We start from the raw sequence: 52989 nt of genomic DNA, 5'->3' as shown, positions 1-52989 counted from the left end.
CTATGACTAGATTGCTGCAACAAAGAAATACCTTATTAGCACTATACATGGGATCATCAGAAGGGGAGGGGGCATTTGCAAGTGAATTGATTAGTTTATTTGGAAAGAGAATGTAAAAAAAATAATTAAGTAGTGTGTTCACCTTTTCCCTATGCCACTATGTAATCATGTATTTACCAACCCCTGATGTAGATTGGTATTCTATTGAAATAACAGGAATTGCATTTTTGAAGACTTCTGCCAATGGTAAAGAGATTGAAAACTCAAATTTTGGGTAGCCTACATTTTTTCATCAGAATTGTCTCCTGTAATGTATGCAATCTTCTAACGCCTAGAAATAAAGGATGAGCATAGTAGCTTGGAAATACCTTCCCAGGGGATATTTTAGGCCCTGTATTCATTCTAGAAAGTTCAATCACCTAATTCAACTGCTAGATTCTGCTTTTTACAAATCAGTAGCCTATCAATGCGATTAACTGTTAATTTCTATATAGATTTCGGGCTAGATTTGTTAATAATTTTATAGCTTTTTATTACCTTGAATTGCACTTACCAGCAATAGGATGACCCTGTAGTTGCCAGTCAGTGAAGATAGTGTGCTGACTGATCAGGTGAGTCCCAAACTATTTGCCTTGGCTAGTTGCAACATACTTTGTCAACTGATAATTTTGACTGTATAACTTTTGTCAACTGATAATTCTGAACTTCTCAATACTGGAAGAAGAGACTGCTTAACAAGTTTCATAGACTCACCACCCAATTGGAAAAGAATCTGCTATACAACCTTAAATTGGCATGCTTTTTATAAAGGTGTTCATGTCCTCTTGTTCTTGAAGAATTACCCAGTTGAAAGAGATTTGGGATAAGCTTTTCATGGTTGAGCAGCTTGAATGTCAATATCATATCTCCTCTCTTTTGGGGATAAGCCAGTGTGAGTAAATTCAATTGTTTCAAGCTGAGGTAAGGGATGAGAGATAACTCTGATGCATTTAGTGGTATACCTGTGAATTGAGCCTTGAATTTTTTAGTCTGATTTTTTTAGTTGGGTTGGCAATGCACATACCAAATAAACACCCATCTATGATCTTTCTTCTGGTAAAAAATACAAAATTCCACATTCGTGCAGGTAGGAGCTTTAAACCTCTACAGTAGGGTTCCAATCCAAACATAATTACTAAAAAAAACTAGTTTTTTTTAACTGAAAGTAAGAAGCGACATTAAAACTTAAAACGAACAGAAATTACTCCATATATGAAATGGGTTGTCCCCTCCGTAATCCCTCGCTCTTTACGGTAAAGTTTGACTCTTTGCCACAATTCTGCTTTTTAAAACAATTAAAAGCTTTAGCTTTTTTTGTCTTAAGATGTCTTCAAATTACTTCGTATATGAAAGGGACTGCTTCCTCATCAACGCCCCGCTCTTTACGCTAAAGTTTGACTCTTTCTCTCAACTCTTCTTTTTAAAACAGTAAAAAACTCTGAAAGTAACAGTAATTACTTTCAGTTAAAGTAACAGTAATTCTGCTTTTTAAAACAATAAAGCTTGGAAACAAGTGATGGGTAATAACCACTGAACTTGTTTTTCTTAGAAATACCTTTGCAGCAGCAGTTGGATCAGGTCAATTAAACTTTAACTCTTTGTCTGTCAATATACCCAGATCTCATTTGGCATCACTACTCACAATGGTCTTTTCGGGAGAACCTTGATTTGGACTTTTGACTGAAACAATTACTTTCAAATTGTCTGTATAAAGTAATGTATCTGACATTAATAATCATGACTGTGTTTTGTGATGCGGTTTGTGTTATGAGCCTTACACTCTATGACCCCACAGAGGTTGCGTGTAGTTGCTCCATTTATACTACTAATAAATACTTGGCTGATTCAGATTTGGACACAACATAGTAGGATCACCTCCATAATAAAGTGTTTGTGTGAAGCTTCTGGCTTGGAATAGGCTAATGGTGCAGTTTGGCACCCCTGCCCTCCAGGTCACATACACCATGGTGCCTGGAAGGCATACTTATAACTTTTTTTTACCAGTTTCATTAAAATATTTGGCTTGAAATCTCTGTCCTGTAGCATCTGTTTACTGGATGGTGGGTAAGGGAGGCTGAATTTTGTCTCTGATAAAAAGCAACTAGCAAAACCAAATTGCATGTCAAAGTTATTCTACTGGTTAAAGTAAAAACTAAAAATTTTTGTTGTTGAGCGTTGTTTTTAATTTTTTTTTGTATTTTATAATGAAAAAGAAAAACTTTAAAGTTCCATTTGGCTTTCACCAAAGTACAATGACACCAGCCTTTAAAGGTTCTGGCAGGGAAGGGCAGCCACACCACAAGAATCTAAGTTTAATTTTGTATTTGTCTCTTCATAATTTTAACCGTATATTTAAATCTGTCTCTTCATAATTTAACCGTATCTTTAAATTAAGATAATTAAATTAATTTAAGATACCATTGATATCTGAACTTCTATTGCAATATTAGACTAAGATATAACGATGTCCCTCCAATGTCACCAGATCTGGTCAGGATGATGTCGGTCTGTTGGTCTGTCTGTCCTCGTTATGCTAGTTACAAAGCAAAACAAAAATAACAACAAATACCACGCAAACCACCTAAAAAAGCAAATTAGCATCGCCCACAAAGATAAATTTGTTGCTTCATTTGGATATTTTTCATCAAGATTAGACTTTCTTACCTGAATCGTTTTGTATTTTGTTAATATCTGCCTCGAGAACTGTCAATTTTGCTTCTAAGATAACTTTAGCCTCTAATAAATCAACCTTGTCTTTTTTCAAGGCTTCTATTTCTTCTTTTATGGCACTTGGTATTTACCAAGTGACACATAGCGATCGCAAATTCTGTTGGTCTGTCTATCCCAGTTTTGCTAGTTTAGGCACTTCCAGATAAGCTAGGACAGTGAAATTTGGCAGGCGTATCAGGGACCAGACCAGATTAAATTAGAAATAGTCGTTTCCCCCGATTCGACCATCTGTTTGGGGGGAGGAGGCGGTTAATTGGGAAAAATTAGAAAAAATGAGGTATTTTTAACTTACGAACGAGTAATCGGATCTTAATGAAATTTGATATTTAGAAGGATATCATGCCTCAGAGCTCTTATTTTAAATTCCGATCGGATCTGGTGACATTGGGGGGAACCTAAAATCTTTGAAAACGTTTAGAGTGGAGGGATCAGGATGAAACTCGGTGGGAAAAATAAACACAAGTCCTAGATACGTGACTGACATAACCGGAACTGATCCGCTCTCTTTGGGGGAGGTGGGGGGGGGGGGTTAATTCTGAAAAATTAGAAAAATGAGGTATTTTTAACTTACAAAGGAGTGATCAGATCCTAATGAAATTTCATATTTAGAAGGACTTCGTAACTCAGATCTCTTATTTTAAATCCTGACCGGATCCAGTGTCTTTGCAGGGAGTTGGCGGGGACCGGAAATCTTGGAAAACGTGAAAATTGAGGTATCTTTATCTTACGCTTGGGTGATCGGATCTTAATAAAACTTGATGTATCGAAAGATCTTATTTCTAAGATGCTCCAATTTCAATTCGAATTGGATCCGGAGAATGAGGGGTTGGAGGGGGGAAAAGAATCCTTGGAAAACGCTTAGAGTGGAGAGATCGGGATGAAACTTGATGGGAAGAATAAATACAAGTTCTAGATACGTGATTGACATAATTGGAACTGATCCGCTCTCGCTGGGGAAGCTGGGGGGATTTCCAGTGATTTAGCAAGTTTGGTGCTTCTGGACGTGCTAGGACGATGAAAATTGGTAGGTGTGTCAGGGACCTGCACAAATTGACTTGATAACAGTCGTTTCCCCGATTCGACCATCTGGGGGGCTGGAGGGAGAGGAAAAATTGAAAAAACGAGGTATTTTTAACTTACGAATGGGTCTTAATGAAATTTGATATTTAGAAGGACCTCCTGTCACAGAGCTCTTAGTATAAATCCCGACCGTATCCGGTGATATTTGGGGAGTTGGAGGGGAAAACAGGAAATCTTGGAAAACGCTTTGAGTGGGGAGATCGGGATGAAATTTGGTGGGAAGAATAAGAACAAGTCCTAGGTACGTGATTGACATAACCGTATTGAATCTGCTCTTTTTGGGAGTGGTGGATTTAATTTGGAAAAATTAGAAAAAGTGTAGGTATTTTGAACTTAGAATGGGTGACCGGATCTTAATGAAATTTGATGTGTAGAAGGAACTCATGTCTCAGAGCTGTTATTTTAAATCCCGACCAGATCTGGTGACATCGGGGGAGTAAGAGGGGGGAACCGGAAACCTTGGACAATGCGTAGGGTGGAGAGATCGGGATGAAACTTGGTGGGTAGAATAAGCAAATGTCGTAGATACATGATTGACGTTACCAGACTGGATCCGCTCTCTTTGGGGGAGTTAGGGGGTTATTCCAGTGCTTTGGCGTGTTTGGTGCTTCTGGGTGTGCTAGGACGATGAAAATTGGTAGGCGTGTCAGACTTGGTAAAGTCGTTTTCCCCGATTTGACCATCGACCATGGGGGGGGGGGCTGAAGGGAGAGGAAAAATTAAAAAAAAATTATTTTTTACTTACGAATGGGTGATCGGATCTTAATGATACTTGATATTTAGAAGGACCTTGTGTTTCAGAGCTCTTACTTTATATCCCAACCGGCATAAAGCCTCTGATTTTCTTTTTAAATCAATCTATTGATTCTTAGAATTTTGCTAGAGCTCATGCCATACGAGGCTCTTCCGACCTCGTCACAAGTGCCATATGAGCTCTTAGCTTTCGTTAATATATTGGACTTCCTAGATCAGCTGGGAGGGACAGAGGGGAATCAAGCCTCTGTACTCTGTAATTATGCAGACTGACACATCCCCAATGTGGTTTCAATAACATGTAACTTGCTCACTGCTCTACTAGAAACTTAATCAGTATTAGATTCAACAATTTTTCAATCCAAGGTCCTTATCCAGAGGACTGTAAACAAGTACAATAATGTCACAGGTAGTTTTGGAATCAACTATGGTTTTCAACACATTTCATGTTCCAATCTAACATCTTTAATGAGAATTTTGCTTTTGCAATTGCTTCCTTCTATTTCATACAATTTGAATTGTAGCATGCTTTTTGATGAGGAGGTGGGTGGGGGAGAGGGTGCCTGAAGCTTCAAAAAGTGGATTTTTGGTCCTAATTTTCAAATTTCTTTTGAGAAGTTTTGTGGGTCAATTTGGGAGTGTACGAAAATACATTTTCAATATTTAAAATAATGGTATTACCATCCTTTTCTATTTCCCAAAAACAATTTCTTTTAATGCTGTAGTCAAAATATTTTCACAACTGCACCTGCAATGTGGAATACAGATTATAAATTATCGTATCCTTCTGATGATTGTCCGATGACCCTCCATCTCCTAAAATAGGGTTAAGCATGCGAAACTTGCATTATTCGAGATATCTCATTTTCTTGTTATATTTACAAGGTCTCTAAATGTCAGGGGATCTTCGTTTTGTCGAAAATTTGACATTTATTGTTTGGTATCCCTATCGGGATTTAGGTGATATCTGCAAACACAAGACCATACGATGCTAGTAATAACAATGCACCTTTGGGATCTTTATCGTTAAACAGTATAATATTATTTTTGAATCAGGGAATAGGGAAAGGTTAATGAGGGAATCGGATGATATAGAAAGTTTTAATTGCAGGCAAACATTTTTCAGTCTTTTAGAATCTTCATCCACTGGATTTTAATCAAAGAAAACATGCTGAGTGTATTCAGAAGTTATATTTCAATTTCCGCATAGAGGAAAATGATGGGTACTTGTCTGTTATAGCGCCTATATATATATAGAAGCGCCAAGTAGAGCCGGTTTCTTCGTTAGATTCTTTTAACGTAGTGTGACACAAGACAAAAAGAAGTGACAGAATAGAGGGGAAATGTATGATTTGGACAATATATTTAGACATTAGGGGGGCGGGTGTAAAGTATTTGGACAGTGTGAAGCTAAAAAGCAATTCTTACCTCATAATGTGCAGAATAATTGAACCTAACACATTTTTCATGGTAAACTAAACAAATTTCATTCAATACAGATCGTAAACTCAATGAAAACCAGTCCTATTTAGCTTCTATATACATAGACGCTATAGCAGACAAGTATTAAATGGTGAGTACCTTATTTAAAAAGATCTGCAATAAGCATAATAACTGCAGTTTTCAGCTTATAATTAAGAGCGTGATATTTCTTAGAGGAGAGATTTCCAATGCCTCATTAGCTAGATAATTGGCTACAACATTATATCTCATTCCCTTATGGCTTGGAATGTTAATAAATTCAATGGAGTTTCTGGAAATAAAAACGATCTTTTCGTGTATAGCTTTCAGGCTGTTATCATCAGCATGCTAATTTCTATTGCTTAAAAAATGAATAGAATAGAAGAATGAATCTGATAAAATAGGATATTTCTTATTGAGGTCTCAAAAACTTTTAGAGCATCCAATGCCAGCTATTAATTCTGCAGACAGTATGGATGAATCACATGGAAGGGGAGTATAAACATTCAAATTTAGATTTGGGATATAGACAGCTGCAAAGATTGCCTTCACTTCTTGTACTGAGCAGCATAATTTGCTCATACTTGTATGACACTTAATTTGTGCCATATTCCATGATGGGGAATCCACAAAGGGTTATGTGTCCATAGATTCAGAAGAGCAATCCAGAAATTTTTGATAACTGTTCCATATATATATATATATATATATATATATATATATATATATATATATATATATATATATATATATATATATATATATATATATATATATATATATATATATATATATATATATCATGAAAAGAGAAATCACCAATGCAACAGCACAAACACACACACACACAAAAAAAAAAAGAAGAGAGACAGAAGGAGAAAAGGAAGACTGTTTTCCTAAATTAGTGATTAATATAGACCAGCACTAGAATGAGGCCTTAACCCTACTCATCCATACAATCACATAGGTCAAACAGCATAGCCATACACAATCAACCATAAAGAATAATCCGTGGACAGGCAGTCATGTCGTCAATAAGTATAAGTTGTCATTTACCAAACAATAGAAAAAATAATAAAGACAAATAATTCAGAGGCAACAACACAAGGGCTCATCAGGAGAATACACTGGCCTATAGGGTTTCCCCACTACCTTTAGCTATATATATATATATATAAGAAAAAAAAATATATAATATTAAAAAGACAAAATAAACCCACTTCTTTGATCTTTCTTCTGGGAAAAAATACAATATTCCGTATTTTGCAGATAGGAACTTGAAACACTGGATCTGATGGTGTGATTTTCATTGATATTCTATTACTTTTAGAGGATATTTTCTTCTTTTTTCGAAAATCAGGCAAATTTTTTCAGGTTTGTAGCTTTTGATGGGTAAAACTAAACTCAATGAAATTTATTCATTTGAAATCAGGAAAATAAGCCAATTCTTTTGATACATCTATGGGTATAAAATACCCGTTTTTTTAGAGTTTCGGTTACTATTGAGCCGGGTCGCTCCTTACTGACCGTTTGTTACCACCAACTGCTTGATTTTCCCTAGTGGTGTCAGCACAGAAATTGTTTTGTAAATTTTCTATCATACGATGGATGGTTTAGTTTGAGACTTTTCTCTGATGAGGCGAGATTCAAGTCAGCCAGAAGCGATTTAGTGTTATTCCTGAGGGTTGGGGGTTTTAATGCTTCTGGTAGAAAATCTTTGTTGATTGATGCTATTTACTTGACACATCTTGGCTAAGTGCTGCAGAATGGGTGTGAGGGTTTTTTGAGACAGGTGTTATATTGAACTTTTGTGTTCCCATTTCTCTTAAATCTTTCTCTACGACATCCTCCCACCCCAAACATGGGCGGCCTGCTTACCGTTTAGTCTTAGATGGTTGGCCAAAAAAGGATAGCTCAATAAATTATTTTTTTTTTGGTTTCTTCTTCTTTGAAGATATTTGGGGTACATAATGTATTTTTGAAGCATCTAACACAATACTAGACAAATCTTTATCCCCCTCCCCCCACTTTAGATATTTATACAATTTGTGTCAAAGGCATCCCATGTACCTTGAGTGAATAATTTGACACAAAAATAGTGAATTAAAAAACTTCAAGGTATCCAAATCTTCAAAATAATGCCTCATCCTTGGCAAAATAATTTTCATGCATGACAACTTGTATTACTTGACTTAAAGGGTCTGATTAAAATCCCGTCCGCATCCGCATTTATGAAAAAACAAATTGGCCCTCTTTTAGATTAAGTTTGGAACTTCTAGCTTAGACCATGTGTTCTTGTGATGAAAAACAGTTGAAGTGTATAAACAATTAAATACATCCAGAGAATATGCTTGTTGTTTTGGTTATCAGCTCAGTTCTTTTCATTCATCCATTATAATTATAGGGAACTGACTCGTAGTATTTACTGGCATTCTCTTTATAAATATTGCTTTTCCTGTCACAACCTCTTTGGTGCCTTGGCATTTCCCCAATTATCTTGACTGGAATTCACGTTAGTATCAGAATTGTGATATAGAAATGGGATGTTTTAATGCTTTTCAATATTCCAATAATGATGGAAATGAGAGTAAGCTAATATTGAAAAAAATATGTCATTCCAAGTTGTATTTGTGCAACAACGGGATATGTATATAACATTCGATAGTTTTGTTTTGGTATATTTACCTTTGAGAAGTAAAGCTAATAAATACTGCTTCTAAGTATATGAAAAGTATATTAGAATGAAAACTGGCAGTAGTGCTTAAAGAAACAACACATGTGCCATCTAATGTTTGACAATATTGTTCCATTTTTAGCCTAGCACAAGCTACTGGATACTTGTCTTCCATAGAATATAAAATATAGGTAACTACTACTACTAACTACTCACCGCAGCACCAAGCCGCCTGAGGCCAACAGCTACACACACTCCTCTATCCCAATCTGTTCAAAGCCTCGGGCAAAGAAAACAGACTCGCGCCAGGCGTAGGTCTGCCAGCTTAAAATCAACTAGCGTAATTAACGTACCAAAATTTTTCCAAGTTATCCTACACGCACTCTCTGCACACTTAATGTTGACTTAAAATAATAATTATAATTATTAAAATTAATTATTCAAATAAATAATAACTATGCGGGAGTTATTTCCCTTGTGTTTTGATTTTTTGGAAGGGGGTATTTCCGGAGTGATCAAGAAACTGTTCAGAAATAAAGTTTTTTTTTTTTTTTTTTTTTTTTTTTTTTTTTATGAGAGTATGTTAAGAGAATTGTCTTTTCAGGCTGAATTGTCTGCAAGAAACTTTACGGGGTAGGGATTTTCAGCGAGGATGGAACTATCCGGAGGGAATTTGACGAAGGGGGATGTACTTTATATTGGATGAAATTTTCACGGTGGAGTTTCTCGTGAGAGGGAGGGTGTGTTTCATTGAGGATGATTCAGATTTCCCGGCATTATTAAAAAAACGATCAGAAATTAAATTTTTTTTTTTTTTACTGAAAGTAAGGAACAAAATTAGAACTCAAAACGAACAGAAATTGTTGCGTATGAGAAGGGCTGCCCCCTCCACAATACCTTATTTTCTACGCTAAAGTTTAACTGTTTATCCCAATTTTTTAAGAACGGCCACTTACATACAAGGGCCGATTAATTAGAATAGGAAGCTTTTGTAAAAGCGCTAACAGCTTTAGCGTAAAAAGCAATGTATCGATGAGGGGGCAAACCTTCTTACACGGAATAATTTCTGTTCATTTTAAGTTTTGATGCTGTTCCTTACTTTCAGTTAATTTTTTTTTTCTATTAATTCCACTTAGAATGGTGAACTATAAACCAAGTATTTTCAATGCGTTTACCTCAAAATTAGTTTTAATGCAATTGAGCATTTTGGCTTATAACTTCCAACTTGACTCCCAACTTTGTAAGTATGTACTTGCAAGGGAAATGCATTTAAATAAGGGAGAAATTGTATTTTTACCTAAAAAAGAATAAAAATATTGCTCATTGGATACTAAATGCTTTTTCACATCCCAATTCATATAATTATTAAATTGCTCAAACCCCTTCTCTATGATATTCTTAACGTCCTTTAAGTACATTAAATAAAAAAAAAAGTTTTTTTTAACTGAAAGTAAGGAGCGACATTAAAACTTAAAACGCACATAATTACTTCGTATATGAAAGAGGCTGCTTCCTCATCAACGCCCCGCTCTTTACGCTAAAGTTTGACTCTTCCTCTCAATTCTTCTTTTTAAAACAGTAAAAAACTTTAGCGTAAAGAGCGGGGCGTTGATGAGGAAGCAGCCTCTCTCATATACGAAGTAATTTCTGTGCGTTTTAAGTTTTAATGTCGCTCCTTACTTTCAGTTAAAAAAACTTGTTTTTTATTTAATTTCTGAACGTTTTTGAATCAATGCATGTTTTGATTTTGGCTCTCCGCAGAGGAATAATCAAAACGAAATTTGCATATATATTTTTTTTTTTGGCTCAATGGCTTTCTCATAATTTTGATCGAATGATTTTGAGAAAAAAAAGAGCGGGGGACGAAGCCTAGTTGCCTCCCGATTTTTTGGTTAATTAAAAAGGCAACTAGAACTTTTAATTTTTTACGAATCTTTTTATTGGTAAAAGATTTACGTAACTTATAAATTAGCTTACGTAAAGAACTTTTGTATTCTCATGTTTTTATTACATATATGAGGTGATATACATATCACCCCCCCCCCCGTCATTACCTCGCTCTTTACACTAAGGCTTAAATTTTATCCCAATTCATTAAGAATGACCCCCTGAATCACAAAAGCCGTAGAATAAGTAGTTGAAATTACTGAAAATACTTTAGCGTAAAGAGCGAGGTATTAGAAGGAGGTGAGCCCCTCATATGGGTAATAATTTATGTTTGTTTTAAGTTTTATTGCTGTTCCTTACTTCCAGCTGAAAAAGCTTTTTTAATTGTTTTTTTTTTAAATAATGCTAGTAAATCCTGCTCTCCCTTCATGGAAATTTTCTTCTCCCAAATTCTCGAAGGAAAGTTCCCCCAGCATATCCCCCTCTTCTCAACCCCTCCCCCAAACCAAAAAAATCCTCCTGAAAACGCCTGTATACTTCCCAATAACCATTACTATATGTAAGCACAGGTCAAATTTTGTAACTTGTTGCCCCTCCCACGGGGACTGTGGGGGAGTAAGTCGTCCCCAAAGACATAGTTATAAGGTTTTTCGACTACGCTGAATAAAATGGCTATCTCAGAATTTTGATCCGTTGACTTTGGGTCACTTAAAGAGGGCACTAGAACTTTTCATTTCCCTTAGAATGAGCCCTCTTGCAACATTCTAGGACAACTGGGTCGATACGATCACCCCTGGAAAAAAAAAACAACAAATAAACACGCATCCGTGATCTGCCTTCTGGCAAAAAATGCAAAATTCCACATTTTTGTGGATAGGAGCTCGAAACTTCTACAGTAGGGTTCTCTGATACGCTAAATCTGATGGTGTGATTATCGTTAAGATTCTATGACTTTTAGGGGGCGTTTCCCCCTATTTTCTAAAATAACGCAAATATTCTCAGGCTCGTAACTTTTGATGGGTAAGGCTAAACTTGATGAAACTTATATATTTAAAACCAGCATTAAAATGCGATTCTTTTGATGTAGCTATTGGTATCAAAATTCCATTTTTTAGAGTTTTGGTTACTATTGAGCCGGGTCGCTCCTTACTACAGTTCGTTACCACGAACTGTTTGAAAACCCACAAAAACTACAGAACCTTTTTTTAATCAAGTGATTCGTTTTTAATTATGAAAGCCATTATTGTATGGATACTCTATTTGTGAAATATAATGTCATTCATTTGCCTAATGTATTTATTGTAAGGGATGGCCTGCTATTTGTCACACGAGATCATGATTTGATCTTTTACTTATTTTTCCAGTTCTACATTCATGCCTTATGTGAATAAGAAATGATCTAGTATATAACCCCTTGGTTTGCGGTTCAATTCATAAATATCTATTGATCGGGTAGAATTGCTTAAATATTTATAAAAGTGATTTGTATAGTAGTGTTTAAGAAAACAGACTGACTAGCTCCGTTTGTGCTTCCCAAACAATACTAACTGAAAATCTTTGCATTATTTTTGCTTAAACAAGGGGAAGGTTGCCAATATTTTAACAAAATTTTTTCCTGGAGTGGCCATGGGTTCACATTGTGCTTCCTAACTCTACTAGCTGAAATCCCTGCTGGATTTTAGTTTTAAAAAAATGCAGCATGCCTATCTTTTCACTAAAAGGCTTAAAATCTAGCTACATATGGATCCCCCTCTCTTTCTTAGTAAAAAGCTGGATACAAATATTTCTATAGAAGTCAGCTTTGGCTGATACCTTTATAGATAAAAGTGTTAATCCATTTATCTGGTCAGTGATTGGAAGCTAAACTATTCAAGCTAGAAAATTGAAATGTTTGAAGAATAGTTTTGGAAACGGCTGTAAAAATTCCAAAAAAAAAACTGGAAAAATAAGCTGGAAATATGACGGCACGAAAAAAGAAGCCATTTGTATAGACGGCATTACATAAAGATTTTCATTTATTTTATGAATTTTTATGTCTGAACGAACCTGGGGCCATTTGCAAAGGTCCAGTCACCAGTCAAGTGAAGCCAGGGCGAAACAAGTAAACTGTTGATAGTTTGTACCCTTTTATTGTAATATACATTTTATTTTTAAGGAAATTGTGCATAAAATACTTTTTTTTCTGCAATTTCAGAAATTAACCCTTTTCTGGAGTGTCTTAATTGTTTTAGTAGTTAATTTATTTTTCATATTTATTTTCTTACATGTTTTATGCCAGGAATGGCGGCTATACGGAAGAAACTAGTCATAGTGGGTGATGGTGCTTGTGGTAAAACCTGCCTTCTTATTGTCTTCTCCAAAGATCAGTTCCCAGAAGTCTATGTCCCAACTGTATTTGAAAATTATGTGGCAGACATTGAAGTTGACTCCAAACAGGTATGATTTATTTTGAAAACTCAAAAGATATTATATCTTTTCTTTTTATGTCAAGTGTAAACGAAAAACAAGTGCTTGTATTATATACCACCTGCATTTCAAGTTGTTCATCCATAGATGCATTGTAAAACCGTTTTTTTTTGCTAGTTTCTTTCAACTTAGCGTGAGGCAAAACAGAGAATTGACAGAATATATGGAAAATATATAATTTGGGCTATATAATTGAACATTAGGTAGGGGCTGGGGGTAAAGTATTTGAACAGTGTGAAGTTATAAAACATTTCTTACTTCATAATATCATAATAATTGTAGCTAACACATCAGGCATGCAGACCCGCTATACCTTACCCCTTCCCCCCCAATGCGCCAATATGTAGCCCAAATTGGTTTCTAAAGTATTATATTTTAATCATACTTAGGTATATTTTATTAGGATTAACCTGATTTCACTCCTTGAGATGGAGGGGGTATATCCTACAAGTCTCGAAAAAAGGTTTAAAGTACTATGAAGACAAGTAAATATCATTTTTCCTAAACTTTTATATATTTAGTAATAGTGATTCATTCACTATTTAGCAAAGTGAATGAATTTATTCTTTCACTAATTTTTTTGCTATAAAATGCAAAACAAATATACTATTGAAAAAAAAGCATAAGAGGAACGAGAACAATGACAAAACAGGGGAAACAAAACATGGAGTATAAATGACACGAAATGGAAGGAAACGTGCATAAAGCTCACGAAAACACACGCTTACTGTGTCTTTAAGACACAGCAAGCGTCTTGTGTCTTGCTGTGTCTCGTTGATGGTTGCTCTGCAGCTCCGTTACCCTGTAAGCCCAATTTTTTATTTGGCTTTTTAGGTAAACATGATAAGACTAGCTCACGCTTATGAATTTCGAATTTGATGGCTCTTTTTCCAATCCGGCAATAATTTTTGCTATTGCTAGTGGGTCATAGATCTTGAAAGTTCACAAGAAGTCTTTGTTTTGTGAAAATTACGATAATTGCATACTATTTAATAATCAACTTTTTCAAGTTTAAAGTCATCACATAAAATGACGTCATAAAATAATTTTTGTAATGGTATGGAGTAGTTGGAAATCTTGTAGCAGATCTCTCTTAAATTAACCCTGTAAAATGATTTCTAAAAATATTTTATCAACCTAAAAAACCCATGGAGAACTATGAAAACTTGAAAAAGTCAATTTTCTAAAGAAAATTAGAAATACTCTGTGTGCCCTTCCCTGTGTGCATCCCCCCGGTACAGATATGATTCAAACAATTTCTTATCCAATAAAGAATGTATAAGGTTCATGCTCCCTTCGTCACATGTGATTTTGCGATATGCCTCGCGCTTTAATTTGTACCAGAAGGATAAGATATTTACATAATTGAATGCATTAGTTTCAGGCCTTATTCACCAAGCCAGATTGTGATATAAATTCGACTTTATGCTGGTGATTGATCTGGACTTATTTAAAAATATGCATTTTTTTGCATATTTTCAACGTATTAAATATTTTTCAATCTGAATAAAAACGCAAAGCAGGATTCATAAGTGTAGCTGCAGGATAAAGCTTAATCTCGGCTATCAACTGATAGCAAAATTGTTGCCTTACGGTGACCTATTAAAACAAAAAAATTACATGCCAAAAACTTGCATCGGGGACATTAACCAAAAGTACCTGATCTTTGGCAAAAAATCTAATTGTATTAGATATAGCTTTAATCAGAACAGTTAAGGTTTTTTTATAAGATATGTTTGCCCTATCGTAGAAAAATGTTTTTCAAATTAATCTTTTTTTTTGCAAAATCTCAAGTACTTTTGACGAAAGACAACATAATTATTAACACCAAGTTCAGTTCATTGTAGAATTTATTTGACAGTTGTTGTGATTCCAGTCAAACTAAAAAGTTTGTACTGGGTTCTCACTGAATCCCATAAAAATTTGAACTATGCAAAATTTACTTCTGATTCTCACATTCAACGTGGTACGTCCCTAGAAGATGTTGTAAAAATTCTTTATTTTGCAAGTCAACTGAAGTAGAAGTTGTAAAAGGTTAAATTTTTGACTGAATTCAAAAGCTTGTAACCTATTTGGAAACATTTTACAAGATTCCAAGCATTCGATTATATCTTTGTAATGAATTATTATATATATATATATATATATATATATATATATATATATATATATATATATATATATATATATATATATAAAAATAAGTTGTCTGTCTGTCTGTGGATCAGTTGACGTCATGTTTCTGTGTCGGCTGACGTCATGAAGTTAGTTTTCGTCATTTTTGCTATGACGGTGACGTCATTAAAGATATTTAAGACATATATGTTCACGTAGAAATCTATTAATGTTTAAGTTTACAATGACTGATAAACTTACAATGGCAAAAGCCGATGAAGATGCTCAAAGAGTCTATGCCAAAAAACTTGCTGCTGATAGAGAAAGTCAGAAAAGAAAGCGTGCCGAGGAATCAAAAGAACAGCAAGGAAACAGGCTTGAGGCTAAAGAATGCAAAACCGCGCAGTTAGATGAAGATCCACCTGGACAGCGAGAGTCAAAACGTATCAAAACTGAAAATGATAGCGATGATGATTGGGTTTGGGATTTTGACTTGGATAAGGTCATCAATGCCTACCAGATTTTAGTTAAAAAAACAAAGGTTCGGCGATATGTATTTCAAAGTGAAGCTGAAAAATAAAGAAGAAAAAGATAACTGAAAAAAGAAAAAATGTAAAAAACATGACGACCGGGACACAGGGAATATAAATGACGACCAGGACACGCTGAAAAATAAAGAAGAAAAAGAAAACTGAAAAAAGAAAAAATGTAAAAAACTAAAAACTAAAAAATACTAAAAAGAAAAAACACTCAAAGAGAAATTACAGACCGGGACACAAATGACGACCGGGACAGAGGGAATATAAATTACGACCGGGACACTCAAAGAGAAATTACAGACTGGGATACCGGGACACAAATGACGACCGGGACACAGGGAATATAAATGACGACCAGGACACAGGTATTTAAGAATATCGTTCAAAGACAAATTTTTAATTGTAAGAAGACCGTTGAAAGAGAAATTTCTAATTGTAAAATGACTGAAGAACCTACAATGGCAACACCCGAGGAAGCTGCTCAAAACGAATGTATTCAAGCCGAAGTAGCTGAGTTGGTAAAGCGTTATGTTTCAGGTTCTAGGTCCGAGAGGCTCCAGGTTTGAACCTTGCCTTTAGCATTAATACAAAAGAAGAAACAAACTAAAAAAGGTAAAAACTACAAAAAAACTAAAAAGAAAATATATATATATATATATATATATATATATATATATATATATATATATATATATATATATATATATATATATATATATATATATATATATATATATATATATATATATATATATATCTTCTATATATATAAAAATAAGTTGTCTGTCTGTGTAACGATGACTCTGGTCAAACATTTTCAGATCAATTGCTGGCAATTGGAAACGGAAAGCTCCCAGTAGTGGGAAAGCCAAGAATGTTGTATATTCGCAATTTTTAGGTAGTTTGAAACACATATATAAATCTATCTATATTCACAGGTGGGACACAGGGACACAACTACAATGGCGCGTAACTAATATGGCGCGTAACGACTTATGCGCGCGGGGGGGCGCGAAGCGCCCCACCAACTAGGTGTTGGGGTGGCGCGAAGCGCCACCCCAACAGCTAGTATATATATATATATATATATATATATATATATATATATATATATATATATATATATATATATATGTATATATATATATATCTTGTTTAACTAAGATTTTTGCTTTTATAAAATATTGAGAATATATATATATATATATATATGTATATATATATATCTTGTTTAACTAAGATTTTTGCTTTTATAAAATATTGAGAAGGGTTCCACCATATATATTATGTACCACCAGCAAATGTTTTTTTTTTCATGAGTTTTGGATGTTATTTATGTTGTCTGGTCAGGGCTGTTATACAGGATTTTTGTTGTGGGGCGAGGTGTTTTTATTGGCGGGGGGGATGCCTAAAAATTAAAAACACAATACAAATGTTTTTCCTTATGCTTTTTTTTTACTTCTGTACGAGTCGTAAAACAGTATCATGGGGAGGGGGGGTCAAACCGGGCAAACTCCCGCCTTGATAGCCTTAGATCTTGTGTGATAAAATCCAAAGTTCTTGCAAGCTATAGTTTGCTGTTCACCTGCTCACTCATTGCAGTTGCTTTGTATATCATCTGGCATCTACTCAGATAAACCAATGAATCCCACAAACAATTTTTTACCATGGAGGTTGTAAACTAAATGAAAGATCTTTACTCGCCAATTTTATTAACGGCTGGAAATCTAGGTTCAACCAGACTCTTCTGCAGATATAGCAGGATTTGCACAGAACATAATTCCTAAGAGATAACATAATTCCTTTGTTTGATTCAGAGGCGCCATTTGGGCCAAATCTTGGGGTGGGCATGAACTCCATCTGAAAAAATGTTTTTCTTGGGTTTTGGCAGCACATGATCGAGTATTCTAAGTAAAAACGCATTTTCAGCTCCCGTGTGTTGCTTGGAAATGTACTGTAACCGAATGTGGATCTCAGCCACACTGACCTCTAAGATTAATTATAACATCGAAGATCACAATCAAGGAGGTTAAGTGATTAAACTGAAAGTGGAAAATTCAACCAGACTACAGGCTGGCCTTCCTCAGCGAGAAACTTTCTTATTTAAGTAAACAATGCGTCGGTGAAAGTAATCTTCAATAGCATGCTGAGGGTTGTAACCAAAATCTAGGTTTTCCTTCAGCAGAAATCTTACAGATCAAATATATTTACAAAAAGGAAAAACATAACAAGAGAAAAAAATATTACAACACTCAAGGTAACAAGGGGAGCCGCCGAGGTTTCATCTTTGCAAAATCGTCAACAAGCTGGTCGTAGTCCAATTTTTTACTAAATCCTTCTCTGCAAACATCAAAAGGAGGTGACTGAGACGATCGTCTCCTTTTGTAGACCGCAAGTAGTTTTTCACTATTTCTAGGCTAGAAAACAAACGCTCATTGCTCGCTGTTGTCACACGAAATGTGGCAGCAATACGAAGTACTTTAATTACTTCTGAGTAAGCCACTGGTAATGCCTGAAGATGGTCGACAATGTCTAGGAAGTTTTCCGGCTTTTTTTCCTCATCCAGCAAGAAACGCTTGGCAATACGAGCTTGAGATTCGAGAAGAATGTCGTCGATATCCAGCTCGCCGTAAAGAGCAGAGAAACGCTTGAGCAACTCTGTGTCCATAAACTTGGTCGAGCTTGGACCCAAGGCTTCGGGTGTTGTCAGCACTGGCAAGTTATTTGTGAACCTTCTGTCAAATTCGGCTAGTAGACGGTCGAAAGTCTCGCTTCATTTCATCCGCCAAAGTAGTAGTCCGATTTCCAGATTGGACGAAGCTCTTTCCTAGCGTCGAAGTTGTCACAAATTGTTTCAGATGCTTGGTGATCTTTTGAGTTCTAATGCTAATGGCTATTAATACCTTTATATTTACCTAACTAAAAAGCTAATAGGCTTAATGCTGTAAAGTCTTCTACTTCTCTCTGTGCTCTCGTCTTTAGAGGCTTAGGAAATGGGCATTTGACAGAACTTGAGACTTTTATTATGAATCTAACTTCCTTTAAAGTTTACAATGATTAATTGTAAATAGCATAATTAACCCAAGAGTCGTCATGTAATTACGCTTTTTGGTTAATAGGCGTGCAGTAATTTCAAATCAATTGAACAGAATGGAGAATGTTGGACATAATGGATAATTATGGCCGGCAAAGGGCCCTTTGTGGTGGAAGCTTGGGCCTCCTGGAAAATCTGGGGTGGGCATCGGCCCACCCCTGACCCCCCAAATGGCGCCTCTGGTTTGATTGGCCTGTATCAGCGAACAACCCGTATTAACGATCGCCCGAATATCTTACCGCAATAAAAAGGCGAAATGTAGCTCCATAAATACCTGATCATTTGACTCTGTGCTTCCAACTCTAAAATCTATTTCTGAAAATATTTACCTTTGCTGTAGAAAAATTACAAATGTGAAATGTAATGAAGTAGCCTAAGAAAAAATAGCCTGTGATGACTATATAAATACGCAATGTCTTCAAAAAGGGAAAAAAGTTTGAGGCGAACAAACCCAGCAAACTTGGCAAAAAAGGAATATTAAAAAATCAGTCAAAGGGAGAAGAAGGAAATGGGAAAAAATAGGAATAAAAAAAAGAAAGAAAAATATTAACTTTCTTAACCATTTTTAGAAAAAAAAATTTCCACAAAGGAGGTATTTACGTTTTTGAAGTTATTAGAAGTCAGATTGAATTCCAGACAAGTATTGGTGAATAAATTAGTGATATTCATACACATTTACTAAATCGGATATTCCATTAACAAATCAGTAAGCTTTTTAAGTGAATTTAATCCATGTGTGTCAGATTTTTCAATCTTTGGCAAAGGATTATAGGTCCTGACCTAAGTAAAACTATTATTGTTGACAGTCTCTTGACTTTGATTTATCGATTATGATTTGGGTTGTGGCTGCTTACGAGTTAAATAAGATGGTTGAACAGTTGGTGTTTAGCCCCGTTCTGAACTTTTTGCGTCGATCACTCGCAGAAGGTGTAAAACTTGATCTGATTGTCAAAAGTGCTATTAATTAGTTTCGAACAGGATGCAGTTTTACAAGCTAAGAAGACCCTTCATAGTGAGCTGGATATCCAAACCCGGATGGTTTCGTATGCCAAGGATAATGATATTACTGATATGTGCAAGTCGCTAGTCACAGCGGCAAAGCAAAATATTTTGATCCCGAAGTTTGTAATTTTCAGTCCGGGTGAAGTATCTACCATCGGCGAGTCTATTCTTGAAACCACAGTAGTTTCAAAACTAGATAAACTTTTAAGGGAATTAAATGGATTTATGTTGAATGATAACTGCTTCCTGATCAGTCTGCCTGGCGAGTCCCAGCCTCCTCAATCCACATCCCCTCCTCACCACTCTACCCTGGGATACTTAAGAACCCCCCAAAAGACCTAAAAGGCCCAAATGAACGAAAAACGTTAATCAACAAGGTGTACCCAAATACGAATGATATAGCCGAGTTACGCCGCTCTAACGACAAGTGGAAACTTGTGGTTGTTTGGTCCAAGAAAACCGCGGGCCAGATAGTCGAAAATGTTAAACGTGCCGAACCATCGCTCGACATTTTCCCTCAAGGAGCCTGCTTTTGTCACGGTGATTAAGCGAGTTCCAGAAGATTTAGACGAACTGTCGCTGAAGCAGCTAATCCCCAAGTGCACTAAAACAGTACAGTGTGGCAAGTCCTGAACATTTAAAGTTTACTTTCTGTCTTGAACTGATCTTGATGCGTTTTGGGGGACATGATGTCAGACGTGCATTCAACTCTCTTATCCACGCAGCTATGCTTCTGAAAGCTGATAAACGTGCATGGAATCTGGTCATTATTCGTTCTCTTTGGGATTTATATTCAAGGCTTCATATCCGCCTGAAACTACCCCCAGTTAAAACCATGCCCCCGATTCCGCGTAGACAACTTATCCCAGTTAAGAAAGGGGCCCGTCAAGGAGCCGTCACCTCTGCTGACCTCTTTAATTACTATGTACTGGAAGCACAAGATTTGTACCCACCTTCATTGATTTTGTATTCTGTAAACCTTTCTTTGGTATGCTATGCTGACGACGTCCTGAACCTTAGTCGAATTCTTCAACGTATCCCCGAAATTTTTGGAATCCTTGAGACGGAATATCAGAAAGTTGGACTTGAATTCAACTCCTCTAAGTCATATTGTCCTATTTAACTGGAAAACAGATTCCTCTGCCCCTTCCATCACGCTTGGATCTAGCTCTTTTCAACCTATAGATCACCTTATTGCTTCTTCTATCCGACACACACGAAAACTTCTTCTTGAACACATCCGTAGAATCTCAGCAGCTTACGCTTCCACTGTATCTTGTAAACTTCGATTCAACCGACCTCTTCTTGCAAGTCTACATAATGCTGTTGCCCTTCCCCATATCCTCTACACCACACCCTTCTGGAAACTCGTAACTATAACTGACAAGAGTAAAATCCGAACTATGTTCTTTCGTTTTGCCAGGTATCTGCTTTATCTGCCTCCATGGTATAGAAATTCGCTCGCTATTGCGAAATCCAAGGTTGCTGACCCAGAGGTTGCCATCGCCAGACGGATAGCGAAACATAATAGAAAAATAGATGACAATTTAAAGATCGGTCCCACATTCCTAAGCAGTGATGTACTGTGTTTTTTTTCCATACTCCGTTTTGTCGTGTGTTTAATTGTGACAGATTTTTCAATAGTTTTTAAGAATAATAATAATTCAATTCTTGTATGATTGTTTAACGTTGCTGTTCAGCAGTATATATAGTATCTAGTGCCGTTTTGAAGATTTTGTTTCGCACATCTATTATGTAAATTAGATGGTGCTATTATCGTTTCTTAAATTCGGGTCCTCCTTGGACCCGAAACTCATTTGTGTTTATTTGTTGTAATATAACTGATCCATGTACTATCGTTTCAACAAGTATTGTGAGACAAAATGTCACATGACTAGAGCCATATATTGCAGTGGTAAGACAATGGGCAAATTAGAAAGAAAATGTTTGTGTTACTCGTTCGCTTATAAGTCTTTTTTTTATTCTGGTTTCTTTTTATATTTGCTTGTCTTGTATTTTGCGGTGTCTAATTGTTGTCTTTATTGTTTTATTATTTTGTTTTCTTTTACTGCTACGTCTTCTTGCTTTTGTGTGACGGGTTTACAAATTTAAATAAAATATTTGACCTTCAGTTGAGGATCTACTTTTTAATATTGGACATTCCTCAAAATATTACTCAAAAACAAGGATTTGATCTAACTTAAATATGATACTAATTTGAAAATATATCGCGATACTGGAGGGGCTAGGAGCTATGCATCTCTATACGCCTGCATTTGCCATACCCTCGTTCCCGAAGAATGCCATTTCGCAGTAGCTTCATCTCTACGTACCTTCGTGCTGTTAGCTCACTGCCAGCGCCTTGCCATTTTTCCTGGTGTTCCAAATTTTGTAGTTCGCACATTTTTGGCCTTCCAGTGGGGGGGGGGGGGGACTGAAGCTCTTCTTCTGCCCTTGGCTTCTTCCCTTCATACATTTACTTATCTATATTTGATTTAATTGTGCAAATGCATTAGATGGGATATCCCAGTATTTTTTGGTAGTAACTTTCAGTTTTTGTTTATGTATACCATAGCTCCCTCTCTTATTTGATTTGGAATTGTTTGAGAATGAAAGAAGAGTTGTAAAATAAATTGCTTTGATCGCCCAATTGCTTTACAAAGACTCCATGCACTTTTGACTCCCGAATGGACTCCAAATCAGTTCCTTGCCGAAATTGACCTTACGCGAATGTATATACTATAATATAAGTATTTTGTGTAAATTTGATTTTTTCTTCATGTTTAGGCAAAAAAAATGTTTTAGATAAAGGAGATACATATCAGATAAAGGAGAATACAAATTTATTCAAATAATTATTTAATTTAGCCAAATTTATTTAATTATTTAAATCAATAGTTAAACTTCGCTTATTCTAAGAATAATTGAAACTTTAAAAGGTTGAGTTTGACGTACCTACTTGAAGTTATTTTTCTCTAATAGGTTGAGCTGGCATTGTGGGATACCGCTGGCCAAGAAGACTACGACAGACTTCGTCCCCTATCTTACCCAGATACAGATGTCATATTGATGTGCTTTTCAGTGGATTCTCCTGACTCCTTGGAGAATATTCCCGAAAAATGGACTCCAGAGGTGAAACACTTCTGCCCAAATGTGCCAATTATTCTCGTTGGCAACAAAAAGGTTAGTATTTTGATAATTCCCCCAGTTGTCTGACTCTTTCAAAGATTTATTCCCAATCATGTTTTAGGTATTCAATTCAGGTGCGTATGTCAGAATTTCCTAAAGGGGGACCAATAATAACAAAGTTAGTTTTATTAAATAATTTGCATAAGAAGTGCCTAGGAATTTGGAACAATTTGGGATTTCAGGGTGGCGGGTCCTGGAGTCGATTCCCCTGCATACACCCCTGTTTCAGTTGTCAGATCTATCTAACAACAAAGAAAATCGATGAAGATATTTTTGGTAATTTTGTTATAAAATGCTAAATTTTTTTTCGAAAATTGGTCGTTTTGTAGAAACAATAGGTCGTCTTGTAGAAACTTGAGAAACATTAGATAATGTTTCTCAAGTATGAAGAGAATGTAAGTACATTTAGTTCGGAGTCATTATTCCTATTTCGAGCAGATTCACCTAAGTGAGCCGAGGCTCCGACCAAAAAAGACCCATTTCCTTCATGGTTCATAGTTAGCTAGATTATCTTTAATAAACATGATCCATACTTTAGTATTCTAAGTACAAAATGGATGTTGTCATTTAGGGATATCAACTTTATTGGTTTAATTAGCGCAGGAAATCAAGGGTTAGCTAAAGGCTTCAAAGTAAAATCTTAAACAAGGAAAATGATACAAAAATTATTACCATTGCTATGTTATAGGCTATTAGAAAAATGTAAGCTGGATAATTCCCTTGTGTCAGTCATTTCAAAAATGTGGTACTTTTTACATTGATACAAAAAAGGGTTGATACTCTCTTAAGTTTTTGTAGGCAAGCAAATATCCCGTGTCCTGGTGCGTCATAAATGCTCATAACAGTTTTGAACGTCATAAACAGTTTTGATGGATGACGTCTGCAAGGTTGCTTGATGTTTTTCTTATTTGAAACATGATATATGATATGCGCCGTGCAACCTTGTACCTTCAAGCTGCCATCGCTCTCAGCTTTTTTTTAAGGGATTAAGTTTTCATTTGGGTGATAGATATCAAGATAGTGTTAGAGTGTGCAAGTCAGTTGTATTTGGAATTTTATCTGATACATGTAAGAATTTTAACTTTCTTGTAAATATTGTGAAAAGCGCATTCAGCAGCCTTGTGATAGTACTGTGGGTGAAACCTCACCTGGCAACTCTGGGAACTGTGTTTTGAACCTACCTTTCGCAAGACCTTCTCCTACGAAGAGTGGCCACCTTTTGGACAAAAATAGCCAAGAAACTAGCATTTCTGTTTACCGTATTGACCTCAATTGGTTGAGAAGTATTTCGAACTTCTGTACTGGTGTAGCTGGAACACCATTTAAAGGAGAGGGTGGGTTTCTCCTTTCCTGTCTGAAAATGACGAGAAATCTTTGGTCAATACTTATTTTAACGAAAAATTTGGCGCTTCTTAGTATAATAATTATCATTTACAGTTTCCGAATCAGGGGTGCACGAGACCAAAGATAATATGCAATATGATGCTCAGGCTCCTCCGTCTCAGCCTTTTTTGAAATTTTAGGAATTCAGTGGGGGTTTGAAGAATAATTTCAACAAAAATTGTACAAACGGAAAGTGCCAATACTGATCTAAAAGTTTTATTCGGAAACGAAGAGCCCAAAAAGTTAATTTAATTCTCTGGAAGTATTTTTCAATTATGCCTTTGCATCCCTATACTTGATGCACAATTTTCGGAACTGGCTTCTGGCAACATTGGGCTCAAACATATATATATATATATATATATATATATATATATATATATATATATATATATATATATATATATATATATATATATATATATATATATACATATATATATATATATATATATATATATATATATATATATATATATATATATATATATATATATATATATATATATATATATATATATAATTTTGATCCCTCTCTTTAATCTTATTGTACATTATCTTTGCACGAAGTTGCTAGTTTTGTTTACTACTCTTCTCTTTCTGTTTTTGTTATTGTTTTTCTTCCTTAATGCGAATTGGGTGCTTCTGCTACCAGTCTACTGTAATGAATGAATGATTTTTTGTATGTCAATAATTAAAACCTATTTATTATTCAGGACTTACGTAATGACCCGGCCACAGTGAAAGAGCTGGCCAAGATGAAACAAGAGCCAGTGAAGCCTGAGGAGGGTCGCGCAATGGCAGAGAAAATAGGAGCCTATGCTTATCTTGAGTGTTCTGCCAAGTCGAAAGAAGGTGTCCGTGAAGTGTTTGAAACAGCGACCCGAGCAGCGCTGCAGGTAAGAATTCTTCAGTTAGTCTTATATTAAAGACTCAATTTATAAACCTGCCCTGTTAAGCAAAGATGAAGCATCTCAGTAAACCCCGATTTCAGTTAATTAACAATGAAAACGAAAGGAACAAACGGAAACAATAAGATTCAGTGCGTGAACAAAATGTGAATAAGCTCAGATGTTTCGATACTCCTCCGTTAAACCATCTTCAGTGTAAGTTCTTGAGAAATAGAATAAGTCAAAAAGAGAACTGAGAAGAACCGAAATATGAAAATAAACTAGCCTAAAACCAAAGGAAACGCAAGAGAGAATAAACAAAAGTAAAAAATAAGTAATTTAAAAAGCAGAATATTGAACCGAAAAGGCATAAATACACAAACATGTGTAGACTCAAACATTTCAGTCTACACATGTAGACTTTTCGTCTGCATGTGCAAAAATGCATTTGGTGGATCTATTCCGGTTTCTAATTGGTAACTCAGATCAACCACGCTCGTTTATTTCTTGGGTGGCTCTCTTCAGATTTAAATTTCTCGGTTATCTTCATAAAAGTTGCACCCTCTCCTAAGAAGTTTCCATTCCCTTTGAGTCTTTCTTTATGACATCCTCCCACCCCAGACGAGGATGCCCTGCTTTCCGTTTAGCCCTAGACGGTTGGCCGAAAAGGACACTCTTCGGCAATCTGCCATCCTTCATCCCCAGAACGAGCCCTAACCATCTCAGCCTTTCTTTCATTATAGCCTAAGAAAGAGGAATTGAGCTAGACTTTTCATACAGCCTATTGTTTGAAATACGATCAGTAAGCCGGGTACCCAGAACAATCCGTAGGCAATTTCTCTGGAAAACATCTAGTAAATCTTCATACTCTTTTCGGAGTGCCCATGCTTCAGAGCCATATCTGACCACTGCCATCATCGTACCTTCCAGTATTCTAATCTTTGTTCGCAGACTTATCTTCCTATTCTTCTAAACTTTTTTTTTATTGTGAAAAAACACCCTGAGTCTTGGCTATTCTACTTTTAACGCCTTCACTGCTCCCACCTTTTTTTTTAGTAATAATACAGCCAAGGCAAATGAAGCTGCCCACCTGATCAATCTTTTCGTTACCCAACGTCACCTTTTCGTCTTCACTTCTTCCTACCCTTAGTGACATAGTCTTCTTAGCATTAATTTTCAAACCTATTCTAGCACCCTGAGCTCGCAAAACTTCTAAAAGTTCATTCATTTTGCTCACACTTTCATCGAATATGCATAAATCATCAGCTTAATCTAAGCATAATCATCATCATTCAATCATGAGCATAATCATCATCATTTTCCTCTATATCTTTTCCTTTTACTGTATCTCGGTTTAACACATTCTCTAAATGTTCTGCCCGTCTCTCTTTAACTCTTCCCTCATCACTAATTGTGGCCCCGTTCCTATCTTTAACTGGGAAAAGTCCGGATTGACTACTCCCTCTCAATTTATTAACATGCCAGTACAATATTTTACTATTCTGCAGTCTAGCTGCATCTTTCAGATCCTCGGCAATTTTATCTATGGCCTCCACTTCACACCTCCTTAGATCATATTTTAATGCTTTCTCCACTTTCTTTACATTCCTTTGTCTTCATGTGATCTATTACTCAGATAATTCTTGTACAAACCCTTCTCCCCTCTATAAAACATAAAGCTTTTTCACTAATATTCGTAGCTGCAGTCTTAACTTTCTTCCTTAAGACACCATCAGCAACTTCACAAATTGTTTTTCAAATTGTTTTGGTACCGAACAGACTTGGAAAAACCTATTGAACCAGAAAACTTTTATTGAAAAAAAATTTGAATTTCCTTTTTCTAACTCCAATGCGGAATAACTACCTTGAAGCTAAAAAGAAAATAGCGTTTAGATTTCAGAGTCCTAAAACACAAGGATTATAGTTCATAATAAAACAACTTAGGAATTGCCACATGCTATTTGAGAGCGTAACATTTATGCCAAGGAAAGCATTTTGATGTTTAAATGGCTATTAAATTAATGTTTCTACGGATGACATAGTTTCGTGACCTTTGATTTGTGAATTTCCTTGTATAGTTGCTAATTTTTGTAAGATTAATGTCTATGGAACGGTAAATTTAAGCTATAGTCGATACCTATATTCTTCTCAAGAGCAATTGAGAAAGGATTCAGAAATTGTAGAACTTGTAAGTCACATCGATAGGGCTGGTAGCTGAACAATGGCGACAATGCTTTAAAAAGAACTTAAAGGGGGTTTTCCGCCGTCGAAACAAAAATCTGTTAGCTAAAAATTTTCCCAACAGTGGTATTTCCGCCATCCAATAAAAAACTGTTTGCTAACATTGTTAGAGAATATCTTTAACAAATCCAATGCTTGTTTGAGAAAATTGTTGGATAATCTATTTCTGTTAGCTATCAATTGTGTTGCCGCCGTCCTAGCTAACATTCTTAGCAAACAGTTGGACGGCGTAAAAACTCCTTAAACTAGATTAATGAATTTAGTTTAAGCTAGCTTAATTTTTGCTGCTTCCATATCCATCAACTCGAAAGTGTATTTCTTTTATATGACACATTCAATTTAAAGAAGTGTGACTTTATGCAAATTGTTCTATCCTAGGGTTATTTCAATATGCTTGAATTGAATTATTTCTGAAACAGCTTTATCTGCCTAATTGTGTAACCCAGTATTAATTTGAGTTTGGTTAGTATAAGAGAGGTTTCAAGACTGTTTATTCAGTATTGGCAGAAAGCTCGAGGGTTGTCAAAGCAATAAGAGTTTTTGAAATGCATTGCTTTTGTCGTGCTAAAATTAGCAAAAAATTTAAAGCTGGTAAAATACGTGATTTTAGTTCTTATCAGTCCTATAGTAGCGCATTGGGTTTGACCTTGGCTTGGTAATACGGGACACAATGATCGAATCTTGCTGTAGATGCATACTGCAGGGCCGGCACAGGGACCTTAGTAGTGAAGTAAGGTCGTTATTCCAACTGTTACTATTAGGTCTTATCAGCAATTTCATAGCTCTTTTATGTGTCATGTATAGTGTATTTAAATGTTATATTATGCCAGTGAGCGAATCTGGTAAGGTCAAAAATATCGTTTCCACAAATGTTTAGTTTCTGTCACGTAGGATTTTCATCCTTTTTTCTTCTATTTTGAACCACGTAAAATTCAAAAGATAGAGGACTATTATGTTGTCAGGAATATCTATTGGAAAGGCGCTGGAGTCTCTTGTTAGTGTCATTGGAATATCATAATCTTGTGAAAATTCAAACATTGTATTAATCAATCTATTTAGTCAAGGTTCGCTAAAGCTTTGAACCTTTATTTTGTTTTCATCACCAAGCTTTGACGCAGTTGATTTATCATACCACCCTAGACTTGCAATATTTGTAGTTGTGTCTTCGTGCGTTTTGTATGCGCTATTTGGGTATTAATCAGATGCTTTCGGATGAAGGATGACAGATTGCCAAAGATTATCTTTTTCGGACATTCGTCAAGGGCTTAACGGAAAGCTGGTTGTCCGCTGTTGAGGTGGGAGGAGGTCGTAAAGAAAGATTTAAGGGAAATGGGAACTTCCTGGGAGGGTGTAAAGAGGGGGGGCTTTGAATAGGTTGGGATGGAGGAGGAGCGCGCGTAGCTGTGTTACCCTCAGGTGGCTTGGTGCTGCCGTAAGCTATTAGTTGTAGTGGTAGTATGCGTGGTGTTATTGGGTGCCGTAAAAATATACAAGCGAGTTACACAAAATGATAGAACATGAAAAGAAAGAAATTGTGAGTCAGTTTGATGTCAATCATTCTAGGTAGACGAAGAAGAATTTGACATGTGTGCTTTATTTGCTTTTCAAGGTTTTTTATAGCTACCAGTTATTGACTAAAATTATAAACCTGACTTACTCTAAAAAATAGCATTTTGACCAACTTCAGTGTGGCTCATTAACTATCTGGATATCAAAATGTTTTGTCCGGATCCAAAACTAAGTAATTTCCAGTATATCGTTGAAAGCAGGCCACATTGTTAATTTCAGTTCAGCTTATTAGTTATCTGACCATCCAAATGTTTTGTCTGAGTTCAAACCTTAATTAATTTCCAGAATATCGTTAATTTTGAAGCGGGTAAAGCAATTCATTTTCTGAATTCATTCATGAACATTCGGACTGAATCCAAAACTGTTGGTTTTTCGAATATTTTGGAATATACTCGCTAATCGCACTCTAGCAATTTTATCAAATATTTGTTCTTCTTTGTTCATTTTCATTTCCGAATCGTAATAGTCTTCATATCCAAGTGAAAGGTATCATTGAAACTTTAAAGCGGGCAATTAGACATGGTATCAATATGATACCCATATCTGTTATTTGTCGTGAAAATAATTTATCGATAGTCTCGTTGGTGAGGTCCCGAACGCAGCTGCTTAATTTCTACTGTGAAGTCTAAAGTTTTTTCTCAAAGATTATATATCAATTTTGTTTGTTCGTTTTATTCTTAAGTGGGCGAATCACATTGCATCCTAGACATTCTGTCTGAATTACCTCAGGATTATTCGAGAATATCAAACATTAGGGATATACTTCAGAATTAGTTTCAGATTATGAGATCATATTTAGGTGAAGAGTATCACTAGAATGTTAGAATAGGGAATTTGGTATTGCATCACTCCCATGTCCAGTCTATCATTTGGCATGAATCTACTAGCGGTGGTGCCGATATCCTGACTCCCAGTCTTCGGCTAGGAGTGCAATGCATAGTTGGAGAGAAATCATCCAACGCTTCTTATATACCCATTTCTGTGTGCACGTATTACGTAGCTTAGGTCAAACCCACTGTGCCACCACAGGACTTGTTTGTTTAACTCTTGACTGGGCGAGCAAAATTTGAACTTTGTATCCTAGACATTCCGTCAGAATTAGCTTCCGATTATGACATCATATCTAAGTGAAGAATTACTAGACTATTAGAACAAATAACGGTATATAGTCTGCTATTTGCCATGAAAATCGTTTGTCGTGAATCTCTACTTGTTGGGGTCCGGATTTCAGGTGCCTAATTTCCATAATAACGTCTAAACTTATATCTCAAAGATTCTGTTTCAGTTTTGTTTGTTTTTTCAACTCTTGAATGGTTGAGTAAAATTCAAGTTTGAATCCTAAATATTATACTTCGTCTGAATTAACTTCCGGTTATGACATCATGGTTGTCCTCCTAGGGGCAACTTAGTAAAGAACGAACCTTAGCCCATAAATACCGAAAATTTAAAAACGCGCTTTGGAAAAAAAAACGGCTCGTACCCGAGTGAAGAGTAGTCCTAGAGTATTAGAAGGGATAATGGTATACAGTCTGTGATCTATCGTGAATCTCTACTTGTGAAGGTTTCCAATGCAAATGCCTAATTTCCATACTGGATTCCAAAGTTATATCTCATAGACTGCAGTAATCTTGTTTGTTTGTTTTACTCATATGCGGGCGAACCAAATTCCATTCTGCACATTCCATCTGAGTTGACTCCAAATGATTTGAGAACATCTAAGATTAGGAGTATACTTAATCTTGATCTAAGTGAGAGCACCACTAGAATGTTAAAATGAAGGGCTAAGCGTTGCAACAATATCATATTCAGTCTGTTATTTACCATGAATCTACTCATAGATTTCCCCGAACGTAGGTGCACAATTTCCCTATTAAAGTCTTATGTTTTATCCCAAAGATTCTGTACTGATTTTGTTTTTAATAATTTGTAATGTTTTGAAATAGTTTGTATTCAATTAAATTTGATTTTAATGAGTAAGTTCTATTGACGATAATTACTTGCTATTGAAAAAAAATGTCTTTTTTTATTTAATTCATGGTAATGTTTCAACATAAACAGTAATCAAAGAAAATATACCAGTTCAAAATACTACATACCCTGTAATATAGGGGTATAAATAATAGCCATTGTTCAAAAAGAAAATGATGATTACTCAAAAAACAGTTATTTATCATTCACTAGAATGTTTGTCCACACGCGTACCTGAACGAGAGAATAATAATTTGCCTGTAGCTTTATCTCAATGATCCTGAAATATTTGTTTGTTTGGTTGTTTTACTATTGAGTGGGTGAAGTAAATTCGAACTTTGCATCTTAAATATTCTATCTGAATTAACTTCTCTATGGCATTGTTTTATTTATCAAACTATTTGATCAAATTATTTGAGGATAGGATTATCTTCAAATTATTTAATCAAGTATTTGATTAAATGTTCGTGTTTAATTTGGCTTGGTGATTCATTTTATTTTGTTCATTTTTAGATTAATTTATTGATCTATTGCAGAATCAGTTCTATAGCTTTCATATCATGTCAGTATTAAAACCAGTTCTTGAGGGAGAACTGGTCATCATGATCAAAATGGTTGTGAAAATTTGCAGTATTTGGCCTCGGTCACGTTTTGTATTTCTATAAGTATGAGTTCTTTTCTTACCCTGACTGGCTATGAAGGAAAAACAGGTGAACATTAAAAAGTAATTTTATTGTCAAAATAATGTACATTCAGGGCTGTTTTTCTAGGTAATCAACTTGATTGTTAAACCATTTGTCATATCTGTGAAAAAGCTTTGTAATATTTTCTTCATAAAATGTTGCCGCTAATGATCGAAGATGGGTTTTTGACGGTTCCTGTTCACACTAAAAATTGCAGTAATTTTCGTTCCTGGCTGCATTAACTCTTCAAGCAAGTGCACTGCTTGGTCCCTAACAATGGTTAGGGTCCCTAACTTAAAGTGGTTCAAAGTTTGTTTGAATTTTTGGTTTGCTTGGGAGATTCCAGTGCATCGTTTTGTATTTCCCAACACCTACTAATTTTACATTGCATTTGATTTCATCTTCTATGTTGAAGTAATTTGTTAATATTAAAAATAAATAAATCATTTTGATGGTTTCTCTTGACGCATAAAGCGAAATCGGCCCTCTCAGAGCTTGTTATAGCCTCTTTGAAAAGTAAAATACCATCTAGTCTAACACACATGAGGCCATTATACCCACCAACTATAGCGCAACACCTACAATAATACACACACCATTTAGTGCCGTTTTGGCCCAAAAGGAGAAATAAGAAGATCGAAATACGGAAATAAAACTAGCGTAAATCCAAAGGAAACACAAGAAAAAAAAGAGAAGACAAGTAATTTAAAAAAGTAGAAGCTTGAGCACAAAAGGCATAATACAAAAATATTTTTAGGGAAGAACATAGCTTCTTTATATGGTTATGATGTTTCTGGGACTGAAAGTGGGTTGAAAAAGGGGCTTGGTAGCACTGTTAGCAAACTGACGAGAAGCTCAAAGAAGCCCTCGCAACTCATTCTAAACAATTGGATACTATAAATAGGGTATTACAATGTAAATCTGTAAATCAAATTTTTTGTTCTGTGGTGGTGCAGTGGATTTGACCTTAGCTTGGTAATACGGGACCCAGAGATCGAATCACGCTGCAGGAATGCACTTCAGGGCCGACGCAGGGACCTTAGTAGTCAAGAAGCGTCGTTAATTCTTAAATAGGGTATTACAAAGCTTGCTCACACATATTCCAAATACGATAATCATAAAGACTTTGATTGTACATTTATTTGTATAGTATTTTTTTCACGCGTATTCCCCTCATAGCCAATCAGAGGCTAAAAAAAACATTACATGCGATATATATAGGTTAGTTTTCGCTAAAGGTTGGAAACAAGTTGGAATTTGATTCCAATGATGAAATCGTCCTAAAGCGTCTGCATAACAATCCAAACAAAAAGAACCACATCAGTCCTTGTTGATTTCTGTTTTCATTTTCAGGTTAAAAAGAAGAAGAAGGGTAAATGTGAACTTATATAAGTCAGATTTGAAGTCGACGCCTAACTTTGCACAGGAGGCGAGGGGCTGCTGAGTAGAGCCTGCCGTTTTTGTTATCTTAGCGAATTTTTTCTTTTTCTTTTAATGTATTTACAAATGTTCTTATTCCTTCCACCTTGACAATAAAAAAAGAAAAATAGACACAGAATTATTTGTGAGAATTTTTTCATAGAGAAGAATTCTAAAGTTGAAAGTATTGGATTAGTTTGTTGGTTTTTTTTTTATCGGGTATTCGTAGAATCGATTTAACATAGAAACAACACTGTTATGTAATTTGTTTTGTCTTCTTTTTTATTGTTCTTTCTCTAGAATGTGGCTAACCTAAATGCTGATTTATTTTTCTTATTTTGTTGGCCTTAAAAGCTTTTATAATGATTCAGAATAAATGTATTGTCTTGTAAAATTAGAAAGTGATTTCTAATTATGGAGCAATGAAGAACCAGGCAAAGATAATTTTGTAAGTGTTTAGAGTACGTTCCACATTGCCTCATCATTATTATTGGAAATAGGAGGTAAAATCTTCACAATCACTATAAGGAAATTATTCAAAAATTAAAAACGAGGCATTGAGATGGGGATTCAAGCGGTCCTGTCAGATCGACTGATCGTTCAGAAATTCCATTTTATTGCGGGTGTGTTGAACGTTTACCTTTTTTTCTCTTTTTTTTCTTAAGGAAAACGGCTCACGGTTAGCAGATATCGAAAATCGTTAGAATATTCACTCAGAAACGGTTCACTCCAGTCGTGGAAACGCCAAAAAAAAAATATGAAATGTTTAAAAAGCAAGTGCATAGGAATTGGTTAAATCAAATTTTAGAAGCCAAAAAAAAAACATTCAAAGAGCCAATCCGTATTAGCTTAGGTCAGTTATGCCAAATGAAAAATATAATTTAATTCTTATCTTCTATGATAATTTCTCTTGAAATACTCCCCCAGGCCTCGTGTATCAAAAGAACACGACCTTCATGTTGTTTGTCAAATTTTAATGGAAAACTTTTGATAAATATGATTAGTTTTTCAGTTGCTAGCAAATTATGGTTCTACAAAGCTTTTGATTCAGAATAACGGATGCGATTTTCAACGGCTCATTAGAAATATTTCAACGCAGCCGTTGAATCGTTGTGATTTATAAACATGCAGGAAAAAATGTGGGAAATTTGACGGATCGCGCAAAAGCCAAAAAGACGTTTTTGCGTGAAACCACATCAGCGGGGCCCAAGGTAACACAAACTTGCATAAGGTAAAGTTCTAACTAGAGTGCGAGTGTACTTAGTGCCTATGCTACACACAAAAGTCGCTCCTGAAGTTTTATTTTTTCTAGTGTGAAAGAACAGTAAGCAAAAGCTCATGTTTTAGCATTTATTTCTCACTATACATATTTATTTTATCAAATGCATAAATGTGTAAATAATATATTTATTATGTTTAATTTTAATATAGTTATCAATATACTTCTTCGTTTAAGAAATGGGCTCAGAAACGGAGACATTTAGTATTTAGTGCTGCTCCTTTTAACTCCTCTTACTCTTTGTTTTTCTAACCTACTCTCCAACCCTGGTTGCAACCACAGTAAAACGGCGATGTATCTTATTTCTCAATGCTAATTTTGAAGATTGATCATAAAAAGATGTGAAAGTACCTATGCGTTTATGTTTAAAAAAATGAAAACAGTACTTCTCAGAACAATTTTGTCAATGTTGTCAAATAAAGGTATTTTACTAATTACATCTACTTTTCTCTGAGAAAAATATAAAGCTAAAGTGTATTCAGTAGAATATGTTAGAAATTAGGAGAATCCAAAAACGGAATTCCCATTTTGGGTGCTCTGTTAAGAGCTGGTTTCAGGCAAAAATGACGTTATGCGCGTGTCCAGCCTGCAAATCTGTCAAAATGAAAATTACAAATATTCCTAAACGGTTGTTTTTGTAAACCTGAAATACTGAAAAATAAAAGGCCAAAATCTGTCGACTTGTTCTATTTGCCTAGTTTGCTATTATATTAATTAAGCTGACATATCAACTTATTACAGATAGAATTAGCTACTTTTTAAATTAGGAAACTTACAGAATTCACCAAAGACGGAAAAAAAGGAAAGAGAAATACAAAAGTACCCCAGAAAAGCTCAAAATACCTGGAGAATATTTTTCTTATCGCAAATTTCATTCTGATTAGTCAGAGCAGGGTTGCCAAGTTGTACACTATTGTAGTTTTGACTCATTGCATTCTTTCCCTCGACGGACGAGAATTGAACTCTTAGCAATTTTTGGCTAAGATCACTCTTTTACGAAATGATGATAGAAAAAGCTCTAGCAAAATGCAAAACTTCAAATCAAATTATTTGAGTGCAAAAGTTGCAACTGCCAGCCGGTATGATCTCTGTCTTGCCTTACAGTCGTCTTTCCAGTATTTCCAACCATTTAAAAAGAAGTAAATTAAATCAAAGTCAAATTAACAAGTTGGGATTCAAATTTAATAAAAGAAGTCAAAAGCTGTTTGGCACAACCCTTCTTCTTGGAAATGTGAAAGTGAAAATAGAGTAAGGTGACGGAGAAGCAACGACCTAAACAAATCTTTTCAAAGTTGTTTCTCAAAGTGATAAAATTCTGTACTTAAAGCAGTCAATTCGCCGAAAAAGCAGCTGTCCACTTCCTGAGAATGTACCCAGAAAACCACTAATTTTCTATAATAATTGGAAAGAAATTTACAAGAAAAGGAAAGAAGGAGAAAATCCAGTAGAGAAAGAAGAAGAATTATTTTGTGCGACTAAGAATGTCTTTGCCACTTAACTACAGTTAAGTCAGCTATAGTTCATGCTTCAAATCATATTTGACAACTGTCATGAATAGTTACTTGGGGTGTTAATATTTCTTTTAAAACATTTGGACAAACTGGAGACTAAACTATCTAAATGTTTTAAGAAGTCAACTATGGTTCAATTAAATGTCCAAGCGATCAAAATTAACGCACGGAATTTTCTAGCTGAGTTTTACTTGTAGCTATAAAAGGAACAAGAATTATTGTCTAACTCACTAATAGAGGTTCATTTAAGTAGAAATGCTTCCTGACTTCATTTTAAATACATTTGAAAAATTTAAGGGCACTATTTCTAATGATCGGGGGACAGCTTATAATTATTTCTAAATAACGTAAAAGTGATCAGAACAGTGAGAGGGGCTGCGCGGGTGCAAATTTCCGACTTGCACCTTTTTTTTATAGCAAAAATCCCTTTTTTCTGGTCTTGATTTGTAATCTTTTGAGACGTCGAAAATTGGCGACCCTGGACAGTGGCATCCAGAACGCGCAAGCGTAAAAAATACAAAACTTTCGGTACATTAAAAAACTAATAAATGTTTGGTTAATTTTCTCCACTGCTTGTTCTCTATACTTGATGGGTAGCGTTTAAAAGATTTGATTCTTTAATGCCATCTACCATGTTAAATTAGTAATCTTGCACAGTGCAAGTTTTATGACATTATATTCATTTCTGTACAAGCAATAAGTAGAGTTGCTAATCTCCTTGCCCTTCGTCCCCCTCATGCGATTTCTTTTAGCGCAATGCGGCTCACCGATAACGGATGGAGAAAATTTGCAAAAATGTTTACACAGAAACAGTTGATTTAAGCACAAAAACTTGTATGACGCATGGGTATAGGAATAGGCTAAATCAAGTTCGAGAAGGCAAAAAAAATATATTATATTTGTCATATCTGTCATATTTGGTAAATCACCGGCATATTAAAATGAGGCTTAATTTATGCCCAAGCTACATAATAATCACACCTCTTGATTGAAAATCCAAGATTTATTAATGTCTTGTTCTTTGAATTCAACGTCACAGTCGTACTACATAAGCCTAATATTGAAATGGCAAAAACTTGTTTGAAAATCTTGTTTTAACATAATTTGTTTTCAAGTAGATAACTTCGAAGACCACGCTGCCTTTCCATGACGAAAGTAAAACAGTTCAAAATAGGGATGATACCTTTTTATTGACAGTGAACACTATATGTGTTCGAAATATCCAGTTAAATAATTTTATATCTATTCACTGTCAATAAAAAGGTATCATCCCTATTTTGAACTGTTTTACTTTTGTTTTCAAGACTTGTCAACTAATACCGTGGCTCTGTATCTTTTATTGAGTTTATCCAGGGTTACCCTTGTGATTTATCGCTATTTGTAGCGATTTTTTATATTTTCTAAACAAAAAAATCATTAAATCAGCACATAAATCACTATGTTATTGAAGAAAACCACTAAAAATCACTCGAATCTTGTGATTTTTATCATCGGGTTGTAACCCTGGATTCCTCAAAAACACAGGAAAACGACTTTTTAATATTTCCTATTCAGAAAATTATGTTTTGAATTTTCACTCTGATCGTTCAATCATTAAATTTATGCTTGAAACTTGAAAGCTTTGCAGCTCAAGAAATTACGAATGGGATATATTATTGACACCATAGTCATGCGTCATTTTGATTTTATTCAAAACTGTGATTATAATGTGGCTGGGGCACTGAATTTGAAATATTTATATCAGGTAAAGGTATTGGATTTGCAATTCAACTCATAAGCTAGATGGCAGAAACTGTCCTTTTTCGTAAATTGACAGAGTTGGCGGTCCCTTGAACTTAAACTGTCTAAGTCATGAACTGTCAAAGCTCTGGAACAAATTCGTTGGAAATATTATGGCTCGGTATTTGAGGAAATATTTAAACTCATTCCAGTCTGCCAAAAATTAAGCACTCTGAAGTGATCAGTTGTTTGGTCACCTCGTGGTCCGAGAAGTTAAAAAGGAACAATAAACACGTAAGTTTTTGCTTTACTATACATACAATTGGGCTCGTCATAAATAACCACATGTAATTGATTTAACTCTATCCATTTAATTAAATCTATGCAATTTTTTCTCTATTAACAAGAGGGGAATTTATACTTTTTTGCTTTCGAGAAGTGGATAACGTTTTTTTTGGTCCCTGAAATAAGTATAAGCTATGGTTTTTCTTCTTTATGTCTTTCGGCTGACAGAGTTTTCAGCTATTAAAATGTAAAAAAACTAGTCTTTTATTTCACCCTAAAATATCATTGTTTTACACATAATTAGTCGTGTTAAATTCATCGAGGAATAGAATGCACTGGAGTTTTATTTTCTTGGATACTATGTAGAAATGCTTAGGCTATTGAGTATTGACGGGTTACGTCAATAAACCTGGTTTTTGCAAGAAATGCAAACGTACCTTAAAAGGACAATTAGTAGTTGCTGAATTGAATAAATTTTATAGAATACGTTAAATTTTAAAATTATTGGTATTATTTACCATCAGAAAGAGAAGAAATACGTATTCTCGGGGATCAAAAGGAAATTTTAGGTTATTGACAAGAAATACCTTTTTATTAACTAGTTATTTACGTACTTGTCCATTATTCAGAAAACTTCCAAGTTGATTTAATTTACGGGTACGAGGTTAAAACAACTGAGACGCTTGGGAAATAGATAGGATATATATATATATATATATATATAATTTGGGCTGTATATTTGCGCATTAAGGGGGATTGGGGTTACGTATAGCGGGGCTGCAAGAAAAATGTAACCTAACCTAACTAAGATCTCAACGAAATGTTTATCAGACAATTCGTGGTAACAAACTATAGTAAGGAGCGACCCAGCTCAATGTTAGCCAAAACTCTAAAAAATGGAATTTTGATACAAATAATTACATCAAAAGAACCAACTTCTTAGGTTGATATTAAATATAGAAGTTTCATCAAGTTTAGTCTTAGCCATCAAAAGTTACGAGCCTGAGAAAATTTGCCTTATTTTAGAAAATAAGAGAAAACACCCCATAAAAGTCATAGAATCTTAACAAAAATCCCACCATCAGATTCAGCGTATCAAAGAACCCCACTGTAGAAGTTTCAAGCTCTTATCTACAAAAATGTGGAATTTAGTATTTTTTGCCAGAAGACGCATCACGGATACGTGTTTATTTATTTTTTTTTCCGGGGTGATTGTATTGACCCAGTGGTCCTATAGTGTCAAAAGATCGTTCATTATAACGGAAATTAAAAGTTCTAGTGCTCTTTTTAAGTAACCAAGAAATTAGAGGGCACCTAGGCCCTCTCCCACGCTTATTTTGTTGCCAAAGTCACCGAATCAAAATTTTGAGATAGTTATTTTGTTCAGCATAGTCGAAAAACCTAATAATTATGTCTTTCGGGATGACTTGATCCCCCACAGTCTCTGGGGGAGGAGCTGCAAGTTACAAACTTTAACCATTGTTTACATGTAGTAATGGTTATTGGGAAGTGTACAGACGTTTTCAGGGGGACTTTTTCGCGTTGAGGGGGGAGGGGGTGGTCGGGGGAGAGGGAGTTACATGGGAAAATATTTCCATGGAGGAATTTATAATGAGGGAAGAGAATTCCATGAAGGGGCCCTGGGATTTTCTAGCATTATTTATAAAAACAGTGAGAAAATAAATGAAAAAAATGTTTTTTCAGCTGGAAGTAAGGAGCAGCAGTAAAACCTAAAACGAACAGAAATTATTACGTAGAAACTTCAAAAAGGGCTCGTTCGATTGAAAATTGAAAGGGTTTGTGCCCTTTTTAATAGTTGAAAGTGATTGAAAGGCAAATAACCCCCTCCCACGCCCATTATTTCCAAAAACACATCCAATCAAAATTGAGATACCCATTTTCTTCAACATAGTTGAAAGGTTCGGAAAGTATGTCTTTGAAGATGGCAATACCCCACAGCCCTCAGGGCAAAGCTTGTATATTATGCTCTGGAGGTATGTAAGGTTTTTATAGAAAGTGTTGTGACAAAAACTTCAAAAAGGGCTCATTCGATTGGATACTGAGAAAGTGATCGGAGAAATTAAGATAGTCGAAAATAATCGGAGGGCCAATGTCCCCCACCCCAATGCCGACCATTTCCCCAAAACATCTCAAATCAAACTTTTAGATAACTCAACGTAGTTGAAAGATCCGGAAACTATGTCTTTGAGGATGACACCCCCCGAGTCCCCAGGGCAAGGGTTGTAAGCTGCACCCTGGGGCCAAATAAGGTTTTATAGAAAGTGTGGTCATTTAAAGTTTGGAGGGTTGCTCAATGGATTAGTAAACAGAAGCACTAGTGCCCTTTTAAGAGTCGAAGTTATTGGAGGGAAGCTACTCCCCTCCCAAGCATACACACACACACACGTCATACAGTCCCGAAATACATCTAATAGAAGCTTTGAGCTAACTATTTTATTCAAAACAATCTAAATATCATAAAAAAGACTTTTGGGTTTGAAAAAAAACCAGAGCCTAAGGGCAAGGGTTGCAAGTTCTGCCCCGGGGGAATTTAAAGTTTTGTGGAAAGGGTGGTTGTATAAACTTTAGAGTAGGCTCATTTGGTTGAAAACTGAAAGTTCTAGTTCCCTTTTAAGAGTCGAAATGACAAAGGGCAGCTAGCCCCCCTGACTATCCCTCTCACTAAGCAAATCTGATTAATATTGTGAGATAGCAATTATGATCAAAATAGTCCAAAGAACATGTAACAATGCCTCTAGGGTTGTCACAACCCCCCGCTTGGGGGTACAGTTTTAGGTCAAGCCCTGGGTGCATATAAGGTTTTTATAGAATGGGTGGTCGTATAGAATTCAGATGGAGCTCAGTTAATTTGAAATGGGAAGTTATAGTGCTCATTTCAAGAGCCAACCAGCCCCCACCCACACTCATCATTTCACCAAAACATCCAATCGAAATTTGGGAGTAGCAATTTTTTCATTGTACAAGGGCCTTGAAACTATGTCTCTGAGGAAGAAACCCCGCTCCCACAGCTCTCAGGGCAAGGTTTGTAAGTTATGTCCCGTGGGCATATTGAAAGGGAGAAAGAAATGCTTGTAGAAAAGGTTTAAAGAAATGTGTATAAGGCTTTTATAGAAAGGGTGGTCATATATACTTTAGAGGGGACTCATTGGATTGGTGATTATAATTTCTACAGACCACGACAGCGTAGGGACGAGGGTTTTAAGTTATGCCGTGGGGTGGTTAAGGTTTTTACAGAAAATCTATTTAACTTTAGAAGAGGCTCATTTGGTTAAAAATTGGAAGTTATACTTCCTTTTTAGGTGTCAAAATTGATGAAGGGCATCAAGTCCCCTCCCATTGACAACCCGAATTTCACAAAACATATCTTATTGAAATTATGAGATAGTAATTTTGTTGAAAATTGTACAAAGAACATATAATAATGCTGTTAGGGTTGAATTTGAATCGGAAGTTTTAATGCCCTTTTTAAGAGTCGAAGTGATTTGAGAGAAACCAACTCCCTTCCCCCTCCACGCTCATCATTTCCCTTAATACCTCCAATCAAAATACGGATATAACAATTTTATTCATCATAGTTGAAGGGTCCAGGAATTGTGTCTGTGAGGAAGACACTTCTTACCCCCTAGATCTCTGGGCAAGGCTTGTTATTTATGCCTTTGGGGCATATAAGGTTATTATAGAAAGGAGGTCGTACATGCTTTGGAGGGGATTCGCTGGATTGGTAATAAAAAGCTCTAGTGCCTTTTTTAAAAGTCAAAGTAGTCAAAGCGCAGCTACCCCCCCCTCTTCACACACACAAACACGTCGTTTTTTCCCGAGATGCATCCAATTGATATTTTGAGACAGTCTTTTTATTCAATATAGTTCAAAGATCATATAACAATTCTTTTGAGGTTGATATAAACCACCAGAGCCCGAGAGTGAGGGTTGTTAGTTATTCCCCTAGCACATTCAAGGTTCTTATGGAAGGAGTGGTTGTATAAACTTTGGAGGTGGTCATTTAGTTGGGATTGGAAGTTCTAGTTCTCTGTTACGAGTCAATAGTGATATGAGTCAACTAGCCTCGCCCCCTCAGCTACCCCTGTTTTTACCAAACGCATCTGATTGAAACTGTGCAATGGCAATTTGTTTAGAATAATCCAAAGAACGTACAACAATGCCTCCAGGGTAGGCACAACTCCATAGAGCCCTGGGCAAGGGTTTTAAGTTATGCCCTGGGAGCATATATGATTTTTATGAAATGTACGGTCGTATTAAATTCAGGTGGTTCTAATTTGATCTTAAATTGGAAGTTATAGTGCTTTTTTAAGAGTCAAAGTGGTTTTAAAGAGCTCCCCACGCCCATCATTTCCACAAAAATATCCAAATAAAGTTTTGAGATATCTAGGTTTTTTCAGCATTATTGAAAGGTTTAGTAATTATACGTTTGTGGATGTCAACATCTCCTTCTCAGAGACCTCGTGGCAAGGGCTGCAAGTTATGCAATTTGTTCATTGTTTATATATAGAATATGTTATTTAGAAAAAGTATGCATGTTTAACTTCTGCTTTCCCAAAATACGAAGAGAATTAAGATGAGTCTTTCAGGGAATGTTGAGGGAATTGTCGAACTAAATCATAACACGTTTTGTGTTTTTGGGTTGTTCTAAGGGTGTTATTCAGGAATGACTGAGTATACTAATTTAGAATTTCAGGAAATGGCAAGTGAGATGATGAATTCACCAAAAAGGCAATATTTACACTTTACTACTACTACCACTCCAGCTGCTTCTACCTCTACCCCAAGTACTATTACTTGTTCCACTACTGTCAGTAAAACTACTACCTCTATGGCAAGTACTACTTAGGCTGAAGATATTAAAAAAAAGTATCTGAGAAAACGCTGAGGGGAAAGTTCAACTGAATCAAAACATACTATGGGAATACGGATTACTGATACGGGCGTATTAGTAATATTTTTGGAACGGATTAAGGGGCAACACGAGTCGGATGTTCAGTTGACCAAAAGTTAAAATGTACCTGCTACTATTGATATTTATATTGATGTTTCTACTGTCCCTACTAATAAGTATACACTATTACTGCTACTACTGTTCCTACTTCTGCCATTACTACTAAGATACTAGTACAGTTAAGGCTACACGTATGAAGGTGAAAATTTGAGACAATATTGAGTGGGAATTTGAACTAAATCGAAACACAATATGCACATGGAGATTGTCAAAAGGAGTTATCTCGAGAATTGGTTTGGGCATTAAGTTGGATATTTCGAAGAATACTTAAAGGGGAAGATCAATTGACGAAAAAGTAACATATGCATCATGAAAGCGATTTTCAACTGACCAAAAGGCAAAGCAATACGGACATATTAGGATAACTCTTAATATTGCTGCTACTACTGCTACTATTACTACTAATACAAGACTAACGTTGCGATTACTTTTACTACCACTGAAACTACTGTGATATTAGTACTATTAAGGCAAAACCTATGAAGGTAAAGTTTGAGGGAATATTGATGGGAACTTCTAGCTAACAAAATACACTATGTGCATTTAGATTGTCAAAATAGCGTATCTTAAGAATTGATTTTGTATTAAGTTGGAGCTCTCAGAGAACACTTACAAGGGAAGATCCATTGATCAAAAGGCAATATTTGCACACTACTACCAATACTACCACTACTGCAACATTCACTATTTCTACTACTACTATTTCTATTGTCCCAACTACTACTCCTATCACAACTACTTGCAAGGTAACCATAGCAATGGCTAATTGTATTATGTTGAGTAGTTATACTACTGCTGTGACAACTATTACAACTATGCCTAAGGGTGTGAAGGTGAAATTTTCAGAGAATATTTGTGAAAATTTCAGCTGCACGGAAAACAACCTGCCATTCGCATGCAGGTTGTCAAAAGGGCATTTGAGCAATATACCAGGAACAGTTTCGTGTGTGAAATTAAAACTTACAATTATTGTTGTGGGGGATGTTGAACTAACCAAAAGAAAATATTTACATCATAATACTTCCGCTTCTACTCCTACAAGTACTACTACAGCTATTATTATTATTACTGCTACTACTGCTACTGCCACTAAAGCTGAGACTCCTAATATTAACTCTACTCAAAATGCTACTATTATAACTACTGATGCTGCTACAACTACTGATAAACCTAAGGATATTAAGGCAAACATTTTGGGCAACATTGTAACTGTGTTGAAATAAATAGACACACACAATGCCCACAAAGTGTGTCAAGAGGACGTATCAACAATGCTTCAGGACAAGTTCATGTTATTAAGTTAATAATTTTATCATTTATTGATGGGGATGTTGAAAAAAAGGTGCTATGTATATGCTGATACTAGTACTACTACTACTGCAACAGCTATTGCTACTATACAAGCTAAGGGTATTAAAGTGAAGCTTTCAAGGAATAATTAGGTGGATGCTGAATTAAATCAAGACTAGCTATCATCAAGTAAATTGTCAATACGGATGCAAAGCAATGTCACAATAACGGCTTGCAGTATTAAGTTGGACCTTTCAAGGTAAGTTTTGACAGATTTTGAACTAACCAGAAAACACTATTTGTATATTTTTGATACCACTCTTACTGTTACTGTTACTAACGATACTAAGGGCATTAAGTTGAAACGTCTAGAGGGAGTTTCAATTAAGCGAAAAAACTATGCACATGCAAATATTAAAAGGGCAATAAGCAATATCATAGGCAGCACTGCTCTATCATAGCTAGTAATATTATTGATATTTTTGAAGCGGCCAATTTGATTGGGAATTAAAAGCTCTAGTACCCATTTTAAGAGTCAAAAATGATTAGAGGGCAATCAGCCCTCCTCTTTAGTTCTTAATTTTCTAAACGCTTCCAATCAAATTAATATAGCCATTTTGTTCAGCATAGCTGAACGGTCTTGTAACTGCATCTCTAGGGATATTGCGTAGGTCAATCCCCCACACCCCCAGCTATGCAATTTACCAATAATGTATAAAAAAATAAATGTTGTCTTAAGATTAAATCAAAAGCACTATGTTTTTGCTGATTACCAGTAAGACATTTCAGGAGTATCCAAAGAATGACTGAGGGTATTATGTTCAAAATTTTGGGACTTCTTCATTTACTACTTCTGCTCTTAAAATTCAACTAAATCAAAAGAGTGTAAGTGTATCCAAGCTGTCGAAGAGCATAAATGGATTTTTTTGTGAATGATATAAATTTTCATTTTTCAGGTCAACTAGAGGAGGTATAAAATAAAATTAAACAGTACAATTTGGGTCTAGATTTTTAAAATGGTGTATGCCTATGCTGTCAAAAATTGTTGAAAATTTTTTCTTTGGCCTGCAAATAGCAGGACAAACTATAAACTCTTAAAGAAAAACCGAAAAGATTTAAACTATTATTTTCATTTTCTTTGAAAAGACTATGTCAATATAAAACGGACAGAAATTAATTAAAAAAACTTTCCACAAAATAAATTTTTGAAAGAGAAGTAAAAAACTCCACTAAATCAAATTGAGCAAAAATAAAATAAAATAATCTACCAAGCGTTAAACTACCACAAATCAGTATCAATAAATAAATGAAACCCAAAACGAACAGAAATTACAATAAATAATCAAGTCAAACTCAAAAGGAGCAGAAATTAACATGAGTAGTACTAAAAACTCCTATGCCTTCCCAAGGCCACATTAAAATTAGCACTTTACTGAAAAGGTTTTTTTTTAAAATGTTTTCACTTTTATAACTTTAATAAATCAAATATTATTGGCATTTTAAAGATTAAATATCAGCATATGCATATTAAACTGACAATGGACATTCATTTGAATTTTTTCAGTAAAGTGAAAATCATTTTCTAGGCTTGAGAAGACATAGGGGTTTTGAGTACTACTCATGTTAATTTCTGCTCCTTTTGAGTTTGACTCGATTATTTATTGAAATTTCTGTGCGTTTTGGGTTTCGTTTATTTATCGATTCTGATTTGTGGTAGTTTTACGCTTGGTAGCTTATTTGATTTTATTTTTGCTCATTTTCGGTTTAATCACTTCTTTTTGAAAAACTTAATTTGTGAAATTGTTTTTTAATTAGTCAATCATATTAGTCATAGTTCTGCAGTCATACTGGACTACGCTTGCACCTGAGGTTTTATTCAAAATGTCAAAATTCGCTGATCTATCTCCTAAAGTGTACCAATTAGACCTGGGGCCCAGGACATAGTATGTACATAGTTTTTTTGGCCTGTACAAAAAAAAGACTTTACCTCGGAGGCTGAATGGGTTCTGTTGATTTTAGAGATTCTTTTTTTTGGCATTGATGGGCCCTTGGGGCAAAAGAACTGGCACGGGAGAGGGCTTTGTTTTCCTACGTTTATTCTTGGCTCTTCGAAAGGGCGGCTAATTTTCAAGATTTCTGTTTGAATACGGCTCTTCAGAAATTCTATGACTTCTAAGTCGATCACTCCTGGCGAAAAAAAAAGCATAACAAATAAGTATGAGTTCGCAACACAAAAATACTTGTAGTAACAAACTATCCCCTCAAATCCCCTCTTCGTAGTAACAAACTATGCGTTAAGATCAAACTATGTCAATAGTAACCGAAACTCTCCCGAATTTCTTACAAGTAAATTCACCCGTCAAAAGCTATTAAGATAACAACTTTTATGTAACTTTACATTTCAGTGAATGGCCATGGACATTGAAGCATTGGTGATTTCTATTAGCTACATCGTTCTTACATCCGGTTTTTGCTTCTATGTTCGCAAAGCGGTTGAAAGCTATGTTACTGCAGAACCGTCCCGATTCATATGTCTAGAATTCTTGGCCACTGCAGAGATGTGTGCCACTGGATTTGAACTACTCGTCAGTAAGCTACTTGTTTTGTACACATATCCACCATAAATACATCGCCAGGGGGATTGGTTTGGGGAAATGGCTCCTCTGCTTAGTTATAACAAATGCTTTTTAACTTTTTTCCAAATTTAAATAATTGGGAATAAACGTACAGACGAGTCAGACAAGTGTATGCAAAGCCAAAGGACTTATCAATAATAGAATATTTAAAGTTTTATTCATTTTTTTATTAAATTTTATTTTTAATCTGTGCATTAGTGTTTTAAATTTGCAGTTTTAGCTGCTGTTGCATACTAATGACTTTTTAATAGGCTTGTTTTAACAAATACATCCAAATCCCTGTCCTTGAATCCCCTTCAATTACTTGAAGTTAGTCATGGAACTGAACAAAACACACATAAGGGCATTTCACGGCATTAGCTACAAGAACAGAGCTCATATGGCACTTGTGACGAGGCAAGAAGAGCTAAGAGCCAAGAGATCATATGGTATGAGTTCTAGCAAAATTCTGTGAATCAATAGATTGATTTAAAAGGAAAATAAGAGGCTCAAAGCCGGCCAGGATTTAAAATAAGAGCTCTGAATCACGATGTCCTTCTAAATATCAAAATTCATTAAGATCCAATCACCCACTCGTATGTTATAAATACCTAATTTTTTCTACTTTTTCCTCTCCCTTTAGCCACCCCAGATGGTCGAATCTGGGAAAACGACTTTATCAAGTCAATTTGTGCAGCTCCCTGACAAGCCTACCAATTTTCATCGTCCTAGCAAGTCCAGAAGCACTAAACTCGCCAAATAACTGAGCCCCTCCCCAACTCCCCCAAAGAGAGCGAATCCAGTACGGTTCCGTCAATCACGTATCAATGACATTTGCTTATTCTATCCACCAAGCTTCAGCCCGATTCCTCCACTCCAAGTGTTTTCCAAGATTTCCCCTTCCAACTCCCCCAATGTCAAAAGATCTGGTCGGGATTTGAAATAAGAGCTCTGAGACATGAATTCCTTCTAAATATCAAATTTAATTGAGATCCGATTACCTATTCGTAAAATAAAAATACCCCAATTTTCACGTTTTCCACGAATTCCGGTTTCCCCCTCCAGCTCCCCCAATGTCACAGGATCTGGTCGGAATTTAAAATTAGAGCTTTAAAGCACAAGATCCTTCTAAATATCAAATTTCATTAAGCTCTGGTCACCCTTTCGTAAGTTAAAAATACCTCAATTTTCAAATTACCCCCCCCCCCCAACTCCACCAAAGACAGCAGATCTTGTCCGATTATGTCAGTCACGTGTCTTAGACAGGTTCTTATTCTTCTCATCCAATTTCATCCTGATCTCACCGCCTTAAGTATTTTTTAAGATTTCCGGTTCCCCTCAACTGCCCCCCCCCAAATTACGCTGGATCCGGTTAAGATTTAAAACAAGAGATCTGAGTCACGAGGTCCGATCCGATTCCACGAATCTAAGCGTTTTCCATGATTTTAGGTTCCCCCACCCCAAACTCCCCCCCAATGTCACCAGATCCGGTCGGGACCTAAAAATAAGAGCTTTGAGACACGATATCCTTCTAAATATAAAATTTCATTTAGATCCCATAACCCATTCGTAAGTTAAAAATACCTCATTTTTTTCTAATTTTTCAGAATTACCCCCCCCCCCAACCACCCCAAAGAGAGCGGATCCGTTCCGGTTATGTCAATCATGTATCTAGGACTTGTGCTTATTTTTCCCATCAAGTTTCATCCTGATCCCTCCACTCCAAGTGTTTTCAAAGTTTTAGGTTTTTCCCCTCTCAACTCCCCCCAACGTCACCAGATCTGTTCGGGATTTAAAATAAGAGCTCTGAGAAACGATATCCTTCTAAATATCAAATTTCATTGAGATCCGATCACCTGTTCGTACGTTAAAAATACCTCATTTTTTCTAATTTTTCAGAATTACCCCCCCCCCCAACTACCCCAAAGAAAGCGGATCCATTCCGGTTATGTCAATCATGTATCTAGGACTTGTGCTCATTTTTCCCACCAAGTTTCATCCCGATCCTTCCACTCTAAGTGTCTTCCAAGATTTTTAGCTTTCCCCCTCCCAACCCCTCCCCCCCCAATGTCACCAGATCCGGTCGGGATTTAAAATAAGAGCTCTGACACACGATATCCTTCTAAATATCAAATTTCATTGTGATTCGATCACCCGTTCGTAAATTAAAAATACCTCATTTTTTCTAATTTTTCAGAATTAACCCCCCCCCCAAATACCCTAAAGAGAGCAGATCTGTTCCAGTTATGTCAATCATGTATCTAGGGACTTGTGCTTATTTTTCCCACCAAGTTTCATCCCGATCCCTCCACTCTAAGTGTTTTCCAAGATTTTAGGTTTCCCCCTCCCCCCCCCAATGTCACCAGTTCCGGTCGGGATTTAAAATAACAGCTCTGAGACACTATATCCTTCCAAACATCAAATTTCATTAAGATCTGATCAACCGTTCGTAAGTTTAAAAATACTTCAATTTTTCTATTCTTTCCGAATTAACGGGGCCCCCCACTCCCCCCAGATGGTCAAATCGGGAAAAAGGACTATTTCTGATTTAATCTGGTCCGGTCCCTGATACGCCTGCCAAATTTCATCGTCCTAGCTTACCTGGAAGTGCGTAAAGCAGCAAAACCGGGACCGACAGACCGACAGAATTTGTGATTGCTATATGTCACTTGGTTAATACCAAGTGCCATAAAAAGGAAACAAAGACCCCTCTAAATATCAAATTTCATTAAGGTCTGGTCACCCTTTCGTAAGTTAAAAATACCTCAATTTTCAAATTACCCCCCCCCCCAACTCCACCAAAGAGAGCAGATCTTGTCCGATTATGTCAGTCACGTGTCTTAGACAGGTTCTTATTCTTCTCATCCAATTTCATCCTGATCTCACCGCTTTAAGTATTTTCTAAGATTTCCGGTTCCCCTCAACTGCCCCCCCCCAAAATTACGCTGGATCCGGTTGAGATTTTAAAATAAGAGATCTGAGTCACGAGGTCCCGATCCGATTCCACGAATCTAAGCGTTTTCCATGATTTTAGGTTCCCCCACCCCAAACCCCCCCCCCCCCAATGTCACCAGATCCGGTCGGGACTTAAAATAAGAGCTTTGAGACACGATATCCTTCTAAATATCAAATTTCATTGAGATCCCATAACCCATTCTTAAGTTAAAAATACCTCATTTTTTCTAATTTTTCAGAATTACCCCCCCCCCCCCCAACTACCCCAAAGAAAGCGGATTCGTTCCGGTTATGTCAATCATGTATCTAGGACTTGTGCTTGTTTTTTCCCACCAAGTTTTCATCCTGATCCCTCCACTCCAAGTGTTTTCCAAGTGTTAGGTTTCCCCTCCCAACTCGCCCCAACGTCACCAGATCTGTTCGGGATTTAAAATAAGAGCTCTGAGAAACGATATCCTTCTAAATATCAAATTTCATTGAGATCCGATCAACCGTTCGTAAGTTAGAAATACCTCATTTTTTCTAATTTTCAGAATTACCCCCCCCCCCCCAACTACCCCAAGAGAGCGGATCCATTCCGGTTATGTCAATCATGTATCTAGGACTTGTGCTCATTTTTCCCACCAAGTTTCATCCCGATCCTTCCACTCTAAGTGTCTTCCAAGATTTTAGCTTTCCAACCCCCCCCCCCCCCAATGTAGCCAGATCCGGTTGGGATTTAAAATGAGAGCTCTGAGACACGATATCCTCCTAAATATCAAATTTCATTGAGATTCGATTACCCGTTCGTAAGTTAAAAATACCTCATTTTTCTAATTTTTCAGAATTAACCCCCCCCCCCCCCAATTACCCCAAAGAGAGCGGATCCGTTCCGGTTATGTCAATCATGTATCTAGGGCTTGTGCTTATTTTTCCCACCAAGTTTTCATCCCGATCCCTCCACTCTAAGTGTTTTCCAAGTTTTAGGTTTCCTCCTCCCAACTCCTCCCCCCGCAATGTCACCAGATCAGGTTAGAATTTAAAATAAGAGCTCTGAGACACGATATCCTTCTAAATATAAAATTTCATTGAGATCCGATCGCCCTTTCGTAAGTTAAAAACACCTCATTTTTTCTAATTTTTCAGAATTACCCCCCCCCCCCCAAATACCCTAAAGAGAGCGGATCCGTTCCAGTTATGTCAATCATGTATCTAGGACTTGTGCTTATTTTTCCCACCAAGTTTCATCCCGATCCCTCCACTCTAAGTGTTTTCCAAGATTTTAGGTTTCCCCCTCCCAACCCCCCCCCAATGTCCGAATTAACGGGCCCCCCACTCCCCCCAGATGGTCAAATCGGGAAAACGACTATTTTTGATTTAATCTGGTCCGGTCCCTGATACGCCTGCCAAATTTCATCGTCCTAGCTTACCTGGAAGTGCGTAAAGCAGCAAAACCGGGACCGACAGACCGACAGAATTTGCGATTGCTATATGTCACTTGGTTAATACCAAGTGCCATAAAAAGGGAAACAAAGACCCCTCTAAATATCAAATTTCATTAAGGTCTGGTCACCCTTTCGTAAGTTAAAAATACCTCAATTTTCAAATTACCCCCCCCCCCCCAACTCCACCAAAGAGAGCAGATCTTGTCCGATTATGTCAGTCACGTGTCTTAGACAGGTTCTTATTCTTCTCATCCAATTTCATCCTGATCTCACCGCTTTAAGTATTTTCTAAGATTTTCTAAGAGAGAATTTGCGATTGCTATATGTCACTTGGTTAATACCAAGTGCCATAAAAAGGAAACAAAGATAGATTCGTAGTCGGAAAGCTTCTGTGCCAAACATAAAAAAAAAAAAATTCAGAAACTTATTTAACTCTGAACTATCATGTGCACATTTTTTTTCAAAGTAATGTTCAATAGTGAAGACAAAGCCCAGTTCCTAAACTTCTTGTAACTAAAACTCCTGTTATGCTGGCATGACAGGGTATTAGATCCTTCCCGCCAATTAAATAAAAAAAACAAGTTTTTTCAACTGAAAGTAAGGAGTGACATCAAAACTTAAAACGCACAGAAATTACTTTGTATATGAAAGAGGCTGCTTCCTCATCAACGCCCCGCTCTTTACGCTAAAGTTTGACTCTTTCTCTCAATTCTTCTTTCTAAAACAGTAAAAAAAACTTTAGCGTAAAGAGCGGGGCGTTGATGAGGAAGCAGCCTCTTTCATATACAAAGTAATTTCTGTGCGTTTTAAGTTTTGATGTCACTCCTTACTTTCAGTTGAAAAAACTTGTTTTTTTTATTTAATTTCTGAACGTTTTTGAATCAATGCATGTTTTGATTTTGGCTCTCCGCAGAGGAATGATCAAAACGAAATTTTGCATATTTTTTTTTTTGGCTCAATGGCTTTCTCATAATTTGATCGAATGATTTTGAGAAAAAAAGAGCGGGGGACGAAGCCTAGTTGCCCCCCGATTTTTTGGTTAATTAAAAAGGCAACTAGAACTTTTAATTTTTTACGAATCTTTTTATTGGTAAAAGATTTACGTAACTTATAAATTAGCTTACGTAAAGAACTTTTGTATTCTCATGTTTTTTATTACATATATGAGGGGATTCGCCCCATCGTCAGTACCTCGCTCTTTACACGAAAGCTTAAATTTTATCCCAATTCATTAAGAATGACCCCCTGAATCACAAAAGCCGTAGAATAAGTAGTTGAAATTACCGAAAATACTTTAGCGTAAAGAGCGAGGTATTAGAAGGAGGTGAGCCCCTCATATGGGTAATAATTTCTGTTTGTTTTAAGTTTTATTGCTGTTCCTTACTTCCAGCTGAAAAAGCTTTTTCAGTTTTATTTTTTAATTGTTTTTTTTTTTAATAATGCTAGTAAATCCTGCTCTCCCTTCATGGAAATTTTCTTCTCCCATTACAAATTCTCGAAGGAAAGTTCTCCCAGCATATCCCCATCTTCTCAACCCCTCCCCCAAACCAAAAAAATCCTCCTGAAAACGCCTGTATACTTCCAATAACCATTACAATATGTAAGCACAGGTCAAAGTTTGTAACTTGTTGCCCCTCCCACGGGGACTGTGGGGGAGTAAGTCGTCCCCAAAGACATAGTTATAAGGTTTTTTGACT

At 35.9% G+C, this 52989-nt stretch overlaps 1 protein-coding gene across 2 annotated transcripts; it reads left to right on the top strand.

Annotated features, from left to right (window-relative positions):
* Positions 1–8561: 8561 nt before the first annotated feature.
* LOC136027027 (ras-like GTP-binding protein Rho1) lies at positions 8562–33583 on the top strand. Of its 2 annotated transcripts, none has more exons than XM_065703941.1 (5): positions 8562–8650; positions 12903–13060; positions 22823–23023; positions 25129–25311; positions 33117–33583. In XM_065703941.1, the coding sequence occupies exons 1-5, from the start codon at positions 8602–8604 to the stop codon at positions 33153–33155; spliced, it is 630 nt and encodes a 209-aa protein (XP_065560013.1). In that variant the 5' UTR covers positions 8562–8601; the 3' UTR covers positions 33156–33583. The 2 variants fall into 2 exon arrangements, with proteins under 2 accessions (XP_065560013.1, XP_065560012.1); XM_065703940.1 differs by having other exon boundaries at positions 8587–8652; positions 12893–13060.
* The last annotated feature ends 19406 nt before the right edge of the window (positions 33584–52989 follow it).

The sequence above is a fragment of the Artemia franciscana genome, chromosome 5 (genome assembly GCF_032884065.1).
Source record: "Artemia franciscana chromosome 5, ASM3288406v1, whole genome shotgun sequence".
Taxonomy (NCBI): Eukaryota; Metazoa; Arthropoda; class Branchiopoda; order Anostraca; family Artemiidae; genus Artemia; species Artemia franciscana.
Note: the sequence above shows the minus strand (reverse complement) of the source record. Positions and strands in the feature narration are given on the sequence as shown.

What these genes read in the sequence shown, in the direction of transcription:
- LOC136027027 (XM_065703940.1), top strand. Translation starts at nt 8,602, where the DNA reads ATGGGATGTTTTAATGCTTTTCAATATTCCAATAATGATGGAAATGAG. An exon ending in ATAATGATGGAAATGAGAGT is followed by an intron (nt 8,653 to 12,892) that starts AAGCTAATATTG and finishes TTTCTTACATGT; the next exon opens with TTTATGCCAGGAATGGCGGC. An exon ending in TTCTCGTTGGCAACAAAAAG is followed by an intron (nt 23,024 to 25,128) that starts GTTAGTATTTTG and finishes TTTATTATTCAG; the next exon opens with GACTTACGTAATGACCCGGC.